The sequence below is a fragment of the Triticum aestivum genome, chromosome 3D, assembly GCF_018294505.1.
Source record: "Triticum aestivum cultivar Chinese Spring chromosome 3D, IWGSC CS RefSeq v2.1, whole genome shotgun sequence".
NCBI lineage: Eukaryota > Viridiplantae > Streptophyta > Magnoliopsida > Poales > Poaceae > Triticum > Triticum aestivum.
In genome coordinates, this window is record NC_057802.1 from 396,114,495 (window position 1) to 396,185,979 (window position 71,485).

The 71,485-nt window shown below is 45.7% G+C and overlaps 3 protein-coding genes across 6 annotated transcripts; all 3 read right to left on the minus strand.

Moving 5' to 3' along the window:
• Positions 1-28,851: 28,851 nt before the first annotated feature.
• On the minus strand, positions 28,852-32,916 carry LOC123079138 (ribose-phosphate pyrophosphokinase 3, chloroplastic). Its single transcript, XM_044501820.1, has 7 exons — positions 32,289-32,916; positions 31,275-31,590; positions 31,085-31,180; positions 30,918-30,986; positions 30,689-30,817; positions 30,426-30,525; positions 28,852-29,288 (listed from the first exon to the last, which is right to left on the minus strand). The coding sequence occupies exons 1-7, from the start codon at positions 32,666-32,668 to the stop codon at positions 29,155-29,157; spliced, it is 1,224 nt and encodes a 407-aa protein (XP_044357755.1). The 5' UTR covers positions 32,669-32,916; the 3' UTR covers positions 28,852-29,154.
• Positions 32,917-37,905: 4,989 nt separating this feature from the next.
• LOC123074738 (B3 domain-containing protein Os01g0723500-like) lies at positions 37,906-39,997 on the minus strand. Of its 2 annotated transcripts, none has more exons than XM_044497501.1 (4): positions 39,680-39,997; positions 38,993-39,431; positions 38,535-38,881; positions 37,906-38,442 (listed from the first exon to the last, which is right to left on the minus strand). In XM_044497501.1, the coding sequence occupies exons 1-4, from the start codon at positions 39,770-39,772 to the stop codon at positions 38,173-38,175; spliced, it is 1,149 nt and encodes a 382-aa protein (XP_044353436.1). In that variant the 5' UTR covers positions 39,773-39,997; the 3' UTR covers positions 37,906-38,172. The 2 variants fall into 2 exon arrangements, with proteins under 2 accessions (XP_044353436.1, XP_044353435.1); XM_044497500.1 differs by having other exon boundaries at positions 38,993-39,434; positions 39,680-39,996.
• Positions 39,998-42,576: 2,579 nt separating this feature from the next.
• On the minus strand, positions 42,577-49,761 carry LOC123079139 (NADP-dependent malic enzyme). 3 transcript variants are annotated; one of them, XM_044501821.1, is made up of 21 exons: positions 49,577-49,746; positions 49,103-49,443; positions 48,091-48,211; positions 47,945-48,019; positions 47,701-47,852; positions 47,516-47,621; positions 47,216-47,281; positions 47,035-47,130; positions 46,874-46,945; positions 46,669-46,752; positions 46,403-46,501; positions 45,853-45,900; positions 45,704-45,757; positions 45,515-45,613; positions 45,311-45,400; positions 45,155-45,232; positions 44,964-45,038; positions 44,786-44,876; positions 44,438-44,566; positions 43,136-43,315; positions 42,577-43,058 (listed from the first exon to the last, which is right to left on the minus strand). In XM_044501821.1, the coding sequence occupies exons 1-21, from the start codon at positions 49,595-49,597 to the stop codon at positions 42,577-42,579; spliced, it is 2,559 nt and encodes an 852-aa protein (XP_044357756.1). In that variant the 5' UTR covers positions 49,598-49,746. The 3 variants fall into 3 exon arrangements, with proteins under 3 accessions (XP_044357756.1, XP_044357757.1, XP_044357758.1); XM_044501822.1 differs by lacking the exons at positions 42,577-43,058; positions 43,136-43,315 and adding an exon at positions 43,868-44,344; XM_044501823.1 differs by lacking the exons at positions 42,577-43,058; positions 43,136-43,315; positions 49,103-49,443 and adding an exon at positions 43,868-44,344 and having other exon boundaries at positions 49,577-49,761.
• Between the last annotated feature and the right edge of the window lie 21,724 nt (positions 49,762-71,485).

Sequence of the window (71,485 nt, forward strand, 5' to 3'; positions counted from 1 at the left end):
CATGATGAAAGTGACTAGATGAAATTCCTGTGTACCCTCAAGAACGCTTTGCTTATTATAAGAGACTGTTTTGGTCTGTCCTTTGCCTCAAGAGGATTGGGCTACCTTGCTTCACTTTTGTTACTACTATTGTTACTTGCTCGCTACAAATTATCTTGCTATCAAACTACTCTGTTACTTACAATTTTAGCACTTGCACACATTACCTTGCTGAGAACCACTTGTCATTTCCTTCTGCTCCTTGTTGGGTTCGACACTCTTGCTTATCAAAAAGGCTACAATTGATCCCATATACTTGTGAGTCATCAAGGCTCTTTTCTGGCCCCGTTTCCGGGGAGTGAAGCGCTCTTGGTAAGTGTAAATTGGTAAGGAAAAATTATTACTACGTGCTGATATTTATTGTCACTTGTTACTATGGAAAACAATCCTTTGAGGGGTTTGTTCGGGGTATCTTCACCTCGGCCGGAACCACAATTAGTTACCCCTCAACCTACTGCACCTACTGAAAATATTGAATATGAATTTCCTTAGGATATGATAGAACAACGGCTAGCTAATCCTTATGCAGGAGATGGAACTGAACATCCTGATATGCACTTGATATATGTGGATGAAATTTGTGGATTGTTTAAGCTTGCAGGCTTATCCGGAGATGAAACTAGGAAGAAGGTTTTCCTTTTATCTTTGAAGGGAAAACCATTGGCATGGTATAGGCTATGCAATGATATTGGATCTTGGAACTGGAATCGATTGAAATTAGAGTTTCACCAAAAAAATTATCCTATGCATCTAGTTCATCGTGATCGAAAATATATATATAATTTTTGGCCTCGTGAAGGAGAAAGTATCGCTCTAGCTTGGGGGAGGCTTAAGTCAATGTTATATTCATGCCCCAATCATGATCTCTCAAGAGAAATTATTATTCAGAATTTTTATGCTCGGCTTTCTCATAATGATCGATCCATGCTTGATACTTCTTGTGTTGGTTCTTTTATGAAGAAGACTATTGAATTCCGGTGGAATCTCTTAGAAAGAATTAAATGCAACTCTGAAGATTGGGAACTCGACGAAGGTAAAGAATCAGGTATTAAGCTTAATTATGATTGTGTTAAATCTTCTATGAATACAGATGCTTTTCAAAAGTTTAGCACTAAATATGGACTTGGCTCTGAGATAGTAGCCTCATTTTGTGAATCTTTTGCTACTCACGTTGATCTCCCTAAAGAGAAGTGGTTTAAATATCACCCACCTATTAAAGAAGAAATTAAAGAACCGGTAATAGCTAAAAGTGAAACTATTATTTATAATGTTGATCCAGTTGTTCCTACTGTTTATATTGAGAAACCACCTTTCCCTGTTAGGATGAAGGAACATGCTAAAGTTTCAACTGTGGTCAACAAAAGTTACATTAGAACACCTAAACCAGTTGAACAAATCAATGTAGAACCTACTGTTGCTATGGTTAAAGATCTCCTAGAAGAAAATATAGATGGGCATGTTATTTACTTCTGTGATGAAGCTGCTAGTATTGCCAAACCCGATAAAAAGGATAAACATAGACCCGTTGTTGGCATGCCTGTTGTCTTAGTTAAAATAGGAGATCACTGTTATGTGACATAGATGCTAGCGTGAGTGCCATTCCTTTTACCTTATATCAAGAAATTATGAATGACATAACACCCGCTGAAATAGAAGACATAGATGTTACTATTAAACTTGCTAATAGAGACACTGTCACACCACTTCGGATTGTTAGAGATGTTGAAGTCTTGTGTGGGAAAATAAAATACCCTACTGATTTTCTTGTTCTTGGTTCCCCAAAAGATGACTTTTGTCCTATTATCTTTGGTAGACCTTTCTTGAACACCGTTAATGCTAAAATAGATTATGAGAGACAAACTGTCGGTGTTAGTTTTGGTGATGAGTCTCATGAGTTTAATTTTTCCAAGTTTAGTAGAAAACCTCATAAAAAAGAATTGCCTAGTAAGGATGAACTAATTGGTCTTGCTTCTATTGCTGTACCTCCTACTGATCCACTAGAAAAATGTTTGCTAGACCATGAAAATGATTTGCATATGCATGAAAGAAATGAAATAGATAAGATTTTCTTTGAACACCGTCCTCTGCTTAAACACAATTTGCCTATTGAAACTCTAGGAGGTCCTGTTCCACCTAAAGGTGATCCTGTGTTTGAATTAAAACAATTGCCAGACACTTTGAAATATGCTTATCTTGATGAGAAGAAGATATATCCTGTTATTATTAGTGCTAACCTTTCAGAACATGAAGAAGAAAGATTATTGAAAGTTCTAAGGAAGCACCGGGCTGCTATTGGATATACTCTTGATGATTTAAAGGGCATTAGTCCCACTCTATGTCAGCACAAGATTAATATGGAACCTGATGCTAAACCCGTTCTTGATCACCAACGTCGGTTAAATCTGAAGATGAAAGAAGTGGTAAGAACGGAAATATTAAAACTTCTGGAAGCAGGTATAATCTATCCTATAGCTGATAGTAGATGGGTAAGTCCTGATCATTGTGTCCCTAAGAAAGGAGGTACTACCATTGTTCCAAATGACAAGAATGAACTTATTCCACAAAGAATTGTTACAGGCTATAGAATGGTAATTGATTTTAGAAAATTAAATAAAGCAACTAGAAAAGATCATTACCCTCTGCCTTTTATTGATCAAATGCTAGAAAGATTATCTAAGCACACACATTTTTGCTTCCTTGATGGATACTCTGGTTTTTCACAAATACCTGTCTCTCAACCTGATCAAGAAAAGACCACTTTTACTTGTCCTTTTGGAACTTATGCTTATAGACGTATGCCTTTTGGTTTATGCAATGCACCTGCTGAGGGAGTCCTGGACTAAGGGGTCCTCGGGCGTCCGGCCTGTTATCCATGGGCCGGACTGATGGGCTGTGAAGACATGAAGGCCGAAGGCTGTACCCGTGTCCGGATTGGGCTCTACTTGGCGTGGAAGGCAAGCTTGGCAACCGATTATGAAGATTCCTTCTTATGTAACCGACTCTATGTAACCCTAGATTCCCCCCGGTGTCTATATAAACCGGAGGGGTTAGTCCGGAAAGTACACATATATATTCATTACCATAGTCATACAGGCTAGGCTTCTAGGGTTTAGCCATTACGATCTCGTGGTAGATCAACTCTTGTAAACTCATATTCATCAAGATCAATCAAGCAGGAAGTAGGGTATTACCTCCATAGAGAGGGCCCGAACCTGGGTAAAACATCGTGTCCCCCGTCTCCTGTTACCATCGATCCTAGACGCACAGTTCGGGACCCCCTACCCGAGATCCGCCGGTTTTGACACCGACATTGGTGCTTTCATTGAGAGTTCCACTGTGCCGTCGACAAAAGGTTCGATGGCCCCTTCAATCGTCGATAGTGACGCTGTTCAAGGGGAAACCTTCCTCCCCGGATAGATTTTCGTATTCGGCGGCTTCGTACTGCGGGCCAATTCGCTTGGCCATCTGGAGCAGATCGACAGCTACGCCCCTGGCCACCAGGTCAGATTTGGAAGCTTGAACTACGTCGCGGATATCCGTGGAGACTTGATCTTCAATGGATTTGAGACCGCAACGATCGCCCCCCTCGCCCCGATGAACATGACTTAAATCTGTCATCGGATCACATCCAGGAGATGGCTCCTGTTGCTGCAACGGCCTTAGAACCGGAGCAGATCGTGCCATCCGATGCCGCAGAATCCGCGGTGTTGGAGCCGCACACGGACTCGACGCCCCGCAGTATTCGCGTCAATGGAACTCCAGACTCGTCTCCGGTTATCAATTCCGGATCGGGTACGCCTGCGGACACCGAGCTGGATCGGTTATCGATTTTTGAATTTAGCGCCGCAGACATCTTCCAGCACTCACCTTTGGGCGAGGTGCTAAACTCTTTAAAGAATTTGTCCTTGGAGAAGGACTCACAGCCGGACTATGTTCGGTTCGAGCTAGAGGCTGATGACGGGGGATTTTGCTTCCCACCCACCACCCACTTCATAGCCACCGTCGATGACTTAACCAACGTGCTTGATTACGGCTCCAAAGACATCGACGGTATGGACGACGATGCCAACAAGGAGCAAGGCCAGGACCTGCCATTTACTGGACATTGGACGGCCACCTCTTTGTACGATGTGTACATGGTCGACACACCTAAAAAAGCTAGCGACGATGACAAAGGGGATCCAGTTGCGAATAAACCTTCTGAGACACAGTCCAAGCGGCGGCGCCCTAAACGCCGTTTTAAGCCTCGTCGCTCAAAAGATGGCAACACTGGCACCGGAGAAAATAGTACTCCGGGCGACGCCGAAAACAATGAAGACCCTATTGGAGCTGCATCCGAACAGGAGGAACAAGACAACGGGCAAGATAACCCTGATAAACAGGCCATGCCCAATGACCCGGATGATGATAGTTATCGTCCAATCTCCGAAGATGAGGAGAGCCTCGGCAGCGAGGATTTCATCGTACCTGAGGCACCCCTAGAGCATGAGCGCTTCAAGAGCCAGCTAATAGCTACTGCCAGAAGCTTAAAGAAAAAGCAGCAGCAGCTCCAAGTCGATCAAGACCTACTCATCGACAGATGGACCGATGTCCTGGCAGCCGAAGAATACGGCCTCAAGTGCCCAGCCAAGAGTTACCCAAAGCGCAGACTTCTACCTCAGTTCGACAAGGAGGCACCAGATCCCATACCTCCCCCGCGTAATGAGGACCGACCACCATGTGGGCGGGATAGTGCGGCGGACCAACCACCCCGCGGTCGGGATAAAATGGCAAGTCAGGCCGAACAACAGCCCGCCCCACCGCCTCATAAAAACAAGGACAAAACAACTCAGGACCATACATACGACCTTCGACAGGACCTGGACAGTAGAGCAGGACACACCAGATCAATCTACGGATCGCGAGGACGCTTCCCTACTCGGGATGACAGCTACCTATTCGGACGGGACAAACTTAATCACACCCGGGCCGATAACCGCAGACGGACTTCATCGAAGGTGCGCCGTGACGCGGCCCACTATAGAGGCGCCGCACACCCTCTCTGCTTCACAGATGAGGTGCTGGATCACGAATTCCCCGAGGGGTTCAAGCCCGTCAGTATTGAATCATACGGCGGAACAACCGATCCCGCAGTGTGGATCGAAGATTTTATTCTCCACATCCACATGGCCCGAGGAGATGACCTCCACGCTATCAAATACCTCCCATTAAAGCTCAAAGGACCAGCTCGACACTGGCTAAACAGCCTGCCTGAAAATCCCATCGGCGGCTGGGAGGACTTGGAAGAAGCCTTTCTTGACAACTTCCAAGGCACTTATGTCCGGCCACCTGACGCTGATGACTTAAGTCACATAGTTCAACAACCTGGAGAGTCCGCCAGAAAACTCTGGACTAGGTTCCTAACCAAAAAGAACCAGATCGTTGACTGTCCGGATGCCGAAGCCCTAGCGGCCTTTAAACGCATCACCCGTGATGAATGGCTAGCACGCCACCTTGGCCAAGAAAAGCCGAAATCCATGGCAGCCCTCACAGCACTCATTACCCACTTTTGCGCGGGTGAGGACAGCGGCTGGCTCGTAGCTAAAACACAGCCATCGAGGCAGGCCCCTCCGAGGCCAAGTATAGCACTGGCAAGCTCCGGCGCAATAGGCACAAACGCCGAAACAATGGTGATAACACCGATGACACCACAGTTAACGCCGGATTCAGCGGCTCCAAGTCCAACCAACGGAAGAAGCCCTATAAAAGGAACGGTGGAGGACCATCCAGCTTGGACCGCACACTCGATCGTCCGTGCCAGATACATGGCACCCCAGACAAACCGGCAAACCATACTAACAGAGATTGCCGGGTCTTTAAGCAAGCCAGCAAGATAAATAGCGGAAACAAGGAAGGGGAATCGCAGAGCGAGGACGATGACGTGGAGCTCCGGCAGCGGAACACTGGGGGGCAGAAGAAATTTCCCCCTCAAGTCAAAGCGGTGACCATGATATACGCTACACACATCCTCCAAAGGGAGCGCAAGCGAGCACTCAGGGACGTCTACGCGGTAGAGCCAGTCGCCCCAAAATTCAATCCATGGTCGTCATTCCCGATCACCTTCGATCGTCGAGATCATCCAACTAGTATCCGGCATGGTGGTTCAGCCGCACTGGTCCTCGACCCGATCAACGGATTTCACCTAACGCGAGTCCTAATGGACGATGGTAGCAGCCTCAACCTGCTCTATCAGGACACAGTACGGAAGATGGGCATTAATCCCTCACAAATCAAACCCACAAAGACTACCTTTAAAGGAGTCATACTAGGCGTAGAGGCCCGTTGTACGGGCTCAATCATGCTGGAGGTGGTCTTCGGTTCCCCGGACAACTTCCAAAGCAAGGAGTTAATCTTTGATATCGTCCCCTTCCGCAGCGGCTACCACGCACTGCTCGGGCGAACCGCGTTTGCTAGATTCAACGTGGTGCCACATTATGCTTACCTCAAGCTCAAGATGCCCGGTCCACGCGGCATCATTACAGTAAAATGGAAATACGGAACGTTCCCTCCGCACAGAGGAGCACACCGCAGCCGTAGCAGCGGAAGTACTGAGCGGCCTTCTCAAGCGGCACCATAATCCGGCCGCCGACCCTTGGACATCGTCACGAAGATCCGGACTACACTGCAACAGGGCAGCTCGGTTCGTCAAGAGCTGAATTAGTAATTCGGCCTCTGTCCCATCCCCGATAAGGAAATGGCATTCGTATAGCGCGTACATAACTACGCACCCAAAACCCCATGGGTACTGATGGAGGCATAACTCGCTCGCGACCCACAGTGCGGCTTGACCGACCCTGGGATTTGCGCGCCTTTACTTTTGCTTTTCATTTCAGGTTTTTCCCTTTTCAAGGTCTATGCGGACGACCCGCTCGTAGAACACACCAAGGAGGCAAGGAGCTCTGGCATACAAGGGAATCCCCAGGTGGTCTCTACTAAATGATTGCCATACCTGTTTTACTTGCCCGCACGCAGCTCGCCCTTGGTAGCGGCATATTAAATAGCCTTACTTGCTTATCGCTTTACTTGCACAAAGTACGCCTTGACGTACTAATTACATCACAATGGTGAATAAATGGTGGCGTCAGCTTATTACTTAATTTTCCTGTTTTCTCACCTTTGTACTTATTACTCATCGCACATGTACACCATGGTACGTATTACTACGCCAGGGGCTTCATTACGCCTCGTGTTACGGCAATAAAAGTCCGAACACTTTTACAGTGCAGTTCGGCACCCCGAACTTATAGCATTATATGCATCGGCTCCGAATCATGTCTTTGGTCAATAGTTGTGTTGCCCGGCTCCTGTGCTTACTACCTTACGTTTTGCTATATCGGCTAGGGTAGTAAAGGGAGAACTACTGCGATTGTGTCCCGGTTCTTCCGGACGAGCACCTCAGTAGAGAAAGCCGAAAACTGACTGTCATGATGCAGCGCGAGCTAGTCAGCTGTTCGAGAGGTCCAAAATCGTTAGAGATTTTTTCCGCTTCTTGCGAAGAATCGGTTCTCCCGATTAGGCGAGTACAACGCCCCTAGTTCGGCAATCTGAATACCAGGGGCTTCGCTGACTTTCTTAATTGTCAAGCTCCTATGGCTAAGTGAGGGCGGTAAAGGCCGCATAGTCTGATTGCCTTGTTCGCTGCGCTAAACACCTCCTTTAAGGACCAGAATGTGGAGTAAAGAGTGTTTAGATTTATCCCGAACACCCCCGTACTATCTACATGGGGGGAGAAGCCGACGACTGGTCAACCCTCAGATTTCATAAACGGCCGCACAGGAGGTAAAACGTAAATCAAAAGCATTATATTACATAACATCATCAGTCCATATTATAGGACAAGATAATACAAATGTTCTCATGGGAATATGACATCCTTCGAACATTGCTCCGCCACAAGGCGGGATCCCTCCAGGACACCATCAAAACAGATCTCGGGTCGACGATGCTCCTTGCCCTCCGGCGGCCCCTCAGTCATCAGCTTCTTGGCATCTAGCTTTGCCCAATGCGTCTTGACGCGGGCAAACGCCATACGCGCACCTTCAATACAGACCGACCGCTTCACGGCTTCGAGCCGCGGACATGCACTTACAAGCCGATTAACAAGCCCGAAGTAGCTGTTAGGTACAGGCTCGGCAGGCCACAGCCGGACTATCAGGTCCTTCATGGCTAGCTCCGCCGACCTGTGCAGCTCGACCAACTGCTTCAGTTGGTCGCTGAAGGGCACCGGATGTTCGGGTCCAAGATATTGGGACCAGAATAGCTTCTCCGTCGACATGCCTTCTTCAGCTCTATAATGCTCGGCAGCATCCGATATACTGCGCGGCAGATCCATAAACGCCCCTCGAAAAACCAAATTCGGATAAGTACAAGGAACGTTTGTTCTACATACTTGCTTTGCATGGTGAAAGACTTACCCGCCGCAATCTTCTTGGCCGCCTGAATTTCCTGGAGGGCGTTCTGGGATTCGGCTCGTGCATCCTGTGCGCTCCGGCGGGCCTTCGCCAGTTCGGATTCTTGCGCCTTACAATCGCGCTCCAAGGACTCAAATCTCTCGATCGCGCCCTGGAGCTGTTGCTGCGCCTCGCCAACCCGGGCCTCGTGATTCTCGCGCGCGGCGCGTTCCTTGGCCGCTTTGTCCTCGGCCTCGGCTAACGCCATCTTGAGGGCTGCCACCTCGGTCGTGGCCCCTAGTAACGTTTATAACACCTTAGTCCGGACGGACTATTCCTTTTTTTTCTTAAAATGTACCCGCAGGTTACTGCATACCTTGGCTATCCTCCAGCTGCTTCTTCGTGAGGCCGAGATCCTCCTCGGCCCGCTCTAGCTTCCGCTTAAGTCTGGAGACCTCCGTAGCATGAGAGGTGGCAGCCCGCAACGATACCTGCTTATTCACATAGACAACTTATGTTAGACTCCTGCAATATTTCTTCTTGATCCTCTGTTCGGCTTTTTTCTTCCCGAACACCAAACAGAGCATCAGGGGCTACTGTCTATACTGTGACACTCTTCCTACAACCACATTACTTACCTCAAAGCCCGATAGAAGGCTAGTGCAGGCTTCGGTCAGCCTGCTTTTGACGAACTGAACCTTCTCTATCAACGTGCCCATAAGGGCGCGGTGTTCATCCACAATAGATGTGCCATGTAGCGCCTCCAGTAGATTATCCGGTGCCTCTGGTTGGACAGAGGTCACCGGCAGAATAGGCACATTCCTTCCTTTTCGGGAATGCCGTTCGCTAGACTCCGGAGCCGCATAGATCTCCGGAATAGTATCCGGCTCCGGTCCGAAGAGAACTCGGCCCCCGTCACTAGCCCCCATAGGGGATTTTCCCCCATGTGTCCGGCGACTGAGGAATCATCCTGGGGCGCCACCCCGACGATCTCCGGAAGCTCCCCCCGGTCGGGAAAGGTCTTTTGCGACACCACCTTGTCGTCACCCTTGGGAGAGACGGAATGCGCAGGTGGCGGAGACATGCTAGCCATCTCCTTTGAGTCTAGCGATCCCTCTGTCGAGGATCGCGGGGAGCCGTCGCATGCCGGACTGCAATGACAAGGTTTGAGATACATCAATATTACAAAACCAGGAAAGCCTGACATTTTCAGACTCTGGTACTTACGAGGCGGCCCAAGGCTTGGTCCGGCGAGGTCGCTCCAGACTGCTATCAACATCCCACGCGGGGTTATCCGCGAGGGAGCCTTTAACCCTCTTAGACGCTTTCGCCTCCGGGTTTGTGGGGGCCACTCTCTTCTTCCTCCCCACTTCAGGTGGTGAGTCGTTTTCTTCTTCCTCTTCATCATCGTCGTCAGCGAACGAAGAGGAAGTCTCGCTTTCGGACGTCACGTCCGGAGTGCCTTTTCGGCGAGGGCCCTTCTTGGCCCTTTTGGCCGTCTTCTCTGGCACCTCATAAGGTGCAGGGGAAAACATTTTAGTCAGTAATGGGAATTCTTGGTCTTCGGGCAGCGGAGCCGGACAGTTAATCTCCTCTGCTACCTTGATCCAGGCCTGAAAATAGGGGTAGGAGAGCTTAGGCTTTTTCTCAAAATATGCTAGTAGAGGGTACTCCTTGAAAACATTAAAGGAACTTACCAAGTTAGCCTGGCGTTTTAAGCTAAGCCCGCGATCTTCGGTCGTGGGCGGTGGCGTCTTGCCGGCCTTGAAGAGCACTTTCCAGATTTCTTCGTGCGTCGTGCCGGAGAGCTCTAGCAGCGTTTGGTGCTTGGCCGGATCGTACTCCCACAGATAGCAAGTCCGGCGTTGGCACGGAAGGACCTGACGAATGAGCATGACCTGGACCACGTTGACGAGCTTGATCTTCCTGTCTATCATATTCTGGACGCACGTCTGGAGCCCAGATAGCTCGTCCGAGGGACCCCAGGTTAGGCCCCTCTCTTGCCAGGAGGTGAGCCGCATCGGGATTCCGGATCGGAATTCGGGGACCGCCGCCCAATTGGTGTCGCGCGGCTCGGTGATACAGAACCACCCTGATTGCCATCCCTTCACCGTCTCCGTGAATGTGCCTTCGGGCCAGGTAACGTTGGGCATCTTGCCCAGCATGGCGCCTCCGCACTCTGCTTGTTGGCCGCTCACCACCTTTGGCTTCACATAGAAGGTCTTCAGCCATAGGCCGAAATGAGGCGGGATGCGGAGAAAGGCCTCGCACACGACAATGAATGTCGTGATATTGAGAGTGAAGTTAGGAGCTAGGTCATGAAAGTCTAGCCCGTAGTAAAACATCAGTCCATGGACGAAGGGGTGAAGAGGGAAGCCCAACCCGCGGACGAAATGTGTAAGAAAAACAACCCTCTCGTGGGGCTCTGGAGTAGGGACGTTCTGTCCCTTGGCCGGGAGTCTGTGAGCTATCTCCTTGGCCAGATATCCTGCCTCCCGGAGCTCTTTGATATCGCTCTTCTTGACGGAGGAGGCCATCCACTTGCCTCCAGCTCCAGATCCAGACATCTTGGGATTACTTTCTCGGACGAGGGAAAAGCTAAAGACTTGGGCGCTGGAGCTCAGGGATGGAAGGACTGAGGAGGAACCGAGGTGTGGGTGAAGAAAGGGAATTCTCATCCCCTTATAAAGGCCATGAATATCAAGCGCCTCCTCACTCGCCTTAAACTCGCCTATTCCCAAGCGTCGTGTGAACGGCATGGTTGGGTCACCCACACCCGCATTGATGAGAATCCCGCAATAAGGGGACACGATCTCTGCTTTGACAGGACGTGCCAATGGCAACTGCGTCTCGAAACGTGGAGCAGAAGACCAAAAACGGTTCGAAATTGTGACTGGTCAGGCATGATGTCACGCTGCAAAAAAGTTGTCAGCAGATGGAACTCGTGTAAAAATATATTCTCTCTGCGGTTGTGTATGGTGTGTGACAGGTCCGGATACTATCATCACATCCGAAGACTATCTTGGAGTTCAGAAAAAGGGGAACCCGCCTTCCAATGCCGAAGACAATCTGCGCGCCGGACTCCTTGTCATTGAAGCCAAGTTCAGGGGCTACTGAGGGAGTCCTGGACTAAGGGGTCCTCGGGCGTCCGGCCTGTTATCCATGGGCCGGACTAATGGGTTGTGAAGACATGAAGGCCGAAGGCTGTACCCGTGTCCGGATTGGACTCTACTTGGCGTGGAAGGCAAGCTTGGCAACCGATTATGAAGATTCCTTCTTATGTAACCGACTCTATGTAACCCTAGATTCCCCCCGGTGTCTATATAAACTGGAGGGGTTAGTCCGGAAAGTACACATATATATTCATTACCATAGTCATACAGGCTAGGCTTCTAGGGTTTAGCCATTACGATCTCGTGGTAGATCAACTCTTTTAATACTCATATTCATCAAGATCAATCAAGAAGGAAGTAGGGTATTACCTCCATAGAGAGGGCCCGAACCTGGGTAAAACATCGTGTCCCCCGTCTCCTGTTACCATCGATCCTAGATGCACAGTTCGGGACCCCCTACCCGAGATCCGCCGGTTTTGACACCGACACCTGCTACCTTCCAAAGATGCATGACTGCTATATCCTCTGACTTTTGTGAAAAGATTGTTGAGGTTTTCATGGATGACTTTTCTGTTTATGGAAAGTCTTTTCATGATTGTTTAAGCAATCCTGATCGAGTCTTGAAGAGATGTGAACAAACAAACCTTGTCTTGAATTGGGAGAAGTGCCACTTTATGGTTAACGAAGGTATTGTTTTGGGCCATAAAATTTCTGAGAGGCATTGAGGTGGACAAAGCTAAGGTTGATGCAATTGAGAAAATGACATGTCCTAAAGATATCAAAGGTATTTGTAGTTTCCTTGGTCATGCTGGTTTCTATAGGAGATTTATCAAAGACTTTTCTAAAATTTCTAGGCCTCTTACAGATATTTTGCAAAGGGAAATTCCTTTTGTTTTTTATGATGATTGTTTAGAAGCCTTCGAAACACTCAAGAAAGCATTAATTTCTGCACATATTGTTCAACCACCTGATTGGAACTTGCCTTTTGAAATTATGTGTGATGCTAGTGATTATGTTGTTGGTGCTGTTCTAGGACAAAGAGTTGATAAGAAACTGAATGTTATTCATTATGCTAGTAAAACTCTAGACAGTGATCAACAATATTATGATACTACTGAAAAAGAATTCCTAGCAGTGGTGTTTGCTTGTGATAAATTTAGATCCTACATTTTTATTCTAAAGTTATTGTCCACACCGATCATGCTGCTATAAAATATCTTATGGAAAAGAAAGATGCTAAGCCTAGGCTTATTCGATGGGTTATCTTGCTACAAGAATTTGATTTGCATATCACTGATAGAAAAGGAGCTGAGAACCCCGTAGCTGATAACTTGTCTAGGCTTGAAAATGTTCTTGATGACCCACTTCCTATTGATGATAGTTTTCCTGATGAGCAGTTAGCTGCAATAAATGTTTCTCATAATACCCCTGGGTATGCTGACTATGCTAATTACATTGTTGCTAAATATCTACCACCTAGTTTCACATACCAACAAAAGAAAATTTTCTTCTATAATTTAAGACATTACTTTTGGGATGACCCACATCTTTATAAAGAGGAGTATATGGTATTATTAGACGTTGTGTACCTGAGTATGAACAGAAACAAATCCGACGGAAATGTCACTCCGAAGCTTATGGAGGACATCATGCGGAAGACAAAACTGCTCACAAGGTATTGTAATCTGGGTTTTATTGGCCTACTCTCTTCAAGGATGCCCGTAAGTTCGTCTTATCTTGTGATGAATGTCAAAGAATAGGTAATATCCGTAAGCATCAAGAAATGCCTATGAATTATTCACTTGCTGTTGAACCATTTGATGTTTGGGGATTCGATTACATGGGACCTCTTCCTTCCTCTAATGGGTATACTCATATTTTGGTTGTTGTTGATTATGTTACTTAGTGGGTAGAAGCTATTCCAACCAGTAGTGCTGATCACAATACCTCTATTAAAATGCTCAAAGAAGTTAATTTTCCCAAGGTTTGGAGTCCCTAGATATTTAATGACTAATGGTGGTTCACACTTTATTCATGGTGCTTTCCGTAAAATGCTTGCCAAGTATGATGTTAACCATAGAATTGCATCACCCTATCATCCTCAGTCTAGTGGTCAAGTTGAACTTAGCAATAGAGAAATAAAATTAATTTTGCAAAAGACTGTCAATAGGTCCCGGAAGAATTGGTCTAAGAAATTAGATGATGCACTTTGGGCTTATAGAACAACATATAAAAATCCTATGGGTATGTCTCCTTATAAAATGGTTTATGGAAAAGCTTGTCATTTGCCTCTTGAGTTGGAACATAAAGCTTACTGGGCAATTAAAGAACTCAACTATGATTTCGAACTTGCTGGTGAAAAGAGGTTATTTTATATTAGCTCATTAGATGAATGGAGAACCCAAGCTTATGAAAATGCCAAGTTGTTTAAAGAAAAAGTTAAAAGATGGCAAGATAAAAGAATCCAAAAGCGTGAGTTCAAAGTTGGAAAATATGTTCTTCTGTACAACTCTCGTTTTAGATTCTTTGCAGGAAAACTCTTCTCCAAATGGGAAGGACCCTATGTTATCGAGGAGGTTTATCGATCTGGAGCTATCAAAATAAATAATGCCGAAGGTACTAACCCGAAGGTTGTTAATGGGCAACGAATAAAACATTATATCTCAGGTACGCCCATTAATGTTGAAAGCAATATTATCCAAACGGTGACACCGGAAGAACACATAAAAGAAACCTTCCGGAACACTCCAGAATCGTGAAAAAGAGGAGGTACGTGATACGGTAAGTAAACGGACTCCAAAAAATATGCAAAAATATTTTTTGTCCATTTTGGAATATTACAAAAATTAGGAAAATAAGAAACTACCAGGAAGGTGACCCTGGTGGGCACAAGACACCAGGGCGTGCCCAGGTGGGTTGTGCCCGCCTGGGGTACCTTCCGGACTCCGTTTTTCTTCCATTTGCTTGTTTTCCAATATAAAAAAATCTTTACATGCCCCCCGAACCTATTGACCACCGTATCACAGAGAAATCTTCTGTTTTCTTTTCCTTGCTGTTATCTGACAGATCCCATCTACCATGGCCGCTTCAAGCTCCTCCAAGGACAAGTTCTTCAAGAACGTCATCAACCCATATTTGCGGGAGGTGGTGCAGCACCCTCAGGTCATCCAGATGCATGAGGGGGTGCTTCACATCCGTGATGTGCAAGGTCCCAAGGGGACGGGAACCATGGAGGCCAGGCTTGAAGCTATGGAGCAGGAGGTCTTCCAGAGCAAAGGGATGGTGGAGCGTGGACTCAATGCCAATAACCTCATGATCATGGAGTTTACCCGTGATCTCAAGGTGGATGGCAAGTCCATGAAGGACATCGTTTTCACCTTCAACGAGCAAATCAACTTCCTCCAAAGCCAGATCTACGATCTCCAAAACCAAGTCTTTCAATATGAGGCGAGGTTTAAAGGTATGAGTTTGGCTGCCAGTTGCAGGACCTGTGAGACTCATTCCTCCTCTTATGATGGTGGACCTCTGCCATGGAAACCTGAGGACAAGATCTCTACTTCATCATCACCACCACCTCCTTCTTCATCACCAAAAGAAAATTGAGTATCGGGTATGGGCACTCCCCTTGGCTTACGTCAAGCTTGGGGGAGGTGCCCCGGTATCATATCACCCCCACTATCTTTTGCCTTTACTTATCTTAGTTCGATCCATAGTTATCTTTTGCTTTGGATGAATAAAAGTTTAGTTCGATTCCTTCTTTTCGAGAGTTTTCTTAGTGATCTATCCTTGTAATTGTGTGCGAGATATATAATAAAGTTAGTTTGAGTTTTGCTTTCTTTATTTTCATGTTGCAATAAAAATAAAGGAAAGAAATGAAAAAGATCATATGCTAATCTTATGGTAAGTAATGACATCACATAAGGAAAAGTATAATTAGAAAAATTTATTGAAGATTGACAAACATAGCATTGGTCAATGATGCAACTCATGAAAGAATTAATAAGGGAAGAGAAGATTCACATGCAAATACACTATCCTGGAAATCTTTTGTGATTGTGAGCCCCCATCAAAATATTATATGCCAAAATTGTTGACGTTGGACAAGGAAGACAACGTAATGATTTATGTTTGTTCATATTCACATAGAAGTTATATTGTCATAGATCCTTCAACATGTGGTGCTTGCTCCCCATCTTTGCTAGCCAAAAATTCCGCACTAAGTAGAGATACTACTTGTGCATCCAAAAACCCTTAAACTCAAATCTTATTTTCAAGAGTTCACCATACCTACCTAAGGATTGAGTAAGATCCTTCAAGTAAGTTGTCATCGGTGCAATAAGGCAACAAAAATTGCTTCTAAAAGTGTTAGATCATTTAGTGTAAGAGAAAATTGAGCGTTGTACGAACTTGTGATAGCAAAGAATAAAAGCGACAGACTGCATAATAAAGGTTTCTATCATAAGGGGCAATATAACGTGACGTTCTTTTGCACTAAGGGGTTGAGCATGCAAACAAAAAGCGCATGGAAACCTCTGCTTCCCTTTGCGAAGGGCCTATCTTTTACTTTTACGCATTTACTTTCATGCAAGAGTCAAAGTTCTTCTCTCTTTTCCTTTTTATTTTCTATTTTGGCAAGCATCATGTGGTGAGGAAAGATCGAGGCACATATATCTAGTTGGATGTGTGGGTAGCACAAGTTATTATTGTTGACATCACCCTTGAGGTGAATACATTGGGAGGCGAAACTTTAAGCCCCTATCTTTCTATGTGTCCGGTTGAAATGTTTTGCTCATGTGTATGCGGTGAGTGTTAGCAATCATAGAAGACTATATGATGGTTGAGTATGTGGACTTGCCTAAAGGCTCCGATACGTGACCCTTCCTGAAAAGATGATGAATTGTAGTTGCAAAGTTGACTGAGAACATAGTTTGTTGGTTTCCAATAGAGTTTATGCTTTATACTTAGATAGTGTAATGAATTGTTACTTATTCATGAGAAGTCTATGATAAAGTTCTATAATAATGTTTTACATTTAAGTTTGTTGCTGTTATAATAATCTACATGATGCTTCTATGTCTGTATTTTGTTTTATCGACACCTCTCTCTCTCTCTCTAAGCATGTGGACATGTTTTTCGATTTCGGTTTTCGCTTGAGGACAAGCGAGGTCTAAGCTTGGGGGAGTTGATACGTCCATTTTGCATCATGTTTACCCACTGTTATTTTTAATATTTTTATGCATAATAATGCTTTTTGGAGTAATTATAATGCCTTTTCTCTCATAATACGCAAGGTTCACACAAAGAGGGAGAATTCCGGCAGCTGGAAATCTGGACCTAGAAAAGCTATGTCAGGCCACCTATTCTGCACAACTCCAAATGAGCTGAAACTTCACGAGGATTTTTTATGGAATAAATAAAAAATACTGGAGCAAATAACTATCGGAGGGGAGCCACCTGGTGAGCACAAGACACCAAGGCGCGCCTAGCCCCCCGGGCGCGCCCTGGTGGGTTGTGCTCAGCCCAGCCCACCACTGCTGCCCATCTTCTGGTATATAAGTTATTTTGACCTAAAAAAATGAGGAGAGGACTTTCGGGATGGAGCGCCGCCGTCTCGAGGCGAAACTTGGGCAGGAGCACTTTTGCCCTCCGGCAGAGCGATTCCACCGGGGGAACTTCCCTCCCGGAGGGGGAAATCATCGTCATCATCATCACCAACAACTCTCCCATCTTGGGGATGGCAATCTCCATCAACATCTTCAAAAGCACCATCTCCTCTCAAACCCTAGTTCATCTCTTGTGTTCAATCTTTGTACCGAAACTCTAGATTGGTGCTTGTGGGTGACTAGTAGTGTTGATTACATCTTGTAGTTGATTACTATATGGTTTATTTGGTGGAAGATTATATGTTCAGATCCATTATGCTATTTAATACCCCTCTGATCTTGAGCATGATTATCAATTGTGAGTAGTTACTTTTGTTCTTGAGGTCACGGGAGAAATCTTGTTGCAAGTAATTATGTGAACTTGATATGTGTTCGATATTTTGATAGGATGTATGTTGTGATTCCCTTAGTGGTGTCATGTGAACGTCGACTACATGACACTTCACCATATTTGGGCCTAAGGGAATGCATTGTGGAGTAGTTATTAGATGATGGGTTGCGAGAGTGACAGAAGCTGAAACCCTAGTTTATGCGCTATTCCGTAAGGGACCCATTGGATCCAAAAGTTTAATGCTATGGTTAGAATTTATTCTTAATACTTTTCTCGTAGTTGCAGATGCTTGCGAGGGGGTTAATCATAAATAGGAGGTTTGTTCAAGTAGGAACAGCACCTAAGCACCGGTCCACCCACATATTAAATTATCAAAGTAGCGAACACGAATCGAACCAACATGATGAAAGTGACTAGATGAAATTCCCGTGTACCCTCAAGAACGCTTTGCTTATTATAACAGACCATTTTGGCCTGTCCTTTGCCTCAAAAGGATTGGGCTACCTTGTTGCACTTTTTTTACTACTATCGTTACTTGCTCGTTACAAATTATCTTGCTATCAAACGACTCTATTACTTACAATTTTAGCACTTGCAGACATTACCTTGCTGAGAACCACTTGTCATTTCCTTCTGCTCCTCGTTGGGTTCGACACTCTTACTTATCGAAAAGGCTACAATTGATCCCATATCTTGTGGGTCATCAAGAATCATTAGTGGAAACAAGAGAACTACTAGAAGCAACAACATTAGATTTAACATGATTGTTGTTACTACTAGAAGAAGAATCTTTCTTGCTCTTGTTGCTAGATTTTACTTGTGGCATGTAAGTAGACAAGAGTAAACGCTCGGCAATGTAAGAAGAATTTTTGTTACGAAGATCATCATTGATTGCTTTTAAGAACCCATGCTCTTGCTCTAGATTGAACTTTTCAAAGCGTAGCTTCTCATGAGTCTTTAAAAGCTCTCGATGATCCTCTAAAGTAGTTTCATGAGCTAACTTAAGAGTGTTTAGTTCTTTAGTTAGACGCTCAATCTCCTTCTTATCATTGTTATTCGTTTCATCTTGATTAGCATGATTAATAGCGATTTCATCATTGTTTTCATCACTAGAGTTGTCAACAAGTAAATCATCATCACCTAGCAAATCATCTTCATCACTATTGAAATCAACATACTCGGGGTGTGATACCTTGGGGCCTTTAGCCATGAAGCATCTTCCAATCCCTTCATTTGGTGAATCAAATATGTCGTAGGAGTTGGATGACACAAGTGCAAGACCGGCAACACCTTCATCTTGAGTATATTCGGAGTCAGAGTGATAGCTTCTCTCGGAGTAGTTGTCGGAGTCGGAACCGGATACCCATTCATTAACATGAGCTCGATGTCTTCGTCTTGTGTAGCTCTTTGATGACTTGCACTTCCTTTCTGAATCCTTGTTTCTGCGAGAGGGTCTCCGTTCATAACGATCATTTCCACTCCTTGTCTCTCTTGGTGGTGATTCCTCTCTTTTACTTCTCCGTTTAGGTGAGTCTTCTCTTCTTTTGTAGGGAGCCGTACACTCACTAGAGTAGTGTCCAGGTCTTCCACAATTGTAGCAATTGCGATCACGACTAGAAGATCTTTTGTCATTGTAGGACCTTGACTTGGAACTTCTCTCTTTGCTTCTACTCTTGTAGAACTTGTTGAAGTTCTTCACCATAGGCTCAATTCTTCATTGAAGGCTTGTTTCTCACTTGATGTTGTAGGAGCATCACATGTAGCTTTGTAAGCACCACTAGACTTGTTGTGAAGCTCTTCCTTATCCTTGAGTGACATCTCATGAGCAACAATTCTACCAATGACTTCCGTTGGCTTGAGATCTTTGTAATTGGGCATCATTTGGATCAAGGTGCACACGGTATCATATTTTGCATCCAAGGCTCTTAGGATCTTCTTGATGATGAATCTGTCGGTCATCTCTTCACTTCCTAAGCCGGCAATCTCATTTGTGCTGAGAGCAAGCCTAGAGTACATTTCAGCGACTCCTTCACCATCCTTCATTTTGAACTTGTCAAGTTGACTTTAAAGCACGTCCAATTTGGATTCCTTGACGGACTCGGTACCTTCGTGCATATCAACCAAAGCATCCCAAATTTCCTTTGCATTCTCAAGATGGCTGATTTTGTTGAATTCTTCGGGGCACAACCCGTTGAAAAGAATATCGCAAGCTTGAGCATTGTATTGCAACATCTTCAATTCTTCCGCGGTCGCTTCACGATTCGGTTCTCTTCCATCTTCGAAGAATTCACCTTGCAAGCCAATACACACAATAGCCCAAACGACGGGGTTATGTCCAAGAATATGCATTTTCATCTTATGCTTCCAACTAGCAAAATTAGTACCATCAAAGTAAGGACCTCTACGGTGGTAATTTCCCTCGCTAGACGCCATACTCTCCTAGGTTGTGAAACTAAGGCTATGATCACCAAAGCTATGGAAATAAAGGCAAATGGAGACCAAAGCTCTGATACCACTTGTAGGATCGAAAGTAGGTCTAGAGTGGGGGTGATTAGACTACTTGACCAAATAAAAATCTAGCCTTTTCCCAATTTTAAGTCTTGGCATATTTTAGCAACTTAGCACAAGTCAAGCAATCAACCTACACATGCAATTCTAAGAATATAGCAGCGGAAAGTAAAACATTACATATGAAGGTAAAGGGAAGGGTTTGGAGAAGTCAAACGCAATGTAGACACGAAGATTTTTGGCGTGGTTCCGATAGGTGGTGCTATCGTACGTCCACGTTGATGGAGACTTCAACCCATGAAGGGTAACGGTTGCGCGAGTCCACGGAGGGCTCCACCCACGAAGGGTCCACAAAGAAGCAACCTTGTCTATCCCACCATGGCCATCGCCCACGAAGGACTTGCCTCACTTGGGTAGATCTTCACGAAGTAGGTGATCTCCTTGCCCTTACAAACTCCTTGGTTCAACTCCACAATCTTGACGGAGGCTCCCAAGTGACACCTAACCAATCTAGGATACACCACTCTCCAAAAGGTAATAGATGGTGTGTTGATGATGAACTCCTTGCTCTTGTGCTTCAAATGATAGTCTCCCCAACACTCAACTCTCTCACACATATTTGGCTATGGTGGAAAGATAATTTGAGTGGAAAGCAACTTGGGGAAGGCTAGAGATCAAGATTCTTGTGGTTGGTTTGGAATGTCTTGGTCTCAACACATGAGTAGGTGGTTCTCTCTCAGAAAATGAGTAGTGGAAGTGTAGGCATGTTCTGATGGCTCTCTCTTGAATAGAGAAGGGGGTGGAGGGGTATATATAGCCTCCACACAAAATCTAACCGTTACACACATTTGACCCAACTCGGTCAGACCGAATAGGTGAACTGGGTGAGACTGATTCAGTTCAAAATGTGAACGTTAGGATTCTCGATGGGACCGACATGATCAACTCGGTGGGACCGATGCGCTAGGGTTAGGGCAAAACCTCATCTCGGTGGGACCGATTGCATGAACTCGGTGATACCAATTTTCAGCAATCAGCAAATAGAGAGTTGGTCAGGAAAACTCGGTGGGACCGATCGCTCCTTTCGGTAAGACCGAAACATTACGAAAGGGAAACAGAGAATTTGCATTGCGAACTCGGTGGGACCGATCGCTCATTTCGGTGAGACCGAAATGTTACGAAGGGAAACAGAGAGTTTGCAATCCCATCTCGATGAGACCGAAATCCCTATCGCTGAGACCGAACTGATTAGGGTTTCTGGCTATGGCTATGTGGAAGAAACTCGAAGGCGTCGGATAGATCAAATCGGTGGGGCCGAGTTTGACTTTAGGTTTAGGACATATTTGGATTTGAGAAAGTGGTTGATGGCTTTGGAGCATGTCACTAAGCATTTTGAGCAAGTAGATCATTAAGCAACACCTCATCCCCTTTTAATAGTATTGACTTTTCCTATGGACTCAATGTGATCTTGGATCACTAAAATAGAAATGTAGAGTCTTGAGCTTTTGCCAATATTTGTCCTTAGCATTTTGAGGGGTCCACACCTCTAGTCCATGACATGCCAATCGTTGAACTTTCTGAAATAATCAACTTGAATGGATATTAGTTCAATGGGCTATATGTTGTTATGAATTACCAAAACCACCCGGGGATTAGTTGCACTTTTAGCGGTGGTCTGGGTTGGCTCACGGCGGCGGTTGGATATCTCTAGCGTCGGTTCGTCGGTGAGCGGTCTGTTACGGCTTCGACCCCTCTCCTCGTCGTCCGAGCGTTACCCATGTCGAAGGGCTGGCCTTCTCCTAGTTGTGGTCCAGTGCTCGTCTCGCGCCCGGTGTTGCGGGACTGAGTTCATCTCGCGCCCGGCAGCAGGACCAAACTTGTCTCGCGCCCGGCAGCAGGACCGAGCTCATCTCGCGCCCGATTGCAGGACCGAGCTCGTCTCACGCCCGGTGCAACAGGACGGGTCGACGGAGGCCAGTTTTGGCCGGCCTATAGGGTCTCAGCGCTGGGGCCGCCCAGGGGTGTGAAAGGCAAGGCCTTTCCACTCGTCTCTTTAGTTGGGGTAGCGACATGTCTTGGGTGAAGTGGCGTCAAGGTCTTGGATGCCGGGGCGGCGGTCCTGGTGGTGGTAGCCCAGTGACCATGGTCGTGTAGGCAGCATGGTGGTCGGGCTATGGCGTTTGGTGGCATGAGTGTTGGCCGGGGTGAAAACATGTTCTATCTTTGGATGGACCGACGACAGCGTAGCGCGTTCCCTTCTTGAAGGCGTCGTCGCGGCTCTCATCGGTCATCATGCTACTCCAGGGAAAACTCTAATCCTCGGGCTGGGCAGTGGCGGCGTGTTGGAGTCGTAACCTTCTTGAAGGCGCCGCCTTGGAGCAAACGGTTCGTCATATATGGCTTCATCTCTTTGCAGTGGCGTGTTCACGAGGGAGGACCCCGATTGCTTTTATAGTGTTAGGGTGGTGTTGCTGCACTCAGCGCCTATGTATCCCGCCTTGGGTGTGTGCGTGCGTTGTCGTGGGGTGCGTTTGTACTTGGGCTATGGTTGATCATTGCTTTATATATAAAGCGAGTCGAAAGCCTTTTTCGGTAAGTATCATAACTTATCGGAATGAAGGATGTGTGTGAAACTTGCAGCCACGATGGGGATGTGGGGCCCATGTGACCCATGATACGGCCATTTTGCATCATCATTTCTTATCACAAATTGCTCAATTATAACTATGTTTTACATATTATATATATCACCATTCTTACCTCCCTTTTCATTTTATTTTGCAAGATTGCAACTAGAAGGGGGGGAGGGGGAGTGCCGGAAAAGATGTCCCGAGGGACCAAAATGAGCCAAACGAGAAACTGTTTTTTCAGGACCAAGGAAAAAATCTAGAGAAAATCGAAAGCTCATCTATGCCTAATAAAAAATAAGTCACCAAAAAAGCTGTCTGGAAGGACCAAAAGTCGTCGTAGTTGGTGCGAATGAGCACTGGGAAGGAGAGGTTGGTGCTGCCGCCGGAGTCACGTGAAACTTTATGTCCTTAGGGTGTCCTTTCTAACTCTAAGGAATCATTTCAGCCCTAGGGTGTAACACCCCGCATGTAACTTGCCATATTTGTAACTCCGACTCTTGCCATTTCCGGCTATGTGTCATGATTTTCCCTCCGTTGTCGGGTTTTGTCTTTCGTTTTGTATTTTGTCATGTCATGCATTTTCATATCATGTCATCATGTGCATTGCATTTGCATACGTGTTCGTCTCATGCATCCGAGCATTTTCCCCGTTGTCCGTTTTCCAATCCGGCGCTCCTATCTCCTCCGGTGCACCCCTCTTGTTTTCTTTCGTGTGCGGGTGTCAAACTTTTTCGGAATGGACCGAGGCTTGTCTAGTGGCCTTAATATACCACCCGGAGACTACCGGTCAAGTTTCGTTCCATTTGGAGGTCGTTTGGTACTCCAACGGTTAACCGGGCTTCCGCAATGTCCATTTAAGTGTCCAGCAAAAACCCCCTCTAAAACCAGCCCAAAACCCACCAAACTCCCTTCCATGCTCTAGGTCGTTCGATCACGATCGTGTGGGCGAAAACCGCACCTCATTTGGAGCCTCCTAGCTCCCTCTACCTATTTATATGTGGGCATCCCGAAATACCAATCTCAGTCCAAACCCTAGCTTCGTCCCTCCGCGCGCCGGACACGTCCGCCCGGCGCCAGACAAAATTCCCGCGCGTCGGCCGCCGCCACGTGGCCCGCCGCCGCCCGTACCGCGCCGCCCGCCGGGGCCTGCCCGCGGCCCTCCCGGCCCGCGCCGTCGCCCGCGGCCGAGCCGCGCCCGCCGCCGCCAAGCGCCGCCGCCTCCTCGCCTCCTGCCTCGCCGTGCGCCGCCTCGCGCCTCGCCGTTGCCGCCGTCGCCGGTCCGGCGCCGCACGGAGCTCCGCCGCCCGCGGCCTTCCCCGCCGGCGCCACCCCTCTGCCCCGCGCCCTCCGGCCTCCCCTTCACCTCCGGCGTCGGTCGCCATCGCCAGCTCCGCCCTCTTCTCCGGTGAGGACTCGCGCCAGATCCGATCGATCGGGATCCAGTCACTGTAGCGTTGACTTCTCGCCCCCCCCCCTATTTTTCTCCAAGTGTTGGAATTTTCTCAGTATGTGCCTCTGTTCGTGATGCCATAACTTTATGCATGTAGCTCCGATTCGCGCGTGTAATATGTCAAATTGTTCGTCTCATGATGCTCTACATTTTGTTCAATTGCACCATGTTCATTAGGGGTCATCTTGATGCTCAAATCTCTGTTGGAAGAGGGCTAGTTGCTGTTATTCTCTGGTTCTTATCGGAACTTGGAGATTTGTCATTTTTGCATCATTTAATCTGTGCATCTTATGAGCATGAGCTCTACATGTGTTTTGAAGTATGCCATGCCATCTTTCCAAGGGTGTATGCCATGTATTTTTGTGATCTCTGTGGTGACTAGCACAAGCATGCAAAGTAGGCCCCGTAATGTTTCTGATTTCAGGGACTTAGTGATTTCTCTAAGTTTTTGTCTGCTGTTATTTTGTTGCCTTGTAAACTTGATGCTACAGAGAGATCCATGCATATTTTGGAGATGTTCAGTAAGGATGTTTTGTAGCTATAGTTGTAATTGATCCATTCCTGTAATTGTTTGCAATTATGGAGTGCCATAGCATGACTCAATCTTGCTCTACTATTGCTATAAAATATTTCTGGCAGATTCTTAACATGATATGCAATTTTGCCAAGCTTATTGTAGTTGATCCATACATGCTATGCAATTGTTCTTGCCATGGTTAGCTTCATAAACATGCCATCTTGCTGTAGGTATGCTTGGTTTGTCATGCATTTCTCTGTAGTGAGTGCATCAAGCTCACAAAGAGGCCTACATATTATTATTTCTGCCATGCTCTGTTTTCTACTAAGTCTGGAACCTGATAACGAAACTTGCTATGTTTACATGCTTTCCATCATATCTTCTGATCCTTTTTGGCTTATGGTCAGTAAGGGACTTTTGTCATATGCATTTAGTAGAACACTACCATGCCTTGTTTTGCTATGTTAAGTTTCTGTAGCATGTTGATTTCGTGCTCTGAACATTGCTACCTGATGCTGTTTTCTGCCATGTCCAGTTTTTCACTAAGTCTGTGATCCTGTTATCTTTTGCACTTTTACCATGCTTGTTTGAGCTTGATATGTTGTGAACTAGCCGTAGCTCAGTGTTCATCTTTTGTCAAGCATCTCCTGTAGATTACTTCCATGTTCTTTGTTGCTATGTTGGAGTGCTGTAGCATTGTTGCTTGTTGCATTTTAAGTGCTATCATGCTGTTAATCGCAGATTCGTGTCATTCTTGTTTTGCTTGCCATTTGCAAACCGTGCATCCGATTCCAGTGATCTTTATATCGATTTCGACCGAAATCATCTCATCTTTCCAGTGGCATGCTTGGTTTGCCAAGTTACTGCCATGTTCATCATTTTCCTTCCGGAGCACGCATATGCATCGCATATCATATCTTGCATATCATACATGTTTTGCATCATGTTGCTTGTGCATTTCTCGTTGTTGATTGTGGTTCCGCTTGTTTGTGTTCTTGTCCTGGGTAGAGCCAGGAGACGAGTTCGTGAACGAGGAACCTGTTGAGTACGCTTACGAGGATCAAGCTTTCGACAACTCTGAGAACCTTGCAGGCAAGATGACCACCCCTCGAAATCACTTCTATCTTTGCTTTGCTAGTTGTTTGCTCTATTGCCATGCTCCGCTACCTATCACTTGCTATATCATGTCTCCCATTTTTCCATGTCAGCCTCTAACCATCCTTTCCTAGCAAACCGTTGTTTGGCTATGTTACCGCTTTTGCTCAGCCCTTCTTATAGCGTTGCTAGTTGCAGGTGAAGTTGAAGTTTGCTCCATGTTGGAACATGGATATGTTGGGATATCACAATATCTCTTATTTAGTTAATGCATCTATATATATTTGGTAAAGGGTGGAAGGCTCGGCCTTATGCCTGGTGTTTTGTTCCACTCTTGCCGCCCTAGTTACTGTTATACCGGGATTATGTTCCTTGAGTTTGCGTTCCTTACGCGGTCGGGTGATTTATGGGACCCCCTTGACAGTTCGCCTTGAATAAAACTCCTCCAGCAAGGCCCAACTTTGGTTTTACCATTTGCCGCCTAAGCCTTTTCCCCCGGGTTTTCGCGAGCCCGAGGGTCATCTTTATTTTAAACCCCCGGACCGGTGCTCCTTCGAGTGCTGGCCCAAACCGAGCGATGTCCGGCGCCCCCTGGGCAACCAGGGTCTATGCCAACCCCACGTCTGGCTCATCCGTTGTGCCCTGAGAACGAGATATGTGCAGCTCCTATCGGGATTTGTCGGCACATTCGGGGGCTTTGCTGGTCTTGTTTTACCATCGTCGAGATGTCTTGTAAACCGGGATTCCGAGACTGACCGGGTCTTTCCGGGAGAAGGTTTATCCTTCGTTGACCGTGAGAGCTTATGATGGGCTAAGTTGGGACACCCCTGCAGGGTATTATCTTTCAAAAGCCGTGCCCGCGGTTATGAGGCAGATGGGAATTTGTTAATGTCCGGTTGTAGAGAACTTGTCACTTGACCCCAATTAAAATACATCAACTGCGTGTGTAGCCGTGATGGTCTCTTCTCGGCGGAGTCCGGGAAGTGAACACGGTCTGTGTTATGCATAACGTAAGTAGGTGTTCAGGATCACTTCTTGGTCATTGCTAGATGACGTCCGTTCCGTTGCTTCTCTTCTCGCTCTCTTTTGCGCAAGTTAGCCACCATATATGCTTTTGCCGCTGCAGCTCCACCTCTTTGCACCACCCTTTCCTATAAGCTTAAATAGTCTTGATCTCGCGGGTGTGAGATTGCTGAGTCCCCGTGACTCACAGATTCTACCAAAACAGTTGCAGGTGCCGACGATGCCAGTGCAGATGATGGGGTCGATCTCAAGTGGGAGTTCGACGAGGAACGTGGTCGTTACTATGTGTCTTTTCCTGATGATCAGTAGTGGAGCCCAATTGGGACGATCGGGGATCTAGCATTTGGGGTTGTCTTATTTTCATTTGGATCTTGACCGTAGTCGGTCTATATGATTGTATTTTGGATGATGTATGATATTTATTTATGTATTGTGTGAAGTGGCGATTGTAAGCTAACTCTTTATCCCATTCTTGTTCATTACATGGGATTGTGTGAAGATGACCCTTCTTGCGACAAAACCACTATGCGGTTATGCCTCTAAGTCGTGCCTCGACACGTGGGAGATATAGCCGCATCGTGGGCGTTACATAGGGCTATCTGCAGATTCTAGTAGTGCACGCACCACCTCGTGCACCACGATCTAGCCGCCACCACCACCGTTTGCGCTTCATCCTGCCGCGCCCGCGGCTCGGTGAGCATTGCCTCTGCTACGGCGGCGGTGTCTTAGAGCCAGACGAGGCAATCCTCCGATGTCCTCTGTCGCTCGACATGCCCGCCGAAACGTGGCTCTAATGCCAATTGTTTCCCGGAAATCAGCTCACTAGAGCTCCTCTCGTCTCTCGAGCTCTCTCTCCTCTCTCTCACACACACAGGCGCGCATGAGAGAGATGGTGCACTGCTAGTCCTGGCCATCTCAGGCCCGGCCCTGTCGGCCCACCCAGGCCCGGCCCTAAAATCCAGGGCCTAGGCCTGATGGGCTTGCCCATGGGCCGGGCTTGGGCCTGAGTTTTGAGCCCACCAGCAGGGCCTGAACGGGCTTGGGCTTGGCATATTGGCATTTTAAGGAAGAGGCCCGGCCCACGGCCCTAAGCCCTAAGGGCTTTTCAGGGCTTTTTACCAGATGGGCCGGGCTTGGGCTTGAAAAGTAGGCCCAATGGTAGGGCCTGGGAGGGCCTGGGCCTCAGTTTTCTGCCGTGGGCTTTTTCAGGCCCGGCCTGGCCCGGCCCATAGCCAAATATATGCACTGCCCACAATTCCTACATGTTTGTGCCATCCCACGAGCGAATCATGTGCGCCATGATAATGGCTCAAACAGGTGAGCCTACGAGCTACTCCCATGTGCACCATTTTATAGGACTCAAATCTCATCTAGCAAGGCATTTTGTGAGTGGAGGAATGTATCATGCAGCTTAGCCACTAGTTGAGTAGGAACATTATATGTGTTTTTTTTATTCTTGCATGCAAAGATTCAATGCGCATTGAAAACTAAAAATGAGATGGAGATGAGCCCTCTAAATTGGAAAATCAAAAGAGTTGAGATAAACCTTGTAACCAGAAAGGAGGGAGTAGAAGGTAGCTGTCCGCCAGCGGAGTTTCCAAAGCCAGTGAAACAGGGGAGAAGGCATAAAGTGAAACACAATTTCGGTTATGATGACTCGACGATTTAGATTCATCCATCGCGTCGCAACGGCTCAGAACTTTCCCGTCAACTGGAAGGAAGCCAAAGCGATTTAAGTTCAGTTATCCTTTGGCAGACAGTCTTATCTGCGATGTAAAATTGTTTAACCGCAGGGGGGGGGGGGGGGGGGGGGGGGTCATATAACCCAATGCTTGAGGAAGGGGAAGCCAAGGACTATCCTTATCAATCCAAATCCCGCTAAGATCCTGACACCAAGTGTTAGAGTCGACGAGCAAACATCCCACATGTAGCGGCACTGCGGCAGCATGGCAACAGCACTGGCAGGCACTTGCGAAATCCTTCTTACCACCGGAATCAGCCACCATAAATATGACATAAATCGGAAGAAAAGTATGCAAGAATACAAGCCAGATAAACTTATTTGATTTTTTATTTATATATAGCAAACATGTGACTCACTTGGCTTGTCCTGCCAAGTTATTAGGCATACTATCCTAGAAATGTTTTTGCGGTCCCAACAATCCATTGAACGCTTCCCTAAGGTGAAGAACTGAAGATGTAGGATCTGAGGTTTCTCGGGAATAATAAAGATTAAAAGATGAACTAAACAATATCCAAGGCAAAAGAAACTACTGCAAAAAAAGGTGGGGAGGAGATGTGCTAGAAAAATGAACTAAACAATATCGCAGCCGAGCGAGCAGACCAAATCAGCTTGCTAAATCTGAAGAGCGGAAGCAATAGAATCTGCCAGGCTGAGAATTTCAAACGGCCGCCTGTCCTTGACCGCTTCAACAGTGAGAGGGCACGAGTCGGTAATCCAAAAGTGGCTCAGGGCATGCTCCGGACCCTCTGAAATTTTTACAATGACCAAGTTGGTAAGTATAATCAAGAAAATGCAGAAAATTTATTTTTAACACAAAAGTGCTGAACTAGCAAAAGCTCTTGAAATTCCATTTGCGCAAAGGTGCTTCCACCATCGTCATGTACACAGAGGTAAGTATGGGCACGCTCAGTATTTTTAAGTCCTACCACAAGACCCTCTTCCACGGTTTAAGTTCTGCATCTGGCCCGCTTGCCAGGACAAATGAAGCATTGTACTCTGGGCTATTGGTCGCTTCTCAGGCTTGTAAATAACTTTCAATGCATCGAACCACAAAGCTTTCCTTGGGTAGTGCTTCACACAAAGTGTTTTGAACAGATGATTTTACTTGCATAAGGAAAGGTTACGGGGAACGATGCATCCTAATTGCCTCAATGGTGAATTAGGATGTGAAGAATATAACATTGGAGTTGAAACCTTATAAGACAGTTATTTGTGTGAACAGTCAAAAGTGGGTTCTCCAAATTGGTGTCTCAAGGTGTTAGGACAAAAGGGAAAACCTTGTTTTTGCCACTCCAGCTTTTGCCCACTTTGGACAAAAAGATACATAACATTGGAGTTGAAAACATGATGCAGCTCCATTGCATTAACAAGAAAGTAGGATGCAAGGAAAATCATGAGATTTTATGTGTCGCTGTAGGAACTGGAAGCCTTCTTTCTTTCATATCTTTAGGATTTCATCCCATGCCAGCCAAAAGTTGGACAAGTTTGCAGCTAGAAGTTGCCTTGGCAAAAAGAAGAGAAAAATGGTTTTCCCTCTAGGGCGAAGGACATTTCATATGTAAACTCCTTGGAAAAGTCAATAATTCAGTTGCTCAGTCAAAGATGTATGGTAGGTGAAAGGTTTGACAGTGAAAAAGCTAAGAAAAAAGAGAAACACAGGTTTGCCAACCAATTTGACCAGCTGTTCTAATTCGGTCACATGCTATTGAAAGGGTATCAGCTGAGAAAGAAACAAACTTGTCCATAATCATATTAATTCCCTCTGAATCTCTGATTCAGGAGCAATAAAGAGAATATTATTATTATTATTATTATTATTATTATTATTATTAAGGGAAACCTTTTAGCATGCTAATATTATGAAGCTAATGACGGGTACATACCTCCATTATCAGGCTTAAATTTCTCCCATGATTTGTTGGGGAAAATGCCATGTGTCACGTACGCACTAACCTTTGCTGCTCCATGAGCAGCCAACACTTTCTGCACAGGAAACTAGAGCATCAGCTTACACTCTTGATGAAGTATGGTAAAAAATACATAATTGAGAAATAAATTTATTCAACCACAAGGACACATGAGTTGAAGATCCACAATTAATCACCACAATAAAAGGAGATTTTAAGCCATAAACAAATTTCATTACCTGGCATTCAATCAAAGTACCACCAGACTGCACTAAGTCATCCACTATAACAACATGACGGCCTCTAGCATCTCCTTCTTTTATACGCACAATTCTTTGATCACCTTCTCTAACTTTGTTGCATATAATCTATTTCAAGACATTTTGCGGAAACAAGTCATTATTCAATAAATAGGTAAGAATGACAATTCCATTGGTGTTTAGAGGTATTTGGACAGAGCATATTTACCATAGGAAAATGTTGAAGTTGCTTATAGAAGCGCTTCCATGCGCCGTCATCTGGAAAAGCTATGGCTATCTGAAAAACATATTAAGGAGTGTATCAGACTGATACCATATAACACTGTAAATTAAAACCTGTTTTTCTTCATTTACTTGGGACTCGGGCGTACTCACATTATCAGAATCAGGTAGCTCCTGAAGCCTACTTTTCAACAAGGGGATGCCACTCTCGAAACATGGTAAGATTGCGTCTCCAAAGTAGAATCTCTCCTGATGTATTGTTGAACACAAGTTTACACGTATTAATTTTTTTAAAGGAACAGGTGAAGAACTCAACTGGATGATATGGACGAATTTCACTTACCTGCAAAGCATGAATATCAAAAATCACTAAACTGGTGGGTCCACCTCTGGATATTGGTATGTGTGACAAGCTTCTAGCAAGTGTAAAGGCGGTTGCGACATCTCCTTCGTCTTCCATACGCTCGGAAGTCCCAGTTGGGAAAAATGGCAGTATCAAAGTAAATGAAGCAATGAACAGCTTTGGCAGATTATATATAATCGATATTTGCTCAAATATGACACCAGGCGAGCTGAATGATGCTAAGAAAGCAACATGTCGCCCACGAATGTTCTGCGCATTTGGTATGAACAAATCTGGGAATCCATCCGGAAACTTCCTGAAAAATTGAGCAGAAGTTAACAGGAGAGAGAAGTTTGGCGTACTTCTACTAACATTAAATAAGTTGCTGCAGAGACAAATTTAAAAGTAAAAAAGTCCTCGTTCCTGCCTACTCCTAAATTACCATGATCAGAACATTGCGATGATTTACACTATCAAATCTACGTCCCGTGATGGTGCCCATGAGCAATCACGTATATGCTACTAAATCAGTTTTTGGGCCATGACAGGCGTTTGTGAAAGTAAGTACAGTTTCTACGCGAATTGTAGTATCAGTTGCTAGACGATAAGTGGGTAACATGCTTCTGTTCTCTCAAGTGCCTACTGGACAGTAATTGAGTTAGATCCCCTCCATGAATTATCAATTGAGATGTCTTCAGAATGTTTCCACTTTCCACCCACTTTGGGTATTTTTGCATAACATGATTTTCCCATCAGTTTGGGGAAGAAATGTCATCCTGATGCACTCTGCAAGTTTAAACGAGCCGACGCCAAAATCATCACATCTGCCAATTTTCCCTGAATTGAACTGCGCCAATCGAGAGACTTCCCTCCGACAGATTGAAAGCTTGGGGCTCAAATTGTGTGCCCAGAGAATCCGATATTCCGGAGGCACCAAATAAAATTCAAACACCCAATTAAAGAGAAAAACAGAGCAACGCAGTACTAGAAGTGAAGAGGGAGCTCGGGTGGGACCTCCAGGAGATGGTGCAGAGCTCGATGTCGTCGTTCCGGGCGGCCACCTGCTGGGCGAGATCCCTCATCTCCTCGCAGTGGTAGAGCAGGATGCTCTTCTGTGCCCCGGCGCCGCCGGCCATCTTGGGCACGGCCAGCGGCTTGACGTCGGGGTGCAGCACGTGGAGGCCGGTGCCGTTGGCGGTGCCGACGCCGCGGACCCCGCCGAGGTGGAGGCTGGCGTGGAGCCTGCCGGAGGCAGCGGCGGAGGCGGAGGCGGAGGCTCCCGGGGAAGGCCACGGGAATGCGAGGCTGGATTTCGGGCTGGGGTGCGCGCCCGGGGCTGGGGTTTTGGCGCGGAGAGCGGCGGGGGAGGCGGAGGCGGAGGCTGCCGTTGCCATCTTCGGTCTGCCTCGCCTGTCACGCGCGCCGGGAGGGGGAGGACTGGTTCTGATGTGGCAGGTGAACAGGCCGAGGGGGTGCAGGTGCGCGCGGTAGTTTATGTACTGCGCGTGTTTGTTTACCGTGGGAGAGAATTGTCGGGGTTGGACAGAGGTCAGAGGAGAGCGGCGTGGGCGCACCGGCGGCGGACGGTGGGTCGTCTCGTTTGGGTAGGTGCGGTCCAGGGCGGACTCGCGACCGGGGAGGACGGCGTGTGCCCGCCGGAGTGCTGGTGCGGTGTGGTCAGCCGATAAGGATCCGAAACGTCATTTTTCTGTTGTTATGTTAATAGGATTCGAAAAAAAAACATAACAAGTGTGATTCCCTAAAAAAAGAGTGTGATTCCGATTATCTAATGGTTTCTTCTCATTTTATGGTATATTGTCTTTTTTAACCGGGATTATCCCCTTTTCATTGCAAAAAAATAAAATAACATGCTCCTACAAATACAATATCAGAGTTTTGGTATAAAAGGCGTGAAGGAGGAAGAAGACAGTTCAAAGCACTATCAGAAAAGCCACCACTACGCACTACCCAAAAATCAGGTAGCACCACAGATAACACTAATCCTAACACCACAAAGCAAGCTCAGAAACCACAATCGAGAGACCACTTAAATCGCGCTTACAATACTAGATTTTTTGCTAGCCTTGCAACTCTCTACAATTGTATATTACCTGCCTCCAACAAATTTCTGATGGAGAGATAAATACGAGGGCCGGGGAAACCGGTCATAGGTGAGGCATTTTGTTTACAGGTTGGATACAAGGATAATCTAGGATACCCGTGGAACGATTACTGCTCGGAAACGATCATCGAAGCACGCAGTTGAAGTCTGCCGGTTTTTTCTGTATGTGGTATATTTGATGGTTGTATTCAGCTGAAAAACGACATTCCAATCGGACCCGTAGGCAAGAACAGCAAAAGATAAGATAGCCATCCGGTAAAACTGAAGTTGTGAACTTTGCATTAGGCAGAGGTCGCAGGTCCTGGCTCCACAACTTCATCAAGTTCATAGTGTTTGCCTTCAATGGCTCTGCTCCGATATTCAAAGCCTGCATGTCCCTGCTTTTTGGATACGTACATAGGAAAATAAAGACTTGCAGCTTGCAAAGATATCATCAAAGAGGGTTTTGATCCGATCATCATCTTCTCGGAAGTAGCTCTATTGTAGGTGTTCCAAATGGGGAAATGCCCTTTGGTACCTGATATGGAAAAATAATAATAATAAAAGTCAAAAAAGTTTAGAAGACTTTTTAGAATAAACTTGACTTTCTTTTGCATCAGTATATAAATTTTCGGGAATAAAAACTACTGTTGACTTTGGGGTAAAAAAAAGCTTATTGATCTATACAAGAAACTGTTCACACTATTTAAGCCCCTTTTTTGCCCGAAAGTCAACGTTTTTTTCTTTCCGTGCAATTTTTTACGAGTACAGTGGAAAGTCAAATTTATTTAAAGAATATTTTTAGAATATATTGAATTTTTATATAATTACTTTTTTAAAATATATGGTGTATATACACCCATGAACCGAACATTCATGTCCTTGGCCCAAGTGACAGCCGTTAGACCAACAGTATAGAAACGTCCTCCCTGCCGTCGGAAAGAATAAGTTAAGCAAAGAATTGCCCGATGTTATTAGGATAGACATCAGTGCCGAAACCGATCCCCTCTACGTCAAACCGCTCCTGCTACAGGGCAGCAAAAGAAAATATGTTGAGATGTTTCAAGTATATCACAGGAAAAAGGAAAAAGTATGTAGGGTTTCCGAACCAATTTCTTATTTTCGTAGCATCTCTAGTTAGCACAACATCTTGAAAAAGTTTCCACAAAAAAATAGTTTTTAAAGTGAATTTTAGTCCTCCGTTTCCGTCTGTACATGGATTTGACCAAGAAGGATTTGTAAAAAAAATTCAATACCCAATATACTTCATCTTACTCACTGGAAAATAGGTATATCAGCCAGAAAAGAGTAGAGGTTGTCCAATTGACCGAACAAATCAGGTGTTAGTCTCCTGCTAAACAAGGTGGAAATGTCTTTATTTCTAAAATCTTGGACAGTACGGTCCTGAAAGTTGCAAATGTCATAGAGTTGAGTCACACAAAGGAGTTTTCCCTAGGATTGCGTCTTTCCAAAGTTAGGCGAGGTTGCCAGAGTCGTATAGAAAATGCCACTTTCAAAATTGCTTTCCATCAAGAAGAATCATTAAATTTAGTTCCAATAGATGCAACAGTTTGCTTCCGCATGTTATTTAAACAATAGTTTGCAATAGTACATCCCCTATGTTCTAACTTCCACCACCATTTAACCAAAAGGCCAGTGTTTTGCTTTGTAAGAACCCCAGTCCTCCTTTATTTTTAGATGACAAATTATAGTCCGTTTCACTAGATAGTATCTCTTCTCAACATGGCATCCTTGACAAAATATCTTCTTCTAGGCTTGTCTAGTTTTCAATAAGGTCTTGTTAAACAAGAACGTGGACATGTGGTAAGAGGAGCTGCTAGAAAGGACATCATTTAGTAGGATATTTCTACCACCCATGGACACAAGATTCCCTTTTGTAGGCATCAAAGTGTTTTAAATATTTCCCTTCTAAGAAGTCCCAGTGAGAGTTTTTCAAAAAAGAGTAACTGATAGGGATACCAAGATAATTCATAGGAAAATTTTAAGGTATTGCTATATCTCATAAACTATCTTAGCAGATTTTGAAAAAAGGTGTGATTTTACTTTAGTACAAAGTGTAATTTGCATATATAATTTTTCACCAAGTTGCACTTTCCTGACAAAATGCAAGTCACAAAACTCGAGTTGTACTTTCTCGAAAATTATAGTTAACTATTTCAAGAATGCGACCTCGAAGTCGCATCAGATTTGTAGAAGACCACATACAGTGCCATTACAGCCGCCCAGACCAAGCATGCACAATGCACCCCAGCCGAATACACGCTGCAGACTACTCGCCACCCTCCATCTCGTCCTGCAAGAGAACACATCACCCTTGATAAAAAGGGAGAATATCACATGGGAACCAAGTCTTAAGAAAACTTTGTGGAAACCATGTTTGACAGTTTCAAAAAAAAAACTTAAGAAAAAGCATGAGTTTAAGAGGGTGATGCTTTGTTGCCATGTGGAATTTCAAGTTGAAACACATTACCATTTTACGAGCAATGAAAAGAACAAATTCAACAATAAATAGTGATGTTTACTGCTCGGCACTATTCAATATTGATTTTATTGTTTTCATACCTCGTAAATCGTAATACTTTTTTTCTAGGGTAAATGGTAGTGCTTTTGAACTTGGGAATTTCACATGCTAATATAACATCACACTCTTAACATCCCGTATTTTTTTTGGAAACTTCAAAACATCGTTTTTTTAAGCTAAACATCCTCCGGCTCTTTATTCATTAGGCGCTAGCATGTCTGACTGCAAACAATCTATCAGCCACCCAGGGATTGTGTCATACAAGTGCATAAAAATAGAAAGTTTTAACGAGTGCCTAGCTAGACAGTGTGCCGCCATGTTAGTCTGGCGACACGCAAACCGTAGCCTAAATCCCTGAAACAAAGTAGACATCTCCTTCATCTCCGTAATGAGGTGAAAACACGTCGACCTCTGAGGTACCTCCCAGAGCCGCTGGTCTCTTGACAGTCCGTCTCCACCACCACTTGCTGAAGGCCCATGTCACGTGCCATTAGGATCGCGTCTCTGCATGCAAGTAGCTCAATGGATAACGGGTCAGTAACCCCGTCATATCGTGACCCTCCAGCTCTAACGAGAGCTCCATGATGTTCTCGAGCAATGAAGCCCGCTCCTCCACGTATTAGACCCATATCCGTAGCACCATCGGTGTTGATCTTTATCCATTCCTCCTCCGGTGGGAGCCACCTGGGGGGGGGGGAGGGGGCAGTAGCTTGGGTCTTCTTCCTCTCGGGGATCTCAAGGGCCCTGATAATCTCTTCGATGATCACCATTGATTTGACCGGCTGATACACCAATTCACCATGAGTGTAGTTGTTCCTGGAATGCCACACAGCCCACATCACGGTAATCATAATAGCCGCCACCTCCTTCTTGTATAGTCGTTGATCTAACAGATCTCGAGACCATGAGGGTGTAGTCGTGGTATATCAATACCAAAGAAACGTTCTGCTGCCTCCCAAAAACGTCTTGCATGGTCACATTCCATCAACGAGTGAAACAACATTTCGTTGTCATGTCCACACATCGGGCAATTTGGTAGCTGCTTGATATGCCTCCTCTAAAGCTCGCCATAGGACGGCAAGAGATTCTTTAGCACGCGCCACCAAAACACCCGGATCTTTGGAAGCACATTGATTTTCCACAAAGCCTTCCACATGGCCGATTCACCAGATGATGAGCCAACTGTCTCAGTCACCTGTAGCTTAGTTTGCACCTCATGCCTGTATGCCGACCTGACCGTGAAGAGGCCTGACTATTCTCTTGCCCATGCCCACACATCCGCCCCTCCCACACGCAGTCTTGCCATGGCAAGAATAGCTGCCGCATCGGGGCGTAGAAAGTACTCCGAACGAGCTCCGTATCCCATTGATTTGACACCGGGTCAATCAGGTCCGACACTAATTGGATTGAGTTTGGCTTGAGAGCTCCCATCGGTTTCATCGATATGGTGCCATCTATCCATTGATCTATACATCGTTTCCACGTAATTTTCGTCGATTTTCACCGAAACTTGGTTTTCATGTGATATTCTCTCCTTGATCAAACCGGCATTGCGCCAAGCTTTGTACTCCCTTCGTACATGGAGTAGCACCTCCTGCAACGATACTGCTATCCCATCAACGGCCATGGCGTTCGTATGCCCCCACAAGTGCCACAAACACCATTAGACCAAGATCAAGCAGGTCCAAACATTCCTAGCCGCCCCGCTCCCAATCAACTTTTGCCGAACCGGGGTCGCGCGCACTGCCGGCTGCGGCGAGCACACGGCGTTTGGGGGGTTGGTAGGGACGACTAGTACAAGTGGGTAAAGAAAGGAATAGCCCAATCTTTCCACATCATGTCCACCTGTAGCGTCGGCGTCGTACAGCAGCAGCAGCAACCGGTGAGGCTGCGTTCGTTCAATTTCCTTCACGGTTTGTCACGAGCGACGTCGACTTACACCATTTCCACGTTCTTGCGATTACTTTTCCGCATTGTCCACATGAAGATTACACAGAAATTTCTTGGATACTTCATTCACCAGGGCACCAAACAAGGAGAAAACACTTCCAACGGTCCTCAGCTTAAATTACTGCATTGCATTTTTCTGGAGGAGACGAATGATCCAGCGGTGCTAGCTAGTACTATTTCCAGTATTGGTTGACACCAAGAGTGTGCACTCGAACAGTAATTATCCGTTGGGATTAATTGCTTTAGTTCAGAGTGTCTCTGACGATCCAATGCGCGCCAGATAATTGCAGGCGTACAGCTAAAGCTCAAGCTAATCGGAGCCTGACCGCCGGCACGGCCGGCTCCACCACCCGGAATATGTGGACGCGGAACTCGGCGGCGCCGGCGAGCTCGAAGACGCAGCAGTCCCCTTCCTCGAGGCAGTTGCCGCGCGCGAACGCGCACCACCCGCGCGACAGCCGGTCCCTCGTGCTGGGGATGTAGAGCGCCGCCCACGCCTTGCCGTCCGGGTCCCGGAGCACCATCTCCGTCTTCTCCCGGGGGAGGTGCTGCCTCGAGAACCCCGTGGGGAACCTCTGCACGCACGAGCGGACACATCGACACGCGTCACATACGGTCAGGCATTCGGCAAGTTGACGAGCGGGCTAGCTGCTCGGCCGGCGCTCACCATCATGAAGGAGTAGTAGACGTGCATGGTGCTCATGCGGATGACGCAGTACGGGAGCGACGACCGGAACGCGCGCGCGAGCTCCATGGCTCGCTGCCGCTCGGCGCTCGCCACGGGCCGCCGCCGGGACACGTACCCGTTGTACTTCCTCACGGAAGGGGGGATGCTGGCCGCGGCGAGGTCACCGTGGATGCTCCGCGTTTTCACCGCGCACCCGTCCTTGCTCCCGGCTGGCAAGCGGCCCGGCGAGAGCTGCCCCGACGCCGGCGGTGCTGCGGCGATCAAGCACAGCGGGAGCTCGCCGGCGCCCACCTCGGCCTTCATAGGGCTGGGAGGCCCGGCTGATCCTGCAAGACCGTTACATGCATTGTGTTGAACGGAGCACATCGCCATTGCGTCTGAAAAAACAAATCTGAATGCTATGTACCAGAAGGAAGAGAAACAGAGGGAACACGTACCATTTGACTTGTCCAACTCCGGCATCCGATCGGAGCACGCGACTTGGGGCAGCTGGTACGGGACCAGCTCCATGCCGGCCGAATCATCCACGGCCCGCGACGCCGTCCTCGGCCGGCCCCGCTTCCTGCGCGGCCGGGGCGCGTCGCCGGCGAGCAGCAGGTCCTCCCGCTCGCACGCGGACTTGTCGAACACCATGGCGGCGAAGCTGGTGCCGCCGTCGTGGCGGAAGACGAGGAACTCCAGCTCCCGCAGCGCCTGGTCCTGCACGAACTTGGCCCAGCCGGCGGTGAAGAAGGTGCCCTCGGCGGTCCGGCGGATGACGACCTGCCACGTCCGGCCGCTGGGGCCCTCCAGGGTGGCCGCCATGGACGCCTCCTTCAGGCCCTTGGCTTTCCTGGACGCCTCCCAGGGGATGTGCTTGCAGAACTTTGGCGGGATCTTCTGCATTTCCGTGCACGCAATGCATGGACGAGTCATTTTGAGAGGACGCGACATATGTGCAAACTTTCTTACACTTCGGATCCATCGATGGCATTGGCATGCAAGTTTTTTGTTCTCGGTATTTTGATCAGTTTGGCAAACGAAGTTAGAGCTAGAAGCCTAGAACACATGCAATGCAAGACACCACGTACGGGAAGGAGTCATTTACATGCATGTACCCGTGAAATCGTGAATGGTGCACTCACCAGGCGCTTCTTGAAGTCGCCGATGAGCACCTTGAAGAAGTGCGGCCGCCTCTCCGCCGACGCCAACGGCGACTGCCCCTCCGCGGCCGGCATCTAGGGATCGGAAGTGCTTCCTGAAGGTAAGCACTCACACCGCGATCAGCACCCGCGTGCTGTGCCTGTGCCTGTGCGCGCGCGCACCGTAGCAGGGAGGAGGCGATAAGGTTAAACCTGCCGAGGGCACTGGAAAAAAGGGCGAGGAATTAACCGCGGCCGGGGAAAGAGACGAGAGAGCTCGGCTTTTGATGGGGTGGTTTTTGGCCGTGGCCGGCGATCGGCCTCCGTGGAGCGCGCGGTGTCTGATTTCATTTCACGCGCGCGGTGCCAGCTGATGATTAAACTACGCCAAAAAGCCCCCGGAAACCAGGGTGCAACACACCGTCCCACTCGGCCACTCCCAAGCCAAAATGCTCATTTCACTGGCTCACCGGCCATGTGGCCCTACCATGCACCCTGGGCCCAGGCTCCAGCGAGTGCACTTCGCTTTTATTTTTTGACACCAACCGTGCACTTCCGCTCATGGAAACCTTGCTGCATGCAACGCGAGCGGACGCGGTCGTACATGTCAAATGCATGCCTCTGTTTTTCTCAGGAAAATACCAAAATACATGCCAATTATTTTTTCCCCAAGTTTTTACTTCTAACGTAGATATGTTGAAAAACATCTAAATGTGAATTAGACAAACTGATGTTGAAAACCAAGCGTTATATGAAGCTAATAGCGTTGACTCCAGCTCAAAACTGCATTTTATTTTCCACGAAAAATACCGTATTCCATAACCTTGGTACGGCGTGCAGTTCCTCTTTCCAACGACAATGTTTGTAAAATGAGTCGAACATACATAAAGTTGCCACGAGAGGTGACACAATAATAGCGCAAACGATACACTTGGTAATATATAAATAACACCGTACATTTGTAACAGAAAAGAACGCATATATATAGTGATATCACTGTGCGAGATCACCCTTTTTTAGATTGCAGAGTATATTTCAATCTGTTGTCATGTCAAAGATTTACCTTCTATCATTGATGGTTGATTACAGTAAAAATGTCCAATAATAGAGGTTATATGATGGTTTTACGCATAGCCGGTCGAAGAGTGCCTAAAATGTGTACCTTCTCAAGTTATGTGAGAAAGTTTAAGGCCCAACCCTCCCTCCAATTCAATGTGTTTTAATTTAAGTTCTTCTGATGAATAATTAAATTTTCAAATAGGTTCCACTAATTCACTCGGGAAGAATAATATGACAAAGGATGTGCTACATGTAACTTATGGTGTCGGCTCCTGCTGAAAACTCCACTTTATTTTTCACACAAAATACCGTATTCTATAATCTAGGTACAACAATTTTTCTTTGCAACGACAATGTTTCTAAAATGAGCCCAGAATACATAAAGTGGTCACGAGAGACACGACATAATAATGACACAAATAGTACACTTGCTAATAGACACAAATAGTACACTTGCTAATATATAAATAACATCATACAGTTGCAACAGGAAAGCACATGTATGTACAGTGATATCATTGTGCGAGATCACGCCTTTTCGGATTCCTGAGTATATTTCAATTCGTTCTCATGTCAAAGATTTACCATCTATTATTGATGGCTGATCATAGTAAACTGTCCAATAATAGAGGTTATATGATGGTTTTACGCATGGCTGGTTGACAAGTGCCTAAGATGTGCATCTTCTCAAGCTATGTGAGAAAGTTTAAGGCCTGACCATCCCCCAATTTCAACGTGTTTTAATTTAACCTCTTCCGGTGAATAATTGGATTTTTAAATAGGTTTCAGTCATTCATTTGGGCACAACATGACCAAAAAAAAACAATGTTCGGGGACTGGTGATAGACATCCCCGCATGTTTGGGCAGATGTTGCCCCTGATTTGGGGTGACTAGCGATATGGCTAGGATCCTAGTCTAAGTGGAATAGAATTTCTTCCTTTAAAAAAAAAGCAGTGCACCCTTTATTTCACTTCCCTTGGCTAGCAGTACTACAAGATGGTATGGGAGGGCAGAAATTGCAAGAGTCTCAATTTGCATCTGCATAATCTCGCTTTAGCCAACCTAGATTCGTTGCTACAGTTCATAGGTCTCTGCTCAATCAGATGAGAATTGCCGCTAGCGTCTTGCTCCATGATTAGCTGCAGCTTTCTGCCACAGTACAATGATGATCGAATTGGAACCCAGCATGGAGACTTGGACAGTGTCATTTACACCCAAAAACGCAAGAGACGAGCTTTATCAACTACTCTCGCAGTTAAATGGCCTTTCTCAGCGTGCTCATCTCTTGGACAATATAGAATGAAAGAAACTCTAAGATGTTCCGCAACAAAAATGCACTGCCGCCAATCCTCCTTAAAATTGTAGTCGACGAGGCTAACCTTTTGGGTTACCGCGGGTGCTAAGAAACCAGAAAATATTGTTTTCCACAAGTAATTTCCATGTCATGATTGTGGGACACTTGTAAAACTCTATTCTTTCTCGTTTAATGACGAGGCAAATCTTATGACTTCATTTTGAAGAAAAAAAACTATCACGGTCAAGGTCACGACTTATGCATCCCAAGATGCACAGATTGCAATTATTATTGCGCCATACGGTAGAGGAAAGCACTGGAGTGAATTGCAGAAAACCACCACATTTGAGGCTTCGTTTGCGGAAAACCACCGGGTCACTAATTTTTGGCAAAAATCACCGCGGATTCAGTAAACTTGTTGCAAATAGCACTAATCTTGTGATTTGCTGCGTTTTATCACTTTCTGACAAATGGGGCTGGGCTGTAAGGAGCTGACATGGCAAAACAATTGCATACACACCCCTGAATTTCACAAATACACCCTTATTAAAAAATTAAAAAAGCAATCAGCCCCCCTTTCACCCCCATCGTCTGCCTCCTCCCAGGCGGCGGCGGGAAGCCGGACACCAAATCCGGCGAGGCCTTCAACGCGGCGCTCCTTCGGGACATCAGGGTGACCGCGCCGGAGCTGGCGCCGCCGTCTTCGGCAAGGAAGAGCCTCCAGCCCACCAGTGTGCCCAACGAGGAGCCGTCGCGGGGCCCAGCTCGGCCAGCACACTGCCGTTGTCGTCCGGCTGGCCAACCACTGTCGTTCACCAAGTCGGCCCCCGACGCCCTCCTGTAGCCGTCCATCACGCTCACCGGACCAGACAACACCGTTGCCGCTGCGGCTCCACATGCTGTCGAGGCAGGGGCGAGCAAAAGGGCGAAGCCGGCGGAGGAGCAGCCAGGATCTGGTTGGGGCGAGGTGCAGGAGGGTTGGGAGCACGGATCCACATACGCCGGTGGGTCAGAGGCTCTTCCTTGCGACGACGGCGGCTCCGGCTCCGGCGCGGTCACCCTTCCATCCATAGAGACGAAGGTGAGAGGGAGCTCGAGATCCCGGCAGGTTCGCCGGTGGCAGTCATCCCACCCTCAGCCGTCCCCCCTTCCATCCTCCATCCCGCCCACGAGCGCCAGCAAGGGACGACCTCCCTCAGCCGAGCACCCGGCGAACCAGCCTCCCTCCCACGCGTGACAGCTCCGGCCAGGGCGCGGCATCCCGGCGGGTTTGGTCGATTCGGTCCTTGCAGTTTGTGCACAGGGATCTGATTGAGTTTGTTTTTTAGATTCAGGGGTGTGTATGCAATTGTTTTGCCAAGTCAGCTCCTTACAGCCCAGCCCCACTTGTCAGAAAGTGATCAAACGCAGCAAATCACCAGATTAGTGCTATTTGCAACAAGTTTACCGAATCCGCGGTGATTTTTGCAAAAAATTAGTGACCCGGTGGTTTTCCGCAAACGAAGCCCCAAATGTGGTGGTTTTCTGCAATTCACTCAAACTGTTGCATCATAGCAACTCAAACACTGCATAGCTTGGTGAGCTACTACCACGTTGGATTTTTTGCTTTTCAAAACATGCAATGACATGCATATGCTTAGAGCATGCTGAGAAAAAATGATCTTTACCTGGTGTCCGTTGCACCTGCCTACCAAAATCTCCCCATGGACATGGAGTATCATGCATGTATGGGCGCCGTGCCCACGGCCTACGGGAGGAGAATCTTTTCTGGTGTCGCCACCAAAGAGCCAGGAATGCATGCGGCCAACTACTTGCAGAAAACAATGGCCATAGTACCGAGGAAGAAACTGTAGAAACTTTTATTCCAAACCTGTCCTTCTCCGGCACATGCACTGGACGATAACTTTGTCCGATGAGAATACAAAGACTTATCTTACCTTGCCACAAAGGCAGTTTATACATCACATCCAGGGCAAAAGCACTACAGTATACAGACCAAGTAGTAGTAGCAAGCGAAATACTCCCCCCGTCCCAAAATAGCTTGCAAAACGTCTTACATTGTGGGACGGAGGGAGTACTACATAATAGGCAGCACAGGAAGTAAATACGAAACAGAGCTTGAACCAACCCCGGTTGCACAGCTTAACCACAAGTGGTGTTCTTCAGGGATTTTGAAGCAAGTAGTTGGACAAACAGTTTCTGTACACAGCCGGATGAATGCAGATTCACCGGTAATTGCGGTAAATCGGGCTGTACATGCAGCTCTCCGCATACTTGACCAGGTCCTTTGGCCGAGGGCGCCTACTCGCCAAACCTACAACGGGTGAGACGGATTGATGGTGAGCAAAGACGATGATAGGCATTTATATTTAATAACTTGAGAACATTGGCAAGTGTGGTGGCTGACCAAGTTCATATGCCCTTGCTGCAACGTTGGCCGCGATGTGAGCAGAGATCTTTCTGATATTTGAGAAGGGAGGGTAAATGAGCCCCTTGTCAAAATTCTCCTGTGTGACCTGCTGAGCCAGAGCCTCCGCTGTTCCAGGGAAGGAATGGATCAAATTCAGTTTGCTGGATTAGCACATAGTACTATTTCAAGAAGACCTAAAGTATGCGTATATCAGTTTCATGTAAACTAAGTTGGGTCCTGAAGAGCTTCTTAATTAAAAAGAAATAGTTATTCTGAAATTTGTATTTTGTCTGGTGGAATTACACAGCGATATGTTGCACATTAGCTATCCCGGCGAGTACTTACAGGCTGCAAGAAGCATGTCATCATGCACACGGATTGCCCCAGACATCACCACTCCAAGGCCAAACCCTGGAAAGATATATGCATTGTTTGCCTGTGACCAGGACCAATATAAAAAAGTTCAGTGCAGACCATTTGAAGCAGATAAAATCTCTGAATGAACAGATTTCGCTGTTCAAACCTGGCCAGGCACATGTGTCTTGCCATTGTACTCCACTGGATCAAATGGGCTTCCAGTTGCAAACACTGCTCGACCCTGTTAAGCCATTCAGTCAACACGGAAAAGTTAGCACTGATAACGTTGCATACCTCTATCAATAAGACAACAGTTTCCGAGTACAAAGCAAGTTGACTGCCGATAGAGATTATTACCTTGCTCCATGTGTAAGCTTGTTCAGCTGTGCACTCAGCCTGCGACGTTGGGTTGGACAGGGCAAGAATGATAGGCATCTACATTTTCTTACAGAACACCATTAGATACTGTTCAAAATAATAAAAAGTAAAACAAGTTAGCACGATGAAAGTTACCTCATTAAATGAGGAAATTGCTTCAACAACCTCCTGTGTGAAAGTTTGCCCCTTTCCAGATGTGCCAATCAACACTGTTGGTTTGATAGCCTGGAATGTCAGAAGACAAACTTGGGTCAGAAGAGAAGCTTGCAAAGATTCAAGTGACTGAGAACAACTAAGGTAAACTCATGAGATTATTCTTTTTCAAAAGCGTACTCATACATTCACTGCATCTAAGAGGTTGCCGACATGCTCATGCTCATGAGCCCATGGTTTCTTGAAGTGTTGAAGGGACTCCTTTCGCGTACTGACGATCAGGCCCTGTCAATGGATTAGCATCTATAGTTAGCAAGTAGGCATACACTGAAATTCTGGGCCAAATTACTGAAAGAGATACAAGATATTCCTAACCTTTGAATCAACAAGCCAGATTTTCTTGCGACATTCGTCTATTGGTGTTTTTGTCTGCACAGGCAACAATTATTAGACAGTCCAGATTCATGACATGTGTGCACAAGCTGCAAATGACAGCAAAACCCAAGATAAAAAAGATGCACCACCTGTCTTGACATCTCAAGAGCTATAAGTTCTGCAATACCTGTCCCAGCCTGCAAGCACCAGAGCAAATACATTGGTTTGTGGAGAAAATATGGTACACAGCCTCCAATAAACCGACGAATAGAAACTTAAACTCAATGAAATTAATAGTAATTATTTATAATAGGAACCATAAAATAAAGGAGAACTAATCCTGATAAAATTGGAATGATGCAGTTTTTTAATACAAAACTGCAAATAGCTGGCACACATAAAATTGTATAGTCTTTTTTTTTGCGTGAAAAATTGTGTAGTCAAATAAGGGACCATCAAGTATTCTGAACTGTGGGGGAGGGAGGGGGGAGGGTAGGAGCAAATACAAGTTACTAAACCTTGGAGGGGGGCAAGTAGAAACTGTTTGCTGTTTTACACATAAAATTGAAGGGTATATGCAGAAAAATTTCAATCTTAGAAATGCCCTAACAACTTAGAAAACATTGAAGCCCAGAGAAAGCAAGAGTGATCCTTTTGTGTGAACTAATGATATGTCAAAACAAGAAAGCACAAAGAGACCTCTCCAGCTCCCAAGAACAGGTAGGTGTGCTCTGCTAATGTACCACCAACTAATTTCAGTGCTGCAACAAGCCCAGCAAGGACCACCGAAGCTGTTCCCTGCAATATGTAAACAGTAAGTCAACATTAGTACATTCGAAAAGCCCCAGACCCCAGTTAACATTTGTATGGACAACAAAAATCTAAGGGCAACTCTATGCTACATTTAATTATATTTTACAATTTACTGTATCACAACCAAGCTAACAGTCATTCAGTTACAGTACCTGAATGTCATCATTGAATACAAGGTGGGTTGTTCCGTATCTTGCAAGGAGATCAAAGGCATTGTGGTTTGCAAAATCCTCGAACTGCATGATAAGAAGGCGTTAACTCGTAATAATAAACACGAGGCAACTCATTTCGCATCAGCATGTATTTTCTGCTCCCAAACTTTGTTCAAAATATAGCTTTTCTTAGCATGTAAGCTACCTGAATGAGAACTTTCTCCCCATAGTTTTGCTTCACAGCAGCCATAAATTCATGCAGAAAATCAGCATACTCCTGATAGCACAAAAAAGGCCAATTAAGAATTTCAGGTGGTAACTAGAATGAGTTAAGAATACAGGCAGAAGAAAACGTCGTCGTCCAACCTGGCCAGTGACCCTTCTTTGCCTCAAGCCAATGTAAAATTCATCATTCAGAAGCTCCTCATTATTTGTACCAACATCCAATGTGATTGGCAAGCACTTCAGGAATACCAACAACATGTTAGTCCATGCAACCAAGAAACGGTAGTCTGAGGAAAAGAGGTAGGTATAACTGGCAACTTACTGCAGATGGACGAACCCCTCCCAGAGCAGTGTAAAGGGAAAGCTTACCAACAGGAATCCCCATTCCCTGCATATAAAATATTGCATTCAGCACGAGGTCCTGAGAGGCAGTTCACCATATATTTTTCTTTCTTTTTCCCGTTAGTCCATGAGTGTGCCCCCATAAGGTCCCGTTTACAAGGGAGACACGTACAGACACACGAACACCCACATGAGTGTGCCCCCATAAGGCCTAGAACTGAAAGAGATAGGAACAAGTCGTTGAACATCATAATTTTTCAGACACATAAAAGGAAAATACCTGGCATCCAAGATCTCCAAGCCCCAAAATACGTTCACCGTCAGTAACGACAATAACCTGAATGCTCCTCTCAGGCCAGTTCTTCAGCACCTCAAGGATCTTTCCCCTACACCGCCAGCAAAATTCTATATGAACATGAACAGTAAATAGAACCTCAACGAACAAATCCATGAAGCAAAGCTTACTTCTCTTTCAAGCTGATGTAAAGACCCTGCGGACGACTAAATATAGACCCGTACTTTTGGCAGGCCTCACCAACAGTTGGAGTGTACACAATAGGAAGCAGCTCCTCAACATTGTCAATGAGGAGCTTGTAGAAAAGCCTCTCATTCCCCTCCTGCAATATGGATTAAAACAACAGTGTAACCAAAGTAGATTTCTCACATCAGCTACACTATGGAAGCTAAGAAAAATATAGTGAACAGTTACTTGAAGGTCCATCATAGCCATGTAACGCTGCAGAGGTAGCTGGTACTGGCGAATATTATGCATGATCTTCCTCTCCTGATAATATCAGAGTAGACTGGATCAGAGATGAGCCCACACATGAAATTAAGAATCAAGGATTGTCAGACCTGGAGCTCCTGGGATGTGACTGCTGGTGGCAGAAGGCCACGAAGGTAGTGTGTCTCACGCTCCTTCTCTGTGAAGGCAAGCCCCTTGTTGTAGCGTGGATCCCTCAACAAATTGTAACCGCTGCCACGCACCAAACAAGTTAGAATTTCCATTTGAGCATATATATAGCCCACAAATTTCTCCTTACCTAGGGGTGATCATGCATTTCCACTGGTAAATGACTCAAATTCTACCATGTCAGTTTTATGATTAGGCGAAGTACTATTGTGTAGTGTCAACTACCGCATACTTAAGATCAAATCAGTTTGGCGACCTCAGGGATGCAAAATCAACACAAAGCATCATGATTTAAAACTTTTTTCCTGTCAATTGTCGTCAGTTACCATCTAGTAGGATAAAAAATACCAATAACTATTCCCTAAGCAGATTTTTTAGGGCCTGTTTAATTCTAAGTTGCGTGATTTTTTATTTCATATGTCATCATACTACCACAGTTTCATATGAAATCGAAACATATCACAATTTCATATGAAAACACGAAGCATCATGACGTAAAACATTTTTCCTGTCAATTGTCGTCAGTTGCAGCCTAGTAGGATAAAACATATCAATAACTATTCCTTCAGCAAATTATTTCAGGACTTGTCTATTTATAAGTTGCATGACTTTTTATTTCATCCTAGTCACCTTCTGAAGCATCTGACCATCATACATAACTTAAGAGTAAGCTTGCAATTACGTTTATTTTCTTCTTCTGAAATTGCACACTTCCAAGTTCAATACTGCAACATTAGGTGACTGAAGTTTATGAAAAATTGGCAGCTGAGAATTGATAAAAACCGTGCGAAATTCTGATGACCAGAAGACACAAAACGCCATAACCTCCTACTAAATCGTTTGTCTTGGGGAAGAAACAGAAATCCCTGCCCCTAGGGCCCAGGCCACGGCGGATCAGAAAGCTTATCCCGAAAAATGAACCAAGCGAAGTAACCCTCCGACTGGGACGCTCACCTCGCGACAGAGACGGTCCACGGCGTGACGAGCTGCTCCTCGGTGGCGCGGTCCTCGCCGTAGGTGTCCTCGACGCCGCCGCCCACCGTCGCCGCGTCGTCCATGTCCAGCACGCACGGCGCCCCGCCTCCCCGTATCTCCTTCATGGTGCTCTCCATCTCCCCCTTCGCCCCCGCCTCCACCGATGCCACGAACCCCCTCCTACCGACGTGCCACCACCTCGCCGCCGCCGCCGCCGCCGCTAGTCCCCTCCGCGTTTCCCCGCACTGGTGGCGCCCGCAGCAGCCTCTCCGCGCACCGCTTGAGCCGCTCGCCCGATGTTGCCACTGCCGCGCTAGTAGCTGGTGATGGAGCAGTGGTGTTTATCAAAGGTGGTGGTGTGATTAGCCGGGAGCAAATATATTAGTATTGTTGATTGATCCAAGACAGCAACTGGGCGTGGACCGAAGGAGGGAGTCGAGGGCGCGAGATTACCGGAAGGAAGCGGGCGCGCATGGCCGCTGCCGAGCGGACCCCACCAGCCACCGCCCTGACAGCGACGGCGAGGCGCCTCGCCCCGGCGGCGGAAGGGGTGGAGCGGGGAGGAGGGAAACAGGTGGAAGCTTGAAACGTGGTTGGTTTGTGTCTGCTTTGTCTTTCGTCATTTGGTGGTGCGACAAATCAAAGGTTTTGGTAAATGATCTGTTTTTTCTCTTCGGAAATGCTAAAAATCAGATGCCAGATTTTTAAGTATGGCATCCAAGACTTTTAACGGCGTGGCAATTTCCTTCACCAAGCATGACAAAAGCTTGCGACACGTATTTTATTTTCGGAAAAGCTATTTTCCTGATGTTGTATCACATCCATCTTTAGAGTATCTTCAACGGTCGCCCAACGCGCCGCGTCCTAAAAACTACTTTGCTGCGCGTCCATCGTCTGGTTTGGCGCGACGAGCAGCGCTGGCTCCAGCGGCCGCACTAAAATGCAGCGCGCGCGACTCTCGCACAAACAACATATGCATTTCAAACACAAGTAAAAAAATTAAACACAAACAAAATAAATCAACAAAATAAATAGTTCAATTTCGTTATTACAACTCAAACAAATAATTTATCGTTCAATACAACAAATAGTTTATCGTTCAATACAACAAATACTTCAACAATACAACATCAAACGCACAAATCATGATGCTCTTTGTCGCCTATTCCATGCCCACCACTCCTCAATGAGATCCTTCCAAGATCATCATGCGCTGCCGGACGTCGGATGGCATGATAGGAGGCAACAAAACGGGCCACCCTTTCAGCCCTCCGTCGCACTCGCACAGGATGTCCCAAGAGCTCATACTGAGAGTAGTCTACATCTTAGTCACACTCATTCTCGATGACCATGTTGTGCATGATAACACAAGCGTGCATGATGTACCAAAGCATCTTTTGATCCCAAAATCTAGCCGGTCCTCTCACAATAGCAAATTGGGCTTGCAAAATCCCAAAAGCTCTCTCCACATCTTTTCTAGCCCCCGCCCGAGCATTATGGAAATCAAGATTTTTCTTACCTTCCAGTTTTTTCAACGGCTTCACAAATGTTTGCCACTTTGGGTAGATGCCATCCGCAAGATAATAGCCATAGTTGTATGTACGACCATTTGCTACAAACTGCACCGGTGGCAAATCATCATTTGCAATCTTATTCATCAGTGGTGACCGGTTGACAACGTTGATGTCATTCAAAGATCCAGGCATTCCAAAGAAAGCATGCCAAATCCAAGTCTTTTGATCGGCCACCGCTTCAAGGATTATAGTGGAACCCTTTTTTTGGCTGTGGAATTGCCCATGCCATGCCTTTGGACAATTTTTCCAACTCCAATGCATGCAATCTATTGAGCCAAGCATACCTGGGAAGCCGCGAGCTTTGTTCATCTCCAATAGCCTTGCGGCTTCTTCAGCATTGGGAGATTTCAAATACTCCTGGCCAAACACTTGGACAATTCCGACTGCGAAGCGCTTGACACACATGATGGCCTGGCTCTCACCCATAGCCAAGTGATCATCAACTAGATCAGCCGGGATACCGTATGCCAACATACACAAAGCGGCTGTCACCTTCTGAAAGGTGCTATGCCCGAGCTCTCCGGCGGCATTCCTCCTTTGTTGAGAAACCGGTCATGGCTCGCTACTTTCTCTGCAATGCGCCTGAACAACTCGGTGCTCATCCTAAACCGGCGATGAAAGTACGACTCCGGGTATGTAGGATTCTTCATGAAATAGTGCCTCATCAATCTGTTATGGGCATCGATCCTATCCCTCCAAATTTTCTGCCGACCCATAACCGAACCACCGTGCTTCAGCTTTTTATTGATGTGCATAGCTAGGATCATTGCAAGATCCTCCTCCTCTTCCATATCAAATTCTTCTTCGGAAGAATCATATGACGAACTCATCTCCAATGTTCAATAATAGGCTATAAAAACTATAATCGACATGCACCAAATTCATGAAGTTTGAGCAATATATACCTTGCGGGCGCCGAGCGGCAGCGAGCGGCCGCGCGCTGTTCGTCGGAGTACCGCCGCGCACGAAGGGCGGCGGTGACTAGAGGGAGGCGGAGGAAGCCGCCGCGGCGCGGGGATAGACCAGGGAAGCGCCGGAACAGTCGCTGGGTGGCGCGGGTGGGGGCGGCGCGGCGGCTGGATGTAGCGACCAGACCTCAAACAGTCTGATCTCTGTGCATCAGTGTCATCCTTGGATCGGTAATGCTGACACGCACAGTACTTGAAGGATTTATAACAGAGTAGCAATCACACACTTATTACATCGAATGTCTCAAAAGAGAACTTATTACAATAAATATGGCTTAAGGCCATCTAATACGATAACAGCGGAAGGCTTGGAAGATAAAGTGAGTCCATCAACTCCAACGACATCACTGAGTGAAAGACCACGACCTAAGGCTCCTTACTCGTCGTCTGAAAAGTCTGCAACATGATACGTTGCAGCCCGAAAACGGGTCAGCACATGGAATATGCTGGCAATGTAACACAAAAGAGTAATGAACAGAATAATGCTATCACTACATGCATATATGGCTGGTGGAGGCTGTATGGTTAATAGGTTTTTGCGAAAAGCCAATTTTTCCCTACAACAAAAGGAATATATTTTATTTAACTATCATGGTGGCTGTTAAACATTGAGAATGGTAAACCCCATCTCAATCCCAATTAAAAAGTAATTAGTAACCCAATCAAATTTTATAATTAAGAGTGATGAGATCCACATGATAATCCAAGAACCAGATACTCAAGATGTTCATAACCGGGGACACGGCTAACCATGATTAGTTTGTACACTCTGCAGAGGTTTGTGCACTTTTCCCCACAAGACTCGATCTCCTCCGTTGGATTTCTCGCACTACAAGGTGTTTGAGAAACGAATGACCGAGACACAGTCTTTCAGAAGAGTTAGCACCTTACGATGGGTAGACAGTACCACCTACATCCCCTACATCTGCTAGTCTACCACTGTAAGAGTTCACACGACTTAATCAACTATGCTAGAGCCCATAATAGCTTGTGGCTGCACACGGAAGTTTCTAGCATGAATAATCTCATGATCCCTTTGAGCCTGGGTGGCAGTCCATAGGAGAATCACACGGTACCCAGGGATTTCCAAAAATACAGGCAATCACTGGATTCCCCAGGTGCCTCAATCCACCCAGATGTGTATTAAAGTTGCCACCTTAAGTAAACCATTAATTAACAATACTCACAACTGTCATGAATACATTGATACGTCTCCGTCATATCTACTTTTCCAAACACTTTTGCCCTTGTTTTGGACTCTAACTTGCATGATTTGAATGGAACTAACCCGGACTGACGCTGTTTTCAGCAGACTTTCCATGGTGTTATTTATGTGCAGAAACAAAAGTTCTCGGAATGACCTGAAACTCCACGGAACATCTTTTTGGAAAATATTAAAAATACCGGAAGAAAAATCCACGTCAGGGGGCCCACACCCTGTCCACGAGGGTGGGGGCGTGCCTGCCCCCTGGGTGCGCCCCCCTGCCTCGTGGGCCCCCTAACGCTCCACCGACCTCAACTCCAATTCCATATATTCACTTTCGGGGAGAAACAAATCAGAGAGAAGGATTCATCGTGTTTTACGATACGGAGCCGCCGCCAAGCCCTAAAACCTCTCGGGAGGGCTGATCTGGAGTCCGTTCGGGGCTCCGGAGAGGGGAATCCGTCGCCATCGTCATCATCAACCATCCTCCATCACCAATTTCATGATGCTCACCGCCGTGCGTGAGTAATTCCATCGTAGGCTTGCTGGACGGTGATGGGTTGGATGAGATCTATCATGTAATCGAGTTAGTTTTGTTAGGGTTTGATCCCTAGTATCCACTATGTTCTGAGATTGATGTTGCTATGACTTTGCTATGCTTAATGCTTGTCACTAGGGCCCGAGTGCCATGATTTCAGATCTGAACCTATTATGTTTTCATGAATATATGTGAGTTCTTGATCCTATCTTGCAAGTCTATAGTCACCTACTATGTGTTATGATCCGGCAACCCCGAAGTGACAATAATCGGGACCACTCCCGGTGATGACCGTAGTTTGAGGAGTTCATGTATTCACTATGTGTTAATGCTTTGGTCCGGTACTCTATTAAAAGGAGGCCTTAATATCCCTTAGTTTCCATTAGGACCCCGCTGCCACGGGAGGGTAGGACAAAAGATGTCATGCAAGTTCTTTTCCATAAGCACGTATGACTATATTCGGAATACATGCCTACATTACATTGATGAATTGGAGCTAGTTCTGTGTCACCCTATGTTATGACTGTTACATGATGAACCGCATCCGGCATAATTCTCCATCACCGATCCAATGCCTACGAGCTTTTCACATATTGTTCTTCGCTTATTTACTTTTCCGTTGCTACTGTTACAATCACTACAAAACCCAAAAATATTACTTTTGCTATCGTTACCGTTACTTCCATATTACTTTGCTACTAAATACTTTGCTGCAGATACTAAGTTATCCAGGTGTGGTTGAATTGACAACTCAACTGCTAATACTTGAGAATATTCTTTGGCTCCCCTTGTGTCGAATCAATAAATTTGGGTTGAATACTCTACCCTCGAAAACTGTTGCGATCCCCTATACTTGTGGGTTATCAAGACTATTTTCTGGCGCCGTTGCCGGGGAGCATAGCTCTATTCTTTGAGTCACTTGGGATTTATATCTGCTGGTCACTATGAAGAACTTGAAAGACGCAAAACAACAATTTATCCCTCAACTACGAGGGGAGGTAAGGAACTGCCATCTAGCTCTGCACTTGATTCACCTTCTGTTTTGAGTAAGCTTGCGACACCCAAACCTGCTTCTGCTATTAATTCTGATATGTCGCATGTTCTTGATGATGCCACTTCTGCTATGCATGATACTTATGATGAAACTACTTCTATGCTTGATACTACTGTGCCACTTGGTGAATTTCTTGATGAACAACTTGCTAGGGTTAGAGAGAATGAAATTATTGAAACTGATAACATTGATGAAAGTGATGATGAAGACTCTCCCCCTAATAAATATGAATCGCCTGTTGTTCCTGAGGGTTATGTTTTGGAAAAAGAAGCTGCTTTAGCTATTTTAGCTTGCAAAGATAGATACGAGCTCAAGAGGTTATTAGCTAAATGGAAGCAGCAATCTCTTAATGCTAGAATGAAACCTGACCCTGCTTTTGCTACTTCACCTATCTGTGTTACTGATAAGGATTATGAATTCTCTGTTGATCCTGATGTAATTACTTTGGTTGAATCTGATCCTTTTCATGGCTATGAATCTGAAACTGTTGTGGCACATCTTACTAAATTAAATGATATAGCCACCCTGTTCACTAATGATGAGAAATCTCGCTATCTTTATATCCTTAAAATATTTCCGTTCTCATTAAAGGGTGATGCTAAGATATGGTTTAATTCTCTTGATCCTGGTTGTGTGCGTAGTCCCCAGGATATGATTTATTACTTCTCTGCTAAATATTTCCCTGCTCATAAGAAACAAGCTGCTTTAAGGGAATATATAATTTTGTGCAAATTGAAGAAGAGAGTCTCCCACAAGCTTGGGGGAGGCTTCTCCAATTACTTAATGCTTTGCCTGATCATCCTCTTAAGAAAAATGAAATACTTGATATCTTTTATAATGGACTAACCGATGCTTCCAGAGATTACCTGGATAGTTGTGTTGGTTCTGTTTTCAGGGAAAGAACACCAGATGAAGCTGAAATTCTATTGAATAATATGTTGACCAATGAAAATAATTGGACACTTCCTGAGCCAGCTCCTGAGCCAATTCCTGAGCCTATTCCTAAACCAACTCCGAAGAAGAGAGGTGTTCTATTTCTCAGTCCTGAAGATATGCAAGAGGCAAAGAAATCTATGAAAGAAAAAGGTATTAAAGCTGAAGATGTTAAGAATTTACCTCCTATTGAAGAAATACATGGTCTTAATTTACCGCCTGTTGAAGAAACATATGATCTTAATCCTCCACCTATTGAAGAAACTCATGGTCTTGATAACCCGACACAGGTAGTAAAGGTAAATTCTCTCTATAGATTTGATGAAGGTGATATTCCTCACTATAAGTCTGCTAGACAATGCTTAGAAGAGTTTGATAATTTTATTGTCAAACAAGAAAACTTCAATGCTTATTTTGGTAGACAATTGAAATACAATTCCGATACGCTTGAACACTTGGGTGATTATATGTCTAGAGTTAAAGGTGAACTTAAACTCATTACTAAACATGCTTCTATGGTTACCACTCAAGTAGAACAAGTACTTAAAGCTCAAAATGATTTGCTCAATGAATTGAATAGTAAGAACAATGATTATGCTGTTAGAGTGGCTACTAGAACTGGTAAAATGACTCAGGAACCTTTGTATCCTGAAGGCCACCCTAAGAGAATTGAGCAAGATTCTCAGAGAAATAATATTGATGCACCTAGTCCTTCTAAAAGGAAGAAAAAGAAAAATGATAGGACTTTGCATGCTTCTAGTGAACCTATTGCTGAACCACCTGAGAATCCAAATGATATTTCTATTTCTGATGCTGAAACACAATCTGGTAATGAACATGAACCTAATGAAACGTTAATGATGATGTTCATGATGATGCTCAACCTAGTAATGATAATGATGTAGAAATTGAACCTGCTGTTGATCTTGATAACCCACAATCAAAGAATCAACGTTATGATAAGAGAGACTTTGTTGCTAGGAAACATGGTAAAAGAAAGAGAACCTTGGGTTCAGAAACCCATGCCTTTTCCTCCCAAACCATCCAAGAAAAAGGATGATGAGGATTTTGAGCGCTTTGCTGAAATGATTAGACCTATCTTGTGTATGCGTTTGACTGATATGCTCAAAATGAATCCTTATGCTAAGTATATGAAAGAAATTGTCACTAATAAAAGAAAGATACCGGAAGCTGAAATTTCCACCATGCTTGCTAATTATACTTTTAAGGGTGGAATACCAAAGAAACTTGGAGATCCAGGAGTACCCACTATACCATGCTCCATTAAAAGAAACTATGTTAAAACTGCTTTATGTGATCTTGGAGCCGGTGTTAGTGTTATGCCTCTCTCTTTATATCGTAGACTTGATTTGAATAAGTTGACACCTACTGAAATATCTTTGCAAATGGCTGATAAATCAACTGCTATACCTGTCGGTATTTGTGAGGATGTGCCTGTTGTGGTTGCAAACGTTACTATTTTAACGGACTTTGTTATTCTTGATATTCCCGAGGACGATAGTATGTCTATTATTCTTGGAAGACCTTTTTTGAATACTGCAGGGGCTGTTATTGATTGCTACAAAGGCAATGTCACTTTTCATGTTAATGGTAATAGCATACGGTACACTTTCCGAGGAAACAACCTCAAGTTCATAGTATCAATTCTATTGGAAAAATTCCATCGATTATATTTGGAGGTTTTGAATTTCCTCTTCCTACTGTCAAGAAGAAATGTGATATTCTTATTATTGGGGATGTGCATATCCCCGTTGAGTAACATAGTGTTATTCGAAATTTCTTCGGTTCCATGTTATTCAGAATGAGTTTGTTAACAAGACTTGATCAACCTTGTTAGTGGATTCCTTTTGATGAGCATGAGATGGATGAAACTAGAAGGCACAAGCTTCTGTACCCTCTCTCTACTTTCTGTTATTTAGTTGAAATAAAGTAAAAATAGTATTTTCCTGTCTGTTTTCTGATTTATCCGTGCAATATAAAAATACCCCGAAAATAAAAGATCTCCAAATGCCCTGAAAATGGAATATGATTTTTTCTGAAATATTTGAGAATATCTGGCACTGAGAACACAACAGGGGGAGCAAGCACCTGGCCACGAGGGTCCAGGGCGCGCCCACCCCTACAGGGCGTGCCCTCCTGCCTCGTGGGCCCATGCTGGCTCCCCTCCACTTATTCCTGCACCCACACACTTCTTCTTCCTCCCAAAAAAATCACCATCCAGCTCAAGCACGAGTTCTAGCTCATTTTGCTGCGATTTTTGATCCCCTTGCTCAAAGCACCTCTCACAAAACTGCTTGAGGAGATTGTTCCTTGGTATGTGACTCCTCCATTGGTCCAATTAGTTTTTGTTCTAGTGCTTTATTCATTGCAAATTTGTGCTGCCTAGGTGACCATGTTCTTGAGCTTACATGTCAAATTTATATGGTTCCAAGTAGTTCTAATGCTTGATATAGGCTCTAGGCACTTGTAGGAGTAGTTGCTATCAATTTTGTTGAGTTTGGTTCATTTTTATTTGAAGTTACTAAAAATTTCAGAAATTTTTCAGAGGAAGAAATATGCTTAGGAAAATGTTCCAAGGTGGTTCTTCAAGGAAGCAAGGACCCAGGCTTGCAATGCGTGATGCTGACGATGAGCCACCAAGGGACGCTCCAGTGCGGCCTTGTGAATGGCCTTCAGAAAACTTTATGGATCGAGCGGGAATCAAGGAAGAATTTAACGCATATTTGCGTAATGCTGATCTTGTGAGCTTCGAGGAGGAAAAGTGCCGCCAGTACCACTATCTCACTAGTTCCTTTGTGAGGAGGTTTGAATTTTCATCTTCACGCAATTCTCCAACTGTCCTGTTTGATCTTTATGAAAAATCTTACACTATGGACTTAGAGGATTTTACCACTTCTTGCAAACTCCCACAATGGGGTAGTACTAGTGAACCTCGCAAATCTGAATTTAGAGAATTTCTTGCTAGTATAACTGTGGGGGAATCTAGAGATATAGCACAAGCTACCATAGGGAGCATTCATTTTCCTGCTATACATTATTTTGCTCTCTTCATAGGTAGATGCATAAATGGTAAAGATGAAGCATGTCATATGTGTGTCCCCGACCTCAGTATTCTTAGGAGTGCTGTGTTAGGAGACAAATCTTATAATTTGGGAGCCATTGTTGCACGTAGGTTGCATAATAATAGATTTAATGGAGATTTCTTTGGTGGAATTTATGCAACCCGCTTAGCTGATTTTCTTGGTGTAACCATACGTGATGATGATATTGAGTTTCCTCCTACTTATTTAGACTTTAATGCTATGGTTCACCACCAGTTTGTCGAGAGGAATGAATCACCTCTCCGGTATCGCTTAATCTTTGACAGACGTCATGCTGTCCGTATTACTCTCCCTGCTCCTGCCTTCTTTGATTGTCAGGCAAAAGGAAGACATATCATTACCAGAGAGGAGGCAGATGAGTACGAGAGGAGGGCGGAGGCAGCTCGCCGCCACGCTGCAGCTCAGGAGGCAATAACTGCCGCAGCTCAGTACGACCCCAGCTACAATTATGGGTATCCGACAGGCCATCCGTGGCAATAAACCAACTTAGGCCAAAAGCCTAAGCTTGGGGGAGTACGTATCTCTCACTGACATTACATTCATGTTCACACACTCATTGCTAGATGTCGGTGCTCATACTTTTTCACTGTAATATCCATGCTAGTTTATTTTCTTTTTCTTGTTTCTTCTTGTGTGTTTGTTAAACCTTAAGAAAAACCAAAAAAAATTAGTGTAGCTTTTAGTTAGTTTACTTTTCTTGCTGTAGTAGTAATAATTAAAAAGAAAACCCAAAAAGATTTCCCGTTCTTCTTTTGCTTGTAGGGAGCTTTCCCGTGTAAATAGTTTTATTTCTTTTCTTTTCTTTTCTTTGGGGGTCGATAGGAGAAGACCATGATTAAATTGTTGAAGTGGCTCTTATATGCATTATTGTTGATTTAACCAAGAGCCCATATTGCCTTGTCTTCTCCTGTTTATTGAATGCTCGCAGATTCCAGCTTAGTCCAATGCACGTGCACTCTTATTATTATTCACATCGTTCAGTCATGCAAGTGAAAGGCAATTATGACAATATATGATGGACTGACTGAGATGAGAGAAGCTGGTATGAACTCGACCTCTCTTGTTTTTGTAAATATGATTAGTTCATCGTTCCAGATTCAGCCTATTATGAATAAACATGTTTGCAATGACAGTTAGAGATCATAGTTGCTTATGCCATGCTTGATTAGCTATGAGTTATAATGGTTTACCTTGCGTGCCAACATGCTATTAAAATGGTTGTGATTGTTGGGAATCATAGCATAATTTAAAAAATTTCCTACGCTCACCAAGATGCATCTATGGAGTGTACTAGCAACGAGGGGAAGGGAGTGCATCTACATACCCTTGTAGATCGCGAGCGGAAGCGTTCCAATGAACGTGGATGACGGAGTCGTACTCGCCGTGATCCAAATCATCGATGACCGAGTGCCGAACGGACGGCACCTCCGCGTTCAACACACGTACGGTGCAGCGACGTCTCCTCCTTCTTGGTCCAGCAAGGGGGAAGGAGAGGTTGATGGAGATCCAACAGCACGACGGCGTGGTGGTGGATGTAGCGGGTCTCCGGCAGGGCTTCGCCGAGCTTCTGCGAGAGAGAGAGAGGTGTTGCAGGGGAGGAGGGAGGCGCCCAAGGCTGTAGGTTGCTGCCCTCCCTCCCCCCCTTTATATAGGCCCCCTGGGGGGGCGCCGGCCCCAAGAGATGGGATCTCAAGGGGGGGCGGCGGCCACAAGGGGGGGAAGGGGTTGCCTTGCCCCCCAAGGCAAGGGGGAACTCCCCCCTAGGGTTCCCAACCCTAGGCGCATGGGGGGAGGCCCAAGGGGGGCGCCCCAGCCCACTAAGGGCTGGTTCCCTTCCACTTTCAGCCCACGGGGCCCTCCGGGATAGGTGGCCCCACCCGGTGGACCCCCGGGACCCTTCCGGTGGTCCCGGTACAATACCGGTAACCCCCGAAACTTTCCCGGTGGCCGAAACTGGACTTCCTATATATAATTCTTCACCTCCGGACCATTCCGGAACCTCTCGTGACGTCCGGGATCTCATCCGGGACTCCGAACAACTTTCGGGTTTCCGCATACATATATCTCTACAACCCTAGCGTCACCGAACCTTAAGTGTGTAGACCCTACGGGTTCGGGAGACATGCAGACATGACCGAGACGCCTCTCCGGTCAATAACCAACAGCGGGATCTGGATACCCATGTTGGCTCCCACATGTTCCACGATGATCTCATCGGATGAACCACGGTGTCGAGGATTCAATCAATCCGTATGCAATTCCCTTTGTCAATCAGTATGTTACTTGCCCGAGATTCGATCGTCGGTATCCCAATACCTTGTTCAATCTCGTTACCGGCAAGTCTCTTTACTCGTACCGCAATGCATGATCCCGTGACTAACGCCTTAGTCACATTGAGCTCATTATGATGATGCATTACCGAGTGGGCCCAGAGATACCTCTTCGTCACACGGAGTGACAAATCCCAGTCTCGATCCGTGCCAACCCAACAGACACTTTCCGAGATACCCGTAGTGCACCTTTATAGTCACCCAGTTACGTTGTGACGTTTGGCACACCCAAAGCACTCCTACGGTATCCGGGAGTTGCACGATCTCATGGTCTAAGGAAAAGATACTTGACATTGGAAAAGCTCTAGCAAACGAAACTACACGATCTTTTATGCTATGCTTAGGATTGGGTCTTGTCCATCACATCATTCTCCTAATGATGTGATCTCGTTATCAATGACATCCAATGTCCATAGTCAGGAAACCATGACTATCTGTTGATCAACGAGCTAGTCAACTAGAGGCTTACTAGGGACACGTTGTGGTCTATGTATTCACACATGTATTACGATTTCTGGACAATACAATTATAGCATGAATAATAGACAATTATCGTGAACAAAGAAATATAATAATAACCATTTATTATTGCCTCTAGGGCATATTTCCAACAGTCTCCCACTTGCACTAGAGTCAATAATCTAGTTACATTGTGATGAATCGAACACCCATTGCGTCCTGGTGTTGATCATGTTTTGCCCTAGGGAGAGGTTTAGTCAACGGATCTGCTACATTCAGGTCCGTATGTACTTTACAAATATCTATGTCTCCATTTTGAACACTTTCACGAATGGAGTTGAAGCGACGCTTGATATGCCTGGTCTTCCTGTGAAACCTGGGCTCCTTCGCAAGGGCAATAGCTCCAGTGTTGTCACAGAAGAGAGTCATCGGGCCCGACGCATTGGGAATCACCCCTAGGTCGGTAATGAACTCCTTCATCCAGACTGCTTCCTGTGCTGCCTCCGAGGCTGCCATGTACTCCGCTTCACATGTAGATCCCGCCACGACGCTTTGCTTGCAACTGCACCAGCTTACTGCTCCTCCATTCAAAATATACACGTATCCGGTCTGTGACTTCGAGTCATCCAGATCTGTGTCGAAGCTAGCGTCGACGTAACCCTTTACGACGAGCTCTTCGTCACCTCCATAAACGAGAAACATATCCTTAGTCCTCTTCAGGTACTTCAGGATATTCTTGACCGCTGTCCAGTGTTCCATGCCGGGATTACTTTGGTACCTTCCTACCAAACTTACGGCAAGGTTTACATCAGGTCTGGTACACAGCATGGCATACATAATAGACCCTATGGCCGAGGCATAGGGGATGACACTCATCTTTTCTCTATCTTCTGCCGTGGTCGGGCATTGAGCCGTGCTCAACTGCACACCTTGCAATACAGGCAAGAACCCCTTCTTGGACTGATCCATATTGAACTTCTTCAATATCCTGTCAAGGTATGTACTCTGTGAAAGACCAATGAGGCGTCTTGATCTATCCCTATAGATCTTGATGCCTAATATATAAGCAGCTTCTCCAAGGTCCTTCATTGAAAAACACTTATTCAAATAGGCCTTTATACTTTCCAAGAATTCTATATCATTTCCCATCAATAGTATGTCATCCACATATAATATGAGAAATGCTACAGAGCTCCCACTCACTTTCTTGTAAACACAGGCTTCTCCATAAGTCTGTGTAAACCCAAACGCTTTGATCATCTCATCAAAGCGAATGTTCCAACTCCGAGATGCTTGCACCAGCCCATAGATTGAGCGCTGGAGCTTGCATACTTTGTTAGCATTCTTAGGATCGACAAAACCTTCCGGCTGCATCATATACAACTCTTCCTTAAGGAAGCCGTTAAGGAATGCCGTTTTGACGTCCATCTGCCATATCTCATAATCATAGTATGCGGCAATTGCTAACATGATTCGGACGGACTTCAGCTTCGCTACGGGTGAGAAAGTCTCATCGTAGTCAACCCCTTGAACTTGTCGATAACCCTTAGCGACAAGTCGAGCTTTGTAGATGGTCACATTACCATCCGCGTCCGTCTTCTTCTTAAAGATCCATTTGTTTTCTATGGCTCGCCGATCATCGGGCAAGTCAGTCAAAGTCCATACTTCGTTTTCATACATGGATCCTATCTCGGATTTCATGGCTTCTAGCCATTTGTCGGAATCCGGGCCCGCCATCGCTTCTTCATAGTTCGAAGGTTCACCGTTGTCTAACAACATGATTTCCAGGACAGGGTTGCCGTACCACTCTGGTGCGGAACGTGTCCTTGTGGACCTAAGAAGTTCAGTAACTTGATCTGAAGCTTCATGATCATCATCATTAACTTCCTCCCCAGTCGGTGTAGGCACCACAGGAACATTTTCCCGCGCTGCGCTACTTTCCGGTTCGGAAGGGGTGACTATCACCTCATCAAGTTCCACTTTCCTCCCACTCAATTCTTTCGAGAGAAACTCCTTCTCCAGAAAGGACCCGTTCTTGGCAACGAAGATCTTGCCTTCGGATCTGAGGTAGAAGGTATACCCAATGGTTTCCTTAGGGTATCCTATGAAGACGCATTTTTTCCGATTTGGGTTCGAGCTTTTCAGGTTGAAGTTTCTTGACATAAGCATCGCATCCCCAAACTTTTAGAAACGACAGCTTATGTTTCTTCCCAAACCATAATTCATACGGTGTCGTCTCAACGGATTTCGACGGAGCCCTATTTAAAGTGAATGCGGCAGTCTCTAAAGCATAACCCCAAAATGAGAGCGGTAAATCGGTAAGAGACATCATAGATCGCACCATATCCAATAGAGTGCGATTACGACGTTCGGACACACCATTTCTCTGAGGTGTTCCAGGCGGCGTGAGTTGTGAAACTATTCCACATTTCCTTAAGTGTGCACCAAACTCGTGACTTAAATATTCTCCACCACGATCTGATTGTAAGAATTTTATTCTCCTGTCACGTTGATTCTCAACCTCACTCTGAAATTCCTTGAACTTTTCAAAGGTTTCAGACTTGTGTTTCATTAGGTAGAAATATCCATATCTACTTAAATCATCAGTGAGGGTGAGAACATAACGATGTCCTCCGCGAGCCTCAATACTCATTGGACCACACACATCGGTATGTATGATTTCCAATAAGTTGGTTGCTCGCTCCATTGTTTCGGAGAACGGAGTCTTGGTCATCTTACCCATGAGGCATGGTTCGCACGTGTCAAATGATTCGTAATCAAGAGACTCCAAAAGTCCATCTGCATGGAGCTTCTTCATGCGCTTGACACCAATGTGACCAAGGCGGCAGTGCCACAAGTATGTGGGACTATCGTTATCAACTTTACATCTTTTGGTATTCACACTATGAACATGTGTAACATCACGTTCGAGATTCATCAAAAATAAACCATTGACCAGCGGGGCATGACCATAAAACATATCTCTCAAATAAATAGAACAACCATTATTCTCGGATTTAAATGAGTAGCCATCTCGAATTAAACGAGATCCAGATACAATGTTCATGCTCAAAGCTGGCACTAAATAACAATTATTGAGGTTTAAAACTAATCCCGTAGGTAGATGCAGAGGTAGCGTGCCGACGGCGATCACATCGACCTTGGAACCATTCCCGACGCGCATCGTCACCTCGTCCTTCGCCAGTCTCCGTTTATTCCGTAGTTCCTGTTTTGAGTTACAAATATGAGCAACCGCACTGGTATCAAATACCCAGGAGCTACTACGAGTACTGGTAAGGTACACATCAATTACTTGTATATCACATATACCTTGGGTGTTGCCGGCCTTCTTCTTGTCCGCTAAATATTTGGGGCAGTTCCGCTTCCAGTGACCACTTCCCTTGCAATAAAAGCACTCAGTCTCGGGCTTGGGTCCATTCTTTGACTTCTTCCCGGTAACTGGTTTACCGGGCGCGGCAACTCCCTTGCCGTCCTTCTTGAAGTTCTTCTTACCCTTGCCCTTCTTGAACTTAGTGGTTTTATTCACCATCAACACTTGATGTTCTTTTCTGATCTCTACCTCAGCTGATTTCAGCATTGAATATACCTCAGGAATGGTCTTTTCCATCCCCTGCATATTGAAGTTCATCACAAAGCTCTTGTAGCTTGGTGGAAGCGACTGGAGGATTCTGTCAACGACCGCGTCATCCGGGAGATTAACTCCCAGCTGAGACAAGCGGTTGTGCAACCCAGACATTCTGAGTATGTGCTCACTAACAGAACTGTTCTCCTCCATTTTACAGCTGAAGAACTTGTCGGAGACATCATATCTCTCGACCCGGGCATGAGCTTGAAAAACCAGTTTCAGCTCCTCGAACATCTCATATGCTCCATGTTTCTCAAAACGCTTTTGGAGACCCGGTTCTAAGCTGTAAAGCATGCCGCACTGAACGAGGGAGTAATCATCAGCACGCTGCTGCCAAGCGTTCATAACGTCTTGGTTCTCAGGGATTGGTGCTTCACCTAGCGGTGCTTCTAAGACATAATCTTTCTTGGCTGCTATGAGGATGATCCTCAGGTTCCGGACCCAGTCCGTATAGTTGCTACCATCATCTTTCAGCTTGGTTTTCTCTAGGAACGCGTTGAAATTGAGGACAACGTTGGCCATTTGATCTACAAGACATAGTGTAAAGATTTTAGACTAAGTTCATGATAATTAAGTTCATATAATCGAATTATTTAATGAACTCCCACTCAGATAGACATCCCTCTAGTCATCTAAGTGATACATGATCCGAATTTAACTAGGCCGTGTCCGATCATCACGTGAGACGGACTAGTCAAGATCGGTGAACATCTCCATGTTGACCGTATCTTCTATACGACTCATGCTCGACCTTTCGGTCCTCCGTGTTCTGAGGCCATGTCTGTACATGCTAGGCTCGTCAAGTCAACCTAAGTGTATTGCGTGTGTTCCGAGGCCATGTCTGTACATGCTAGGCTCGTCAACACCCGTTGTATTCGAACGTTAGAATCTATCACACCCGATCATCACGTGGTGCTTCGAAACAACGAACCTTCGCAATGGTGCACAGTTAGGGTGAACACTTTCTTGAAATTATTATAAGGGATCATCTTACTTACTACCGTCGTTCTAAGCAAATAAGATGCAAAAACATGATAAACATCACATGCAATCAAATAGTGACATGATATGGCCAATATCATCATGCTCCTTTGATCCCCATCTTCGGGGCACCATGATCATCTTCGTCACCGGCATGACACCATGATCTCCACCATCATGATCTCCATCATTGTGTCTTCATGAAGTCGTCACGCCAACGATTACTTCTACTTCTATGGCTAACGCGTTTAGCAACAAAGTAAAGTAAATTACATGGCGTTATTCAATGACACGCAGGTCATGCAAAATAATAAAGACAACTCCTATGGCTCCTGCCGGTTGTCATACTCATCGACATGCAAGTCGTGATTCCTATTACAAGAATATGATCAATCTCATACATCACATATATCATTCATCACATCTTCTGGCCATATCACATCACATAGCACTTGCTGCAAAAACAAGTTAGACGTCCTCTAATTGTTGTTGCAAGTTTTTACGTGGTTTGTAGGTTTCTAGCAAGAACGTTTCTTACCTACGTATGACCACAACATGATTTGCCAATTTCTATTTACCCTTCATAAGGACCCTTTTCATCGAATCCGTTCCGACTAAAGTAGGAGAGACAGACACCCACTAGCCACCTTATGCAACTAGTGCATGTCAGTCGGTGGAACCTGTCTCACGTAAGCGTACGTGTAAGGTCGGTCCGGGCCGCTTCATCCTACAATGCCGCCGAAACAAGAAACGACTAGTAGCGGCAAGAAGAATTGGCAAACTCAACGCCCACAACTGCTTTGTGTTCTACTCGTGCATAGTAACTACGCATAGGCCTGGCTCATGATGCCACTGTTGGGAATCGTAGCATAATTTAAAAAATTTCCTACGCTCACCAAGATGCATCTATGGAGTGTACTAGCAACGAGGGGAAGGGATTGCATCTACATACCCTTGTAGATCGCGAGCGGAAGCGTTCCAATGAACGTGGATGACGGAGTCGTACTCGCCGTGATCCAAATCACCGATGACCGAGTGCCGAACGGACGGCACCTCCGCGTTCAACACATGTACGGTGCAGCGACGTCTCCTCCTTCTTGATCCAACAAGGGGGAAGGAGAGGTTGATGGAGATCCAACAGCACGACGGCGTGGTGGTGGATGTAGCGGGTCTCCGGCAGGGCTTCGCCGAGCTTCTGCGAGAGAGAGAGAGGTGTTGCAGGGGAGGAGGGTGGCGCCCAAGGCTGTAGGTTGCTGCCCTCCCTCCCCCCCTTTATATAGGCCCCCTGGGGGGGCGCCGGCCCCAAGAGATGGGATCTCAAGGGGGGGCGGCGGCCACAAGGGGGGGAAGGGGTTGCCTTGCCCCCCAAGGCAAGGGGGAACTCCCCCCGTAGGGTTCCCAACCCTAGGCGCATGGGGGGAGGCCCAAGGGGGGCGCCCCAGCCCACTAAGGGCTGGTTACCTTCCACTTTCAGCCCACGGGGCCCTCCGGGATAGGTGGCCCCACCCGGTGGACCCCCGGGACCCTTCCGGTGGTCCCGGTACAATACCGGTAACCCCCGAAACTTTCCCGGTGGCCGAAACTGGACTTCCTATATATAATTCTTCACTTGCGGACCATTCCGGAACCTCTCGTGACGTCCGGGATCTCATCCGGGACTCCGAACAAATTTCGGGTTTCCACATACATATATCTCTACAACCCTAGCGTCACCGAACCTTAAGTGTGTAGACCCTACGGGTTCGGGAGACATGCAGACATGACCGAGACGCCTCTCCGGTCAATAACCAACAGCGGGATTTGGATACCCATGTTGGCTCCCACATGTTCCACGATGATCTCATCGGATGAACCACGGTGTCGAGGATTCAATCAATCCGTATGCAATTCCCTTTGTCAATCGGTATGTTACTTGCCCGAGATTCGATCGTCGGTATCCCAATACCTTGTTCAATCTCGTTACCGGCAAGTCTCTTTACTCGTACCGCAATGCATGATCCCGTGACTAACGCCTTAGTCACATTGAGCTCATTATGATGATGCATTACCGAGTGGGCCCAGAGATACCTCTTTGTCACACGGAGTGACAAATCCCAGTCTCGATCCGTGCCAACCCAACAGACACTTTCCGAGATACCCGTAGTGCACCTTTATAGTCACCCAGTTACGTTGTGACGTTTGGCACACCCAAAGCACTCCTACGGTATCCGGGAGTTGCACGATCTCATGGTCTAAGGAAAAGATACTTGACATTGGAAAAGCTCTAGCAAACGAAACTACACGATCTTTTATGCTATGCTTAGGATTGGGTCTTGTCCATCACATCATTCTCCTAATGATGTGATCTCGTTATCAATGACATCCAATGTCCATAGTCAGGAAACCATGACTATCTGTTGATCAACGAGCTAGTCAACTAGAGGCTTACTAGGGACACGTTGTGGTCTATGTATTCACACATGTATTACGATTTCTGGACAATACAATTATAGCATGAATAATAGACAATTATGATGAACAAAGAAATATAATAATAACCATTTATTATTGCCTCTAGGGCATATTTCCAACAGTGATGTGGTATAGTGGGGTGGTATCCTCCTGTGAATGATTCAAGTGACTTGACTTGGCACATGTTCACACATGTAGTTGAAACAAATCAACATAGCCTTCACGATATTTATGTTCATGGTGGATTATATCCTACTCATGCTTGTACTCAATGTTTATTAATTTTAATGCATGTTCATGACTGTTGTCGCTCTCTAGTTGGTCGCTTCCCAGTCTTTTGCTAGCCTTCACTTGTACTAAACGGGAATACTGCTTGTGCATCCAATCCCTTAAACCCCAAAGTTATTCCAGATGAGTCCACTATACCTTCCTATATGCGGTATCTACCTGCCGTTCCAAGTAAATTTGTATGTGCCAAACTCTAAACCTTCAAATGAAATTCTGTTTTGTAAGCTCGAATAGCTCATGTATCAACTAGGGTTGTCCGTATCTTCCATGCTAGGCGGGTTATTCTCAAGAGGAGTGGACTCCGCTCCTCACTCACGAGAAAATGGCTGGTCACCGGGATGCCCAGCCCCATGCTTTATGCAAACTAAATCAAAACAATTGCAAACAAAACTCCCCCGCTAGTTGGAGGCACTCGTTGTTTCGAGCAAGCCATGGATTGATGCTTGTTAGTGGAGGGGGAGTATAAACTTTACCATTCTGTTTGGGAACCGCCTATAATGTGTGTAGCATGGAAGATATCGCCATCTCTTGGTTGTTATGTTGACAATGAAAGTATGCCGCTCAAAATATTATTTATCTCTATTTCAAAACCGAGCTCTGGCACCTCTACAAATCCCTGCTTCCCTCTGCGAAGGGCCTATCTATTTACTTTTATGTTGAGTCGTCACCCTCTTATTAAAAAGCACTAGCTGGAGAGCGCTGCTGTCATTTGCATTCATTACTATTAATTTATATTGGGTATGACTATGACTGGATCTCTTTTACCATGAATTACAATGTCTAGTCAGTCCTTGATCTTTAAAGGTGCTCTGCATTTATGTTTTGCGGTCTCAGAAAGGGCTAGCGAGATACCATCTTGTTATATCATATTATGATTGTTTTGAGAAAGTGTTGTCATCCAAGATTTATTATTATTGCTTGCTAGTTGATTATGCCATTGATATGAGTAAACATGAGACCTAAGAGTTATTGTGAATGTGGTTAGTCATAATCTTTGCTGAAAACTTGAATGCTGGCTTTACATATTTACAACAACAAGAGCAAACAGAGTTTGTAAAAGTTTTTCTTTATCACTTTCAGTTTATCAACTGAATTGCTTGAGGACAAGCAAAGGTTTAAGCTTGTTGGAGTTGATACGTCTCCGTCGTATCTACTTTTCCAAACACTTTTGCCCTTGTTTTGGACTCTAACTTGCATGATTTGAATGGAACTAACCCGGACTGACGCTGTTTTCAGCAGACTTTCCATGGTGTTATTTATGTGCAGAAACAAAACTTCTCGGAATGACCTGAAACTCCACGGAACATCTTTTTGGAAAATATTAAAAATACCGGAAGAAAAATCCACGTCAGGGGGCCCACACCGTATCCATGAGGGTGGGGGGCGCGCCTCCCCCTACCTCATGGGCCCCCTGGCGCTCCACCGACCTCAACTCCAACTCCATATATTCACTTTCGGGGAGAAAAAAATCAGAGAGAAGGATTTATCGCGTTTTACGATACGGAGCTGCCGCCAAGCCCTAAAACCTCTCGGGAGGGCTGATTTGGAGTCCGTTCGGGGCTCCGGAGAGGGGAATCCGTCGCCGTCGTCATCATCAACCATCCTCCATCACCAATTTCATGATGCTCACCGCCGTGCGTGAGTAATTCCATCGTAGGCTCGCTGGACGGTGATGGGTTGGATGAGACCTATCATGTAATCGAGTTAGTTTTGTTAGGGTTTGATCCCTAGTATCCACTATGTTCTGAGATTGATGTTGCTATGACTTTGCTATGCTCAATGCTTGTCACTAGGGCCCGAGTGCCATGATTTCAGATCTGAACCTATTATGTTTTCATGAATATATGTGAGTTCTTGATCCTATCTTGCAAGTCTATAGTCACCTACTATGTGTTATGATCCGGCAACCCCGAAGTGACAATAATCGGGACCACTCCCGGGGATGACCATAGTTTGAGGAGTTCATGTATTCACTATGTGTTAATGCTTTGTTCCGGTACTCTATTAAAAGGAGGCCTTAATATCCCTTAGTTTCCATTAGGACCCCGCTGCCACGGGAGGGTAGGACAAAAGATGTCATGCAAGTTCTTTTCCATAAGCACGTATGACTATATTCGGAATACATGCCTACATTACATTGATGAATTGGAGCTAGTTCTGTGTCACCCTATGTTATGACTGTTACATGATGAATCGCATCCGGCATAATTCTCCATCACCGATCCAATGCCTCGAGCTTTTCACATATTGTTCTTCGCTTATTTACTTTTCCGTTTCTACTGTTACAATCACTACAAAACCCAAAAATATCACTTTTGCTATTGTTACCGTTACTTCCATATTCCTTTGCTACTAAATACTTTGCTGCAGATATTAAGTTATCCAGGTGTGGTTGAATTGACAACTCAACTGCTAATACTTGAGAATATTCTTTGGCTCCCCTTGTGTCGAATCAATAAATTTGGGTTGAATACTCTACCCTCGAAAACTGTTGTGATCCCCTATACTTGTGGGTTATCATACACTCAAACCCAATCCACGTCTACGAGCATAGCATAGCAGTATAAGCGACGTAGAAGTAACTCCCAAAGGTTTGATAATAAATAGGTGAATAGGTACTACCTCATCTACTTCCCAACCCACAATTTAATTCAGATCCTAACCATGCAATTGTTTGAGGATTGATCTAATGCAATAAAACTTTGTAGTAAAGAGGTATGATCAAAGTGTTACTTGCCTTGCTGATGATCCGCGAAACCTAGAGACTCGTAGTAGCACGCTTCGCACTCTGGGTACTCTATCACAAACAAACAA

Coding starts and splice junctions, on each gene's coding strand:
- LOC123079138 (XM_044501820.1), bottom strand. CDS start 32,668: ATGGCAACGGCAGCCTCCGCCTCCGCCTCCCCCGCCGCTCTCCGCGCC. Junction 30,818..30,917: donor AACTTCAACATTTTCCTATG/GTAAATATGCTC, acceptor GTCTTGAAATAG/ATTATATGCAACAAAGTTAG. Junction 29,289..30,425: donor ATTTAAGCCTGATAATGGAG/GTATGTACCCGT, acceptor TAAAAATTTCAG/AGGGTCCGGAGCATGCCCTG.
- LOC123074738 (XM_044497500.1), bottom strand. CDS start 39,772: ATGCCGGCCGCGGAGGGGCAGTCGCCGTTGGCGTCGGCGGAGAGGCGG. Junction 39,435..39,679: donor GCGACTTCAAGAAGCGCCTG/GTGAGTGCACCA, acceptor ACGGAAATGCAG/AAGATCCCGCCAAAGTTCTG. Junction 38,443..38,534: donor TCTACTACTCCTTCATGATG/GTGAGCGCCGGC, acceptor TCGTGCGTGCAG/AGGTTCCCCACGGGGTTCTC.
- LOC123079139 (XM_044501821.1), bottom strand. CDS start 49,597: ATGCGCGCCCGCTTCCTTCCG. Junction 47,131..47,215: donor GAGGGGTTCGTCCATCTGCA/GTAAGTTGCCAG, acceptor GTATTCCTGAAG/TGCTTGCCAATCACATTGGA. Junction 46,502..46,668: donor TATTCAATGATGACATTCAG/GTACTGTAACTG, acceptor TACATATTGCAG/GGAACAGCTTCGGTGGTCCT.